Here is a 70,811-nt window from a genome sequence, read left to right as displayed (position 1 = left end):
GTGGAGCATGGGCTCTAGGCATGTGGCTTCAGTAGTTGTGGCACGCGGGCTCAGTAGTTGTGGCTCGCGGGCTGTAGAACACAGGCTCAGTAGTTGTGGCACATGGGCATGGTTGCTCTGCGGCATGTGGGATCTTCCTGGACCAGGGCTCGAACCCATGTCCCCTGCATTGGCAGGCGGATTCTTAACCACTGTACCACCAGGGAAGCTGACGCTGGCCTCTTAAAATGAGTTTGGAAGTGTTCTCTCCTCATTTTTTGGGAATAGTTTGAGAAGTATTGGTATTAATTCTTCAATTGTTTGATAGAATTCACCGGTGAAGCCGTCTGGTCCTGGACTTTTGTTTGTTGGGAGGATTTTGATTATTGAGTCAACCTCCTAATAACTGGTATGTTCAGATTTTTTATTTCTTCATTATTCAATATTGATAGGTTTGATGTTTCTAGGAATTTATCCACTTCTGGGATGTCCAATTTGTTGGCATATAACTGTACATAGTAATCTCTCACGATCCTTTTTACGTCTGTGATATCAGACGTAATGTCTCCTCTTTTTTTTTTTTCTGATTTTGTTCGTTTGAGTCCTCTCTTTTTTCCTAGGTGAGTCTAGCTAAAGATTTGTCTATTTTCTTTGTCTTTTGAAAAAAAAACAGCTCATAGTTTTTTTTTCGTTTGTTTGTTTTTTGCGGTATGTGGGCCTCTCACTGTTGTGGCCTCTCCCGTTGCGGAGCACAGGCCCCGGACGCGCAGGCTCAGCGGCCATGGCTCACGGGCCCAGCCGCTCCGCGGCACGTGGGATCCTCCCGGACCGGGGCACGAACCCATGTCCCCTGCATCGGCAGGCGGACTCTCAACCACTGCACCACCAGGGAAGCCCAACAGCTCATAGTTTTACCGATCTTTTCTATGATCTTTTTAGACTCTATTTCATTTATTTCTGCTCTGATTTCTATACTTCCTTCTACTAACTTTGGGCTTCATTTGTTTTTTCTAGTTCCTTGAGGTGTAAAGTTGGTTGTTTATTTGGGATCTTTGTTTTTTCTTAATGTGGGTTTTTATCACTCTGAACTTCTCTCTTAGAACTGCTTTTAATGCATCCCATGAGGTTTGGTCTATTGTATTTCCATTTTCACTTGTCTCCGGGTTCTTTTTTTTAATTGAAGTATAGTTGATTTACAATACTATATTAGTTTCAGGTATACAACATAGTGATTCAATATTTTTATACATTATACTCCATTTAAATTTATTACAAAATAATGGCTATGTTTTCCTGTACCGCACAATATATCCTTGTTGCTTTTACACATAGTTGTTTGTGCCTCTTAATGTCTCAAGGTGTTTTTTGATTTCTTCTTAGACCCATTGGTTGTTCAGTAACATGCTATTTAACTTCCACATATTTGTGAACTTTCCGGTTTTCTTCTTGTAACTGATCTAGTTTTACACCATTGTGATGAGCAAAGATGCTTGATGTGATTTCAGTCTTCTTAAATTTATTAATACTGGTTTGTGGCCTAATGCGATATCCTGGAGAATGTTCCATGTGTGCCTTAGAAAAAATATGTATTCCGCTGCTGTTGGATGGACTGTTTTGTCAATGTCTGTTAAGTCCATCTGGTCAATTTCCTCATTGATTTTCTGTCCAGATGATCTGTCCATTGTTGAAAGCGGTATATTGAAGTGCCCTACTATTATTGTATTGCTATCTATTTCTCCCTTTAGGTCTGTTGATATTTGCTTTATATATTTAGGTGCTCCTATATTGGGTGCATAAATATTTACAGATATTATTTCCTCTTGTTGGGTCAACTCCTTTATCATTATATGATTCCCTCCTTTGTCTCTTAGTACAGTCTTTGGCTTAAAGTCTATTTTGTCTGATATAAGAACGAGCTACCCTGGGTTTCTTTTGGTTTCCATTTGCATGGACTGTCTTTCCATCCCCTCGCTTTCAGTCTGTGTGTGTCCTTAAAGGCGAAGTGACTCTCTTGTAGGCAGCATATAGATGGGGCTTGTTTTTTATTCCTTCAGCCACTCTGTGTATTTTGATTGAAGAATTTAGTCTATTTACATTTAAAGTAATTATTGTTAGGTAGGTACTTCCCTTTTTAAAATTGTCTTCTTAAAGTTTTTTAATTCTTTTGTTTCTTTTTTCACCTCTTTTCTTTGTGGTTTGCTGATTTTTTTGGAGTGGTATGCTTCAATATCTTTCTCTTTCTCTTTTGTGTCTCTGTTATAGGTTTCTACTTTGTGGTTACCATGAGGCTTACGTAAAACATCTTCTAATAGTCTGTTTTGAGCTGATAACAACTTTAAGTCTGTACGCATCACTTTTCCTTCTACTATAGAAGCAGCAGTGGTTGTTGAATTGTGCATCCGGCAGGAGAAAATAAGTTAAGCACCTCTGTCACTTTCGTGTTTGTAAAAATGCTGTCCCGTCATATTTCTTTTAGTAAAGGAAATTTTTATTACTTGTCTTCATATCAGCCTCAATTTGTATAACAGCCGTTTCCCAAGGTCCATATACTAAGTAAAGTTGACTTAAATTTGCTCCTGTCTTTTACCACATCCCAGCTTTTTGGTATTTTGGAGACCGCTGGTCACTCACTTTGCACCCACAGAGATTCTTTAGAAAGACTTTTCACGTGTAAGACCCGTTTCTCTGTCATTACGTTTTTAGGGTCACAGCTGTTGCTGGGAGGCTAGGTACCTGAAAGTAACTTGTTGAGTTTCTGCCAAAAGAGAAGGGACCATCCTGTCCCCTTACCACCACTCCCCCTTCACTGGGACCCCTGAGGCACCTGGGGTAGGGCCTCTGCAGCTGGACTAGTTGGGTCTTTCTAGGGGCTACTGAATGTCTAGGGATGGCCATAGCCTTTGATGTTCCAGTCGACATAGTGGTTAGATCTGTGATAATTGGTTAAATAGTTGACCAATAGGTATTGAGCGTTGCTTAAAAAAAAATATTGCTGTGTTGATTCTACCACAGTTAACATGCTGATGAGTCAGTGGGAGCAGCTGTAATGTACCAGGCACTTGCCAGGTGCTTGCCCCACCCCCCCCGCCCCGCGCCCCCCGTGTCTCCTGCAGGATATTATCTGTGGCTGGAATTCAGATCTTTTTACCCCCGTTTCATAGGCAGAGACACTGAGCCTCAGGGGAGCGAAGAGGGTTGCCCAGGGTCACAGAGTGGAGCCCACAAGCAGTGTTCTGTCCTGGCCACGAGCTGCTGCTTCCAAGCCCGTGTTGCTTCTGCTCCCAGGCTCTGACCTTCCGCGGCAGTGACACGGCAGCGACCTGTTATCTGAGTGCTTACCTTGAACCTGGGACCCCTTGACGCTCTGAGAGATGAAATAACTTGGCCAAAACCCTGTGCTCGTAGGGCAGAGGGGGCTGTGAACCCACATCTTCCTGACCCAAAGCCTTTCATTCTTACTTGACCGTGAATTTTATTTATTTATTTTCCCTAGCAGAATCTCGAGCAACCAATGAGGGTTTGGAAGCGAGTCCCTTTTGGAAACCTAAAGAAGGGAGGAGGGAGGAAGGCTTTGGGAGGGGTTGGGGTGTAGGAGACAGGACCTGAACCTTCCAAAGGCCTCGGTACCTCCTGAAGACCCCAGGGCCAGCTCAGCAGGCCTCAGACCTGCACCTGTGCTCTTCCCAGATGTTGCCGTGTATTTGTGACTCCCCGCTGACCAGCTGACCTCTGAGAGGGAAGTCATCTGTGGAGGCTGAAGGACCTCCTACACTTCCTGTGTGTGGGGTCATCCCTGGGGTCCCCTGCTCTTCCCAGGGCACCTGTGTCCAGATCGAAGCTGCATAAAGTCGAGATTTACCGTTTCTTTACGTAGCAGTGAAATCACCCTTTTCTGATGGTTGAGGTGACGGTCAAAGTTTAGCCAAGCATTGCTCTTTTCTGTCACAGCCGACATGCCCCAGCAGTGTGGCTTCCTCGAAGGCTGGACACAAATTAAAAACACAAAAAGGGAATCCTTTCCCACCCCCCACCCCCCAGTTCTTTTCCTTAAGACAGATTGTAGAACTGAATTAGTAACTTTGCAGTAATTTCTCCACTCTTCTCTGAATTGTACCTTACAGTTTACAAAGGCATTTTCATATACATTCTTTCGGAGATCAGGTGCTGTGGCTATATGTCTCCCCCACCCCCGTTTTATAAAAGATGGAAAAGAGCCAGGAGAGGTTGCTTTACTTGCCAAGACGGCCCGGCAGACGGTGACCCGTGACTCGCGGCTGCACCGGGGCTGCTGGGTGCTGACCGCACACGCGCTGTTTGCTCTCAGAGTCCCTGGACCAGGCGTGTAGACGATGCAGATGTGAGAGAGCGATTCTAAAAAACAGGCCACACCGGCCACACGGAGCTTTAAATAAAGCACTGCTGCTCTTGAGGTTCCAAAAGCAGGAGAGGTGAAGTGTTTTCTTGGCCTCCTTCCTCCAGAAAAGCAAAACACATTCGTGCTGTGTGTTTGTGTGTATTGCCGGGTAGGGGGGTGTAGGCTTTTGAAAAGCAAACTGGACCTTGAACGGGTACATCTTTTGGAGGTGAGAGGTGTGTTTATTACCTTGTTTGTGGTGATGGTACCAAGTGTGTTTGCATATGTCCAAACTCACCCAACTGTACACATTTAATACGTGCATCCTTGCATAGCTGAGTGTACCTCAATAAAGCTGAAAAGCACTAAACTGCCACGGCAGGACGAGAATCCCTCTACGGCCCCACCCGCAGTACGTGCTGATCTGAAGCAGGTGTGCGGAAAAGTGCAGTGAGCAGCCTGGTGGCCCCAGGGACCCCACCTTCCCCTGTCACTGGCGTGTCTCAGTGCAGAGAGCAGAAGCGCACCTTGGGCTTTAGATCTCTGCTGGTCAGGATCGACTTTCCTGTTGGCCTTTATTATAACACCACAAGTGCGTTCTTTGGAAACTGTACGGCTGCAAGATGGTGATAAAACAGTATGAATAACTCAGACCATGAAAGATCACAGTTTAAGGAGAGCGACTTTTGGTGCTGTGTTAATGAACAGGATAGTAACAGAAACGGGTTCTGAATGGAGGCCAGTACCCGTCAGCGCTTGTTGAGTGGGGTAACCGTGTCCGCTGCTGGTCCCTGACTGGGGGCCAACCCCACATCTCCCTGTGAGATGACATTTGCTTTCTGAGCCTCTCGGAGTCGACCCTGACCCACAGTCGCATTGACACGTGAATTGGTGGGATTGGTGGAGGCTCCCTGGCCTGCCCCTGGCTCTGCCACCTTTCTGTGTGCAGGCCTCCCTGGGCACACAGGGGCAAGCCGCGGTCAAGGACAGCCCAGGGCAGCCCCCAGCCCACTGGGGAAGCAGAATGCTTCATCCACAGATGGGGTGTTTCCGCACAACGCTGCTTTCTGCTTGGGGATGAGTGGGAAATGGAGGGGATACGAGACCCCCTCCCCCAGTCAGACTGGCTTTGGTTGGAGGCGTTGGGCATTTGTAGCCTATGCTCTGAACCTGAGTTCTTGAGGTAGATTTTGTGGCACTTACAGAGGCTAAGAGGGGCATTCCGTGCCCAGATGGCAAGAGCCAGGAAAGCCGTCGACCCCAGGAGCGGCAGGAACATCTTCCCTGTCGGCAGCCTGGGCCTGTGGAGCCTGTTCTGTGGGAGGAGCTGAACGCTCACAGGCCGTCTTCACATGACCGCATCTTACCACCCGGAAGCTCAGAGTGAAGACGGTTTTGCAGAACGTGGGCCACGTTTTCCCGGTGGGCAGATCCCTACTTGCGCTCGGAACAGCGTCAGGTGCGCTGTGGAGGGGCTGAGCGTCCCATCGTGTGTGTCGCCCTCTGGGCCTTAGTTTCCGGGACAGTGACGCGGAGGGACTGGGTGAGTGCTGGGTCTGTGATCCGGGCATCTAGGGAAAGGACCGAAGCCAACCCCACAGATTCCGGGCAAAGGTCAGGCTGTACCACAGCTTAGACCCCTCCCTAGGCGCAGCAACCTCGTGGCTCCCGTCCGCCACCTGAGTCCCACCTCCAGGACAGGGCTCCGGGGCCTCCCTGAGCTTCAGCGGCCGAGGCTGCTGGTCCTCGTTCTCCCATTGGCCACGTGGGGCGGGCGCAGGGGGACACGGACGCTGGATTAGGGGCTGGGGGCGGCGTGGAGAGGGACACACCACGGCCCACCTCCCTCCTCTTTCCAGAAGAGGCACACAGGCCTCGGGTGCCTCGTGCCTGCCGGCTGCACTCCGGGCTGGGCAGGCAGGTCCGGGTCTTAGGGGCTGAAAGCTCCCCAGGATGCCAAGGAGCTGGCGGAGGAGAGAACCGAGGTGTCAGTGCTTCATCAGAGACATCCCCACACCTGCTTCCTTCTGAGGGTCGTGGAGGCACCTCTGAAAACACGCACCCCGGGCCCCAGCTCCAGGGACTCGAATTCGGGGAAGCCTGGACGTTTGTGCTTTTTCTGTGGAGCTTCCCAAGCCCTTCTGCTCACCAGTTTGGAAACTGCTGACCTGGACCCCGGGTTTTGCATCCCCTGCCATTGGGGGCGCCGCAGGGCTCGTTTGGGGCTGAGGCCTAGTGAGGTCAGAGGGAGGCGGGGTGTCGGCCTCCCGGACCTGCCGGCTCCCCTTGTGCACGTTCGCCCCCGCTGTGCCCTGGGCCACCTTGAAATGTGCACCGTCCTTGAGGGGCTGCCTGGGATGCTCGGACCCCACTCCAGACCAACGTGGAGCGGGCCGAAGGGGCCTGAGCATCTGTATGTCCACACCCATCTTCCCTAAAGGGACCTTCTGAGGTCCTGCACTTGAGGATGTTCATATATTCACACTTTAGATAATTCATGAGCCTTTAAAAAATTCCATTCCATGCCTATTTACAGTACGTGTTGGCAGTTGTGGTTTTTGATCCTTGCAGGGAGCTAACCCTCGAGGGAGACTGCTCTTAGGCCCAGAAATCGAACAAACACGACGGAGAAACAGGCAGCAGCGCCGGGCACCGTGGTGCTCGGATCACAGCAGGCCCGGGAGCCGATACCTGTCCTCCATGGCTTATGTTCTGTGCTTGGAGATTCCAGCCGGGGGGCGGAGGTTCTTGGTGGAGAAATCACATGGCAGAGTCCATATTATTTGTGTGAAAGGGAGATGATCATTCCTCTTCTTTTAGGGATTTCTTGCCCAGTGGGGCCAGTGTCTGGGTCACCTGCAGAGGAGGGATGGGAACTGGTTCCACTTTCATAGAAGGCAGTGCACGTGGTCAGTCCCACTCTGTCACTTGTGTCATACCCTGCAAACCCTGAAGGCCTTCGCGATGCCTTCCCTTCCAGAACTGGACCCTCCCGCCCTCAGGGTCCGAGTCCCTCCCGTCTACGCGTCCTGACCATCCGGATCGGAGGTCCTGGCCCTGGAGGATCCCAGCGGATCTTCTGATATAGGCAGAACGTGATTACACTGTGTCCTTCCTGACTCAAGGGCTGGGCCTCCGGTGTTCCCTGTCCCTGGGAGGCTGACCCCGGGAGACCCAGTTCTGTCCCCACAGGTGTTTTGCTTGCAGTGTGGATGACATTTGTGGGGGGCTGGGGAGGCTGTCACTTTGACTGTCTCGGGGATGGAAAACTTTAGGGGGCCGGTGTTCAGAGCACCTGGTCACTCAGGGCTTGTCCTGCAAAAATATAACTAACATGCCGGACAATTCTTATTCCCAGAAGAGAGCCAGGTTCCAGATGGGTTCCCGGGTAAAGGGCCCTGAGCTCCTTTGACGGGCGCCGGCCCCGGGGCGGGGGCCGTTCCTGACTGGTCCCCCACGGCACCCCTCCCTGTCAGCCTGAAATACCAGACAAGTGGGTGTCCTTTACTCTCCTGGCATGCTTTGTAGACGTTTTAGATGTGTGTGTATGTGTGGACGATAAAAGGATGGGAAAAGATAGACCATGGAAACGTTCATCACAATGGAAAGAAAGCAGGAATGTATGTGTTAACATCAGATAAAGTGTCTTTCAGAGTGAGGACGACCCGCGGGTGTGGACGGTCCCACCAGGACCCGCATCACGCACGGCACGGGTAGTTGCCGCGTGTCCTCGGGCTGTGGATTCCTCAGGCTCGCCCTGTTTTTATGAGCTGACCGTGGCAGTTTTGAGGAGGACGTGTTGGGTGCCCCTCGGGTGGCATTTGTCTGCTCTTTTTCTCCTCGTTGGACTGGGATAGCGTGTCTTTGGCGGGAGGACCGCGGAGGTACAATGCCATCTTCACCGCAGGGCATCTGACCTGTCGGTGAGTTGGCGTGGCTGCCAGCTGTCCCCTGTCCGCTCCTAACTTGTCCTCTCTGGGAGGGTGTCTGCGGGCACAGCCCACCCTGAGGGTGGGCGTGACGCCCCACCTCCTCCGGGGGAGGCTCTGTGTCACTTCCTGGAATTCTCCTGGGGAAGCCGGTCTTCTCCCCCATTGGTTGACTTATTCGGCCACCCGTTGCCTTTTTGCTCCTTTCTCCTTTATTCTCATTTACGGCCCCTCTTTAACCGACGTAAGCAGGGCTGCTCTGCATGCAGCTTGCAGGCCCCCTGACCCAGCGCAGAGTTTCTCTGCGTGGAGATGCTTCCCGTGTGCTGTGTCAGCGCCCAGCTTTACCAGATGACCCCACGTTGTCTTCCCGGGCAGGGCTGCCGTGTTCCTGTCTTGGCAGAATACGAGGACTCCCACTGCCCCGCCCCTCCCCAGCGTCCCTGACACTCACGCCATCACCTGGTCCATTTCTGTCCATCTAGCATAAAAAGGCATCTCACTGTCAGATCAGATCATGGACGAGGTACAGCTTTTTCTGTGTCGATTCATCATCTGTGCTGTCCTTCTGGGCAGTGACTTGGTGTTTGCTTGCTTTCAATCGAGTTGTGGGTCTGTTTCTTCACGAATTGCAGGACTCTTTATATATTCTAGGTGCCAGTCCTTTGTTATTATATGTACTGGATTCGTTACAAGTATATTTCATCATATTTTGATCTGTGAAGATCGATAATTCTCGCTTCAGAAGCCACACTTTCTTTGAACAGAGTCTTTTACTGTGCCAGCAGTGGCACGAACGGCATACCACTATTTATAAACGTTAGTGCTTTCTTAGAAAAGGAGTCTTGTATTCTTATAACTCTGCTGGAAGGGTTTTATATGTATTTTGTGTTGTTTCAGTGTTCACCAACCTATTTTTAAATTTGGGGGCTGATAAAGATAAATGCAAGGCTTTGAAATGCCGGAATTTTATTGGCAGTACTTAACTGATTTTTGCCAGGTATATCATAGAGTCTGAGACGGTGCCTTCTCAGTAGCTTAATGAGCTTTGCTAAACTTTCATCTTTCCTTTTCTGCTGCCGCTCTCACCAGCTGTCAGAAAAAGTTGGAAGATTCACCCTTCCTTATTGATCTGTATTTCATGAATATTTATGTATATTCCATGTACTTCCCCCGTTTTTTTTTTCTTTTTTTTTCTTCCCCCGTTTTATTCAAAGTAGCTGCACGACATAAAAGTTAAGTTTTCAACTGGAATTCTTCCATGGCTTCCCTCATGAGTGAAGAGCCCGTATCACGTAGAGTAGCAAATGACGGTATCCAAAGGTGAGACTGTTCCAAATGAAGTTCCTTAAATTTGAATCCAACCGCAAACCAGGGCTTCAGCATCGGAGGCAGCATCTCAGTGTCTTGTGTCCGCCGGGGGGTCTGGTGGTGGAGCTAGCACAGCTGCAGAGGGTCCACGCACGCCTTCAAGCGCTTGCTGGGTGCACGGGCTCAGGCACTTCTAAGCTCTTGGTTTGCGCGGAGACAGAATCCTTGTCTGCAAGGAGTCCCACTCAGCGAGAAAACAGCCAAAAATATGTGTGAGGTCCCCCGTCAGTGCCAGGAAGAGAGAAAGCAGAGCAGGGAAATTGTCAGGCGGGGGCGGCAGGGGAGATGCAGCAGCTCTTCTAGTTGAGCTGGGGCCGTGGGGCTGGGCGGAGGCTTGGGTGTCATCAGGGGTGGGATGTGGACGTGAGAGGGAGGGAGCAGGGCGTGCGGGCCTGGGGGAAGAGCTGGCGTTGGCAGTGGCTTCGGGTTGTGTTCTGGTGTGACGGGAAGGGATGGCGGGGCTTCAACGGAGGAGGCCCAGCCCACTGTCTGTCTGCAGGTACCACAGGCTGCTGCTGGGGAGTCAGACCAGAGGGTGGGGACGGACCGGGGAGGAGAAGGCTGCCTTGTCCGGGCCCTGCTGCTGCTGGCTTGGAGCTGGGCGGTGGCAGGCCCAGCGCTGGTCGCATCTGAGACGGAGTTTGAAGGCGAGCCTCTGGGGTTTGCTGATGAAATGGATGGGGACACCACGTTCTGTGGGATGTGCTAGGATTCTTGCCCCGACGGGCACCTGGGTGAATGGTCGTCTCACGTTCGTATACTCAGAGGGGACCTGGGGAGACGGGGGGTGGGATTTTGTGGTTGCTGTTCATGTGATTGGTTTTCTTTTGGTTTTGGTTCGGTGTGGATGGTGACGAGCTCTGTCTGGATGAGTCTGGAGGGCAGTGGGGCATCCACGTGGAGGTGTCGCTGAGACGGGGTAGCAGGCGGCATCTGGAGGGGAGCCGGGCTGGAGGCCGCATTTGGGAGTAGCTTGGGTAGAGACAGGGGTGAGAGGATCGAGGCCAGGCTGCTGCATCTCTGGGTCAGAAACATGAGGACGGGCCAGTAAGAGACAAGGCAGGAGGCAAAGCAGGGCTGCGTGACCCCAGGCAGCCGAGTGAGGGGCGGCTCCCCGCGACGGGCTCATGGGCAGGAAAGATGACCCAGAAGAGAGAGGAGTACTCATGCCACGGTGGAGAGAAGGGGCAATGACCAGAGGAGCCGATCCTTCGGGAAGAGGGGGTTGGTGGGGTCCAACATGGAGGAGGGGGCCCCCGACGGTCACCCGGGGACCGGAGGGACAGAGGCGCCTGTAGCCCTGGGACCCCCGACGGCTTCTGCTTCCTCAGCGAAGGAAGAGGCAAGGTCATTCACCAGCTCCGCGGCGGGAGTGGGAGGCGGTGCTCAAGGGCGGAGAAGGAAGGTCCGGAACGGCCCTCACCGGGGATGGCGTTCACGGAGGACGCGGGCGTGGCTTGCCGGGCAGCACCAGGCTCCCTCGAGCCTGCGTCAGACACCGGACGACAGGACGTGGGCCGGGGGGCGGGTGCCTCTCTTGCACGATCGATCGGTTGCCCTGGGCCAGGTGGGGAGTGGGTGCCCCCAGAGTTTCCTGCACGTGCGCACGGACATCGCTGCAAACGCTCCTGACGTGTTACCGCGTCCCGGCTCCGCTAAGTCGAGGGTAAAGGATTATGCTTGGAGGAGCTGAAGTACACACAGCAAAGACCGCAGGTGGAACCAGGGCAGCCTGGCCGGTGCGGGGCAGGTTAGCGAGGGGCTGATGGCGCCGAACCTGGAGAAGCAGACGCTGTGAAGAGCAGGGTGGGGACCCAGCGGAAGGTGTCACTTAAAAGCATCGTGTGGTGGGAGGGAAGGCACGTGGAAAACAAGTCAGATCCCATCACTCACGAGAGCTGCTTTCCTTTCAACAACACCCAGGAGCTGGACTGGAGTCAGCGCAGGAGAGCTCTGTGTGTAACACACACAAGAAGTGGGATGTAGGTCCTGCTGGTTCCAGTAAAATCTGCCGTATTGGTCCCGAGACCGGGGCGGCAGGTACACAAGGTGAGCTGGAGTAGCTCGCGGCGCCAGAAAGTCAGGATGTGCTCAGAGCACACGCGCACGCACATGTGCACGCACAGACACAGACACACACACACACACACAGACACACATACAAAAACACACACAAACTCACACATGTACACATATATACAAAAACACGGACACACAAATTCACATACACATATAAAAACACAGACACACAAACTCACACAGACACACACATAAAAACACAGACACACAAACTCACACATACACACATACAAAAACACAGACACACAAACTCACATACACACACAGAAACACATATAAAAACACACACACACATACAAAAACACACACAATTACACATACAGACACACATAGACACACACAAACTCATACAAATTCACACACACATACACAGACATACAAACACACACACAAATTCACACAAACACACAGACTCACACAAATTCACGCACACAGACACACACTTGCAATGACAGGGTATGTCACAGGGACACAGGAGCCAACGAAAATAGCTCCCAATAGCCAAAGTTAGCACAATTTGAGCAACAAAATAAATAAGAAGTATTGGTTGTAGCTCAAAGTATAAAATAAATGTTTATACTAATATGAATAAATGATGGAATAAATCTAAAAATGGAGAGGAAGAGGCAGATCTCCCAGGCAGAATCCCAGATAATTTCTGCAGATCCTGTCCGTCAAGGAGGTGGAGCGTCACCCCCACAGCAACCGTGGGCTGTGCTCAGAGCCTCCTTCCCCAAAGCACGGGGTGGGGGGAAGAGGAGAAGAAGGACTTTGCAGGAGGAAACCGGACAGTCAGGACTCAGCCAGGTGACGGGGTCAGCCCAGGGGGCGGTCACAGTGACAGCAGGCACCCCGAGACCATGCAGGGACTGTGGGCTTTCACCCCTGTGGTCTCCTCCCCAAAGCCCGGAGCCCAACCCTTGTGGGGAGAAAGACATCAGACAGATTCCACCCGAGGGACATCGTGCAGAACACCTGCCTGGCCCTCCTCAAAAACGGAGGGTCATCAGAACAAGGGAAGTCTGCAAAACTGTCACGCAGAGAGGAGGCTTCGGGAGACGTGACGAGTCAAGGCAAGGTGGTGTCCCGGATGGGATCCTGGGACAGAAAAAGACATTAGGGAAACACCTTAGGAGGCCTGAGTAAACTGTGGACTCCAGTTAGTGTATCGATATTGGTTTATTAATTGTAACAAATGTATCGTAGTAATGGAAGGTGTTAAAAATAGGGGAAACTAAAGAGTTCTAAAAAATAAAATTTATTTTAAAAAATCGCGTACAGATGCTAGAAATCTTTATTTCCTCATTGTTTTCTTGAACGATAGGGAAGATTTCCTTAAAAGAAGCGTACATTTGGGATAAATGTTAGCGTTTATCTCTCTAGAATTTGTAGAGGTGTCTGTTTAGTAATTAAACCAGAGTAGCTCAGGTCCCTTCTCAGGAACTGGGTCCCTGCCCTGCTGAGCATGATGGGTACGGGTCCTTGTCCCCAGAGTGAGGAACAGAGGGGCTTTCTGTAATTACCTTTCCCATGAAATAGGAAAATCTAAACCAGAATGTGTAGGAATGTGGGCATAAACCCCATACATCTGAAGAACGAATGATTGTGACAGCTTAGTCATATTTGAATGCTAGGAGACCCAGATCACAGGGAGTGTGTTTTGTAAATCACTCTGCTTCTTTTACCCTTGTAAGTTTCGTAATTAGGCAGGGGATCCCGAATAATAAGGTAGCCAGGAAAAAGGTCAGGTATCCAATAGTGTAGCTGAATTGGTTAGCGTGATTCAAGGAAGCTCATGACATTTATACTGTGATATGTTTATGAACCAGGTGTTTACAGAAGTTACAACTACTTTCATGGTTGTGGAAAAAAATAGCAAGCCTTAATAAACCCCTAAATACAGTGACAGAGGGCTGTTTGTTTACTTCGGGAGCAGTGGTATTGTCTGAAAATACTTCATGCTCTCTTGACGTTTTAGAGGAAGGTCAGGTTTCACCAAAGATATCAATGTCCATTTTCAAAAATGGGTATTTTTCCTTTTTTTTCTTTTTAAAATTTCAGCCTTATCAAGGTATAAGTGACAAAATTATAAGATATTTAAAGTGTACATGGTGGTGATTTGATATAGGTATACATTGGGAAAGTATTCTCCCCATCTAGTTAATTAGCACATCTGTCACCTCACATGTTTATCTTTTTTTGGTGAGAACATTTAAGTTCTACTCTCTCAGCAAATTTCTATTATACAATACAGCGTTATCAACTGTAGTCACCATGTTTTACGTTAGATCCTCAGAGCTTATTCATTTATAGCTGAAAGCTTCTACTGTACCCTTTTACCAACCTCTCCCTGTTTCCCCCTCCCCGCAGCCCCTGGCAGCCACTCTTCTGCTCTGTCTCTGTGACTGTGACTTTTGGGGACATCTTCCCACTGCTGGTATTTTCCCCATCACTCCATTAACTGTGATGTCTTCCAGGTTGGTGTAAGGCAGTGTTGATTCCAAGTGCAGTGCAGTTTTATGGACTTTCATTTGTTTTACAATTAATACCATATAATAAAATTGGCTTATTAAATTGACTGTGATTCTCCAAAATGATGGTGCTTGGCTGTTACCTAATGTTCGTGACCTTCCTCCCAGTGTGATGAAAGTCTAAGACACCCAGGAGGAAATTGAGAGAGGTTAGCAAAACTTAGCAGAATAGGAACTCCATGGCTTGAGCAGTAAATTATGTGGAAAAATAGTATTTCCCAGATTCTAGCTGAAACAACAGAGTCCCCAGTCCTATTTCTTCTGTAAAATTTCCTAGGTGCTAGTGAGTTGTATTGACTTACAGGCTAGTCTCTGGAGTACTGGTTTTGTCCTGTTTTTACTGGACAAAAAAAATACTGGTTTTTACTGTTTTCACATAGTAAAATGAGTTGCTGGGTGATTATCTCTTGAACACTGACTCATGTTTTAAGGTATTTTTCTAATGTGATTTAATTTGGGGCGGGAGGGAAGCGCTGATCCTGGCAGTAAGGATGAATTAATGGTAGAAATTCACTTTATAAAAGATGGGGAGAGAGTGCGGCAGAAACCCTAGATTTGTAATAAAAGTATAAAATTCGGTCTTTATTGAGAATTGCCATCCACTAACGAATCCTGTTCAAGAAAGTTCATTTAGGAAATTTTGTGTACCTCATCACACCCAGTAGAATGTCTGCTACCAAAAAGCAGAACGACAAGTGTTGGTGAGGGTGTGGAGAAACTGGAACCCTTGTGCACTGCTGGTGGGAGTGCAAACTGGTGCAGGTGATATGGTGCTTCCTCAAAAAATCAGAAATAGAATTATGGTCCAGTGAGACCTGCCACTGGGCGTCACACAGACACAGGTAGAGCGGGGATGTCTAACATTTATCCAGCACTGACCAGGTATCGGGTACTTCCTGTGATTGTCTCATTTCATCCTGATGTCTGCAGACGAAAACGGAGGTCGGAGGTTAAGAAGCTGCCCCCCAGGGTCGCTCACTGGGAGGTGCTGAGCCTGGATCTCCCATTCCTGGCCTCCTCCGACCAGAGAGGAACATTCCCAGGAATGGCTCCCATCGGTGCCCACAGAGGAGACCTTTCCAGACTCAAAGACCGAGACTGTACAGGCCACAGCCTTTGACTGTGATCCAACAAAGTTAGAAAAATCATAAAAAGACCTTCTCCAGAATAACGCACGGAGCAAAGGTCGCTGGGGTCTTAGAGACTCGGAAGCCTCTGCCCTGTACCGTTCAGCCACGCGCAGCAGGAGCGGCTGCAGGAAGGAGGCCTCTGCTCAGGGTGGCAGCAAGACAGGCGACAGCAGGACAGATGGGCTTCCCCGCCCCCCGCACACCCCCAGAGGGAAGGGCGTGAGGAATGGAGCTCTTTGACCCTGTGGGGGGGTTTTGTTTTTGTTTTTGTTTTTGTTTAGGTACGCGGGCCTCTCACTGTTGCGGCCTCTCCCGTTGCGGAGCACAGGCTCCGGACGCGCAGGCTCAGCGGCCATGGCTCACGGGCCCAGCCGCTCCGCGGCATGTGGGATCCTCCCGGACCGGGGCACGAACCCGCGTCCCCTGCATCCGCAGGCGGACTCTCAACCACTGCGCCACCAGGGGAGCCCTGACCCTGTGTTTTGAAATCGGGAAAGTTTACCCTCCAACTTCGGCTGGGCTTCCTTGGCCTCTCCTCAAGTAAAATGTTAAAACACCAGTGAGGCTCTTCCCAGATCAGACCTGGAAGATCAGGAACTACTGCTCTTTCCCGCAGGTGTTTTCACTGATGAAATTTATCAAAATGAAATTGAAACTCAGTTTTTGTTTATTGGCACCCGCCTTACCCTTGGGATTTCTTCTTTTGGGCCATGCTGCAAAATTCTGCTACCCAGGACTCTACCAGCTGCAAGAGGAAGGAAGCTCAGGCTTTGGGATGAGACAGTTCTCATGGGTTTGCATCCCAGCACAGGCACTTTCTAGCCTGTGGATTTGGACGAGTTATTTGATATCTCGAAGCCCCAGTTTCATCATTCATTCAGTATGTGTATAGATCCTCTCTGTTTCAGAGGGTGTCTGTAGACCTCGGATGAGCTCACACTTAGGAAACAGCCCAGCGGGCACGAGGGGAGTTGGCGGCTCCTCCTGTGATGGAGTGCCAAGCCTGCTCTGTTGTTTATTTTCTCTTTTATACTTGGTGTATTTTTGTGCCTTAGGGAAGTGGTAAGACCTTGACCCCTGTCACACGTTAATTAACTTGCTGAGAGTTGAAACAGCCATGAGATTCCACATTGTGTCCTACTTAAAGTTGAAGCTTATCAGCTGTAATCAGTGATACTGCTTGTACAAAGCCACCAACTGACCTTTCTGTCCCCCCCAGGACACCACAGGTTCCTGCCAACTCCTGTCAAATTCGTTGGCCTCTGTAAAGTCTTTTATCTACAACACGACCTGAAACTTCCATCAAGAATTTATAAGGTCTTTTAAAGCTGCTTCTGAGACTGTTTCTTTGAGTGGGTCTCCTTAATGCAAGTGTACTATTTTGAATTGTTTGCAAATAAGAACCAAGGGAGGAAAACACGGTGAGAAATGAGGGAAAACATAGAAAGTGTTCCTTGTTTGGAGTGACCTTAGCACAGTTGCTCACTGCGTTGGTTTTCTGCGGCTGCTGTATTCTCTCCCAGTTCTGGAGGTCACAAGTCCCACCCAGGTCTCACAGGGCTAAGTCAAAGTTGCACAGGGCCTCGTACTTTCTGGAGGCTCCAGGGGAGGGCCTGTTCCTTGCTTCTTCCAGCTGCTAGGGGCTGCCCTCATCCTGGCAGCTCCCTCCTTGACTCTTCTGTCTCCTTTCCCACTCATGGGGGCTCTGTGGTCACTCCGGGCCCCCCGGGATACTCCCTCAAGATGAGCTGACCTTAATTCCCCTATGCCATGTAGCCTGACATATTCACAGGTTCCAGGTAGGAGGATGTGGACCTCTTTGGGGGGCTGGGCTATTATTCTTCCAACTGCATCTACAGAAAACCTCTGTTTGAGTGAGTTTCCATAATAATTGGTTGACTGCCTCGAAGGCATGAGACAGTACAAAGAAGAATCCTCGACTCATCTTGAAGTAGATTGTATTATTGGAGTAATTCAGACTGTATGTTGAAAATCACGGCAAGTTTGACTTTTTTTTTTTTTTTCCATGTAGTCATTCTCTTTTCTTACCTGGTTCTTCTCTAAACCAGTTATTTGCTCATAGCTCTGTATTTTGATATGTCTGTATCCATGTGTACACACAGGTATTTTTCTGAAATTCCGAGTTAACATCCTAGAGGTAAAATGTTACACCTGTTCTGTCTCTGTTTTGAATTGAATTCAATAAATCGTATTCCATCCATGTAAGGTTTCTGTTACACAGTGGGATTGGCAGTTTTTTTAAAGCCGTATGAGCCTGGTCTTCCCTGAGGCCAGCTAGATTGGTCCGTCCGTAGAAGGATGAATGAGGCAGATGTATTGAATACGTTCACTTTGAGTCATCAGTCTCCCTTCACCTCCCCATTAAACCGGGCGGCTGAAGCCTCAGCAACCACTGTCAGCACTTAACAGGGTGTCCCACACAGTGAGCAGGTGACCTCAGGTGATGCAAGTGCTCTGGGGGAAGGACAGCCGTAGGTCGTCCACTGATGACCTCTGGGGAGGAGACCCTGGGCAGTGGCACTTAGATGGGGAGGGAAGGGGAGGGGTCTCTGGAGAGGTGCTTCTGTGCCTGGGGCTTGAATCACAAGAGAGTAGACCCTGGGTCTGTACACTCTCCAGGGAACCCTGGTGCCCTGGAAGCATATCTGCTGCTCAGGAGAGCCTGATGGAAGGAAGGAAGAGAAGGGAGGGAGGGAGGGGCCACTAGGACTGGACCAACCCCCCCGCCCCGCCCCCTACACTGACCACGTGTGCTGCAGTGCACACAGCACTTCCTTTCTGACTGTGGTTTCCGTTCTGAGTCTCTCTGTGTGGGCAGGGGGCTCGGAGCTGTCTTCACAAGCTCCCAGGTGAGATGCTGTTCTTACCTCATGTGACAGAAGGGCAGCTGGGCTAAGGTGCACAGAGGACTCTAACCCCGGCCCATATGACACAAAACCCCGATCCCTTAAACACGACATTATCAGGCTGCTTCCGAGCACCCAAAGTATCTTCTGAGGCGAGGCAAATATTGCTGTTCCCATTTTACAGAATAAGCTGAAGGCCAAGGAGGACGCACAAATGGCTCAGCTAAGCGTCGAACCCCCGATTCTTGACTAATGTTTTCTGTTTGCAGTTATGACCGAGTGGTTCGACTTGGTCCCCATGACCCCTTTGGAAGTACCTGTGAGCATTCTGGGGTGTTGGCTATTAGGAGGATTATGTAACCCAGTCATAAACCGGCAAGACGCAGTTAAAGGGATCCTTTTTAGAAAGAGAGTCCCAGAATAGGATTGATATTATTTTAGGAGTTAAGTGACAGCTACTGGGCCGAGAAAGTTTTTATAGCTATTCTAGTCTGTTTGGGTTTTTTAAAAAATCTTCTTCCATCTAAGACTTGGAAAAGCAGCTTATCATGTTAGGTTTTCTGAGAATTTCTTTTATTCAGTATAACATGGGGTTCCTGCTAAGCTCTATTGCAAACTGGTCACGTGACATGAGACATGATCTGGCTATAAAGTATTAAATTCGTGGCTCTTCCTTCTGTTGTCTTTAGGTGGGTGATAACTAGCTTAGTTAATGAAGGCAAAAAATAGATTTTCTTGAACTGCCCAAACTGGAGGGATAAACGTGCATTATGCTTTGCATCTGACCTCTGCGATTCTTAGACTAAATCAGAATCCCATTTCTGACTTAAAGCTTCAGTGGTCAGAATGTACTTTTTCAGACTTTCCTCTGTTACAGCTTTTCCATATTAGGAATTTAAGTCAGTTGTACTCTCCTTTCTGTTGTGGAATAATCTTGTTTCGGCTCCAGCCTCTTCCTATTGCAGTCCGTCCTACGCTCATAGCAAAGTGCTCGCGACTGAAAGGAACCGCTCCGGCTGGGCTCGTGGAGCAGTTTCCCGGGGCCTCGGGTGGAGCCCCCAACTCTCGCCTCCCGCACGGCTCCCTCCAGGATGGGCGTCCGAGGGGAGGCCGTGGGGTCTGGGGCCCGGGTGCTGGGGGGCGGGGCGGGGGTCTTGCTGCACCTGCTCCTGTGCGCTGACTGGCCACAAGCAGGAGAGAAAGCGTGCGCGGTTTTATTCTAAGGCACTTCCGGAGTCACTTTCTCCTCCTCCTTAGCCCTGGGTTCCTGCCCCGTCCTGAGCACGGCCCTCACATCCCGTCCCTCCCTCAACCACCGGGTCGTGCAGCCCCCAGCCCGTGTCCCCGTCCACGCGGCTCTCCTCTCCTGGTCCACAGCGGGGCCCTAAGGGACGCTGACCGCATCCGCCTTCACGCAGGGCGCTGGCTGCCCGCTCGGCCCCCACCCAGCCCGGCTCAGGAAGTTTTCGAACCGCCAGCTCGGTGTCTGCTGAGTATCTGAGGCGGAAGTTCTCAAGGATTTGGTTGCCCCTTAACTGCGGGTGCGGCTTGGGACATCGGGACAGCTGTTGATTGGCTGACATGACATGCGAAGCGCTGAAGTGAGCAGGTTGTTGATTGGTGGACTGTACTCGAGTGACGCGTCCTCATTGGCTGTCCTTCAGAGGTGCTGGGATAGAGCTTGGTGGTTGGCAGCCTTCGCTGGGGTGACGTGGTCGTTGATGGGAGACTGTGGTCCCTGGGTGGGGTGGTTGTTGACGGGAGACTGTGATCCCTGGGTTGGGGTGGTTATTGACGGGGAGCTGTGATCCCTGGGGGAGGTGGTTGTTGACGGGGGCTGTGATCCCTGGGGGAGGTGGTTGTTGACGGGAGACTGTGATCCCTGGGTGTGGTGGTTGTTGACGGGAGACTGTGATCCCTGGGGGAGGTGGTTGTTGACCGGGGACTGTGATCCCTGGGGGAGGTGGTTGTTGACGGGAGACTGTGATCCCTGGGGGAGGTGGTTGTTGATGGGAGACTGTGATCCCTGGGTTGGGGTGGTTGTTGACGGGGGGCTGTGGTCCCTGGGGGAGGTGGTTGTTGACGGGGGGCTGTGGTCCCTGGGGGAGGTGGTTGTTGACGGGAGACTGTGATCCCTGGGTGGGGTGGTTGTTGACGGGGGCCTGTGATTCCTGGGTGGGGTGGTTGTTGACAGGGGGCTGTGATCCCTGGGTGGGGTGGTTGTTGATGGGAGGCTGTGATCCCTGGGTGTGGTGGTTGTTGATGGGAGACTGTGATCCCTGAGGGAGGTGGTTGTTGACCGGGGACTGTGATCCCTGGGGGAGGTGGTTGTTGACGGGGGGCTGTGATCCCTGGGGGAGGTGGTTGTTGACGGGGGGCTGTGATCCCTGGGTGGGGTGGTTGTTGATGGGAGACTGTGATCCCTGGGTTGGGGTGGTTATTGACGGGGAGCTGTGATCCCTGGGGGAGGTGGTTGTTGACGGGGGGCTGTGATCCCTGGGTGGGGTGGTTGTTGACGGGGGGCTGTGGTCCCTGGGGGAGGTGGTTGTTGACCGGGGACTGTGATCCCTGGGTGGGGTGGTTGTTGACGGGGGCTGTGATCCCTGGGTGGGGTGGTTGTTGACGGGGAGCTGTGATCCCTGGGGGAAGTGGTTGTTGACCGGGGACTGTGATCCCTGGGTGGGGTGGTTGTTGATGGGAGACTGTGATCCCTGGGGGAGGTGGTTGTTGATGGGAGACTGTGATCCCTGGGGGAGGTGGTTGTTGATGGGAGACTGTGATCCCTGGGTGGGGTGGCTGTTGATGGAGGGCTGTGATCCCTGGTGTGGGGTGGTTGTTGATTTGATGGACTCCTGAAGCTTTTATACTGATGGGAAGCTTTCATAAGTCAATTACAACAGGTTTAAAGCCCTTTGTTATGTCCAAGGAACAGCTGCTCATTTTTTAGGTGCTTGGAATTTATTTTTCTTCTGTCCCAGAGTCATAGATTTCCTGGGTGGATTAAGCCTGTCAAAGACCCCACACGAGTTCTCACCCCCTCCCCAGCCCCCCCAGAAGTGAGCACAGGTGCACAGCCCTGCGCTCGAACCGTGGCTCTGTTGCTCAGCAAGGCACTGAATCTCTGATCCTCTGTCTCCTGAAAGGCGGGTGTTTGCAGAGTGAATGAGTGCCCCCATGTACTCCAGCGCCCTCCCCCAGACGGAGCAGGGTGCTGAGTTCCCGCCCCGGACCCAGGAAGAGCACCTGTGAGGAGGGCTGTCAGCGTGACCTGGGGCCTGTGACACACGGTGGGTGCTCAGGCCCAGCTCCTCGAGGGTCCCAGGGGGGTGAAGCCGGGCACAACATTTTCTAGGTTCCCTCCCGTGTGCTGTTCGATGTGCACTGAGACTGTACCAGGCCCAGCCAGTGCCTTACTTACCTGCTTTTCATGTAGTTAAGTCGTGCAGAAAATTTATAAATTGTTTTGACTGGTCTTAAGTGATGGGCTGTTCTTGTTCAAATCTCTTTTTGAAACTGTAATTAAGACACAAACCCGGTATTCAAATAAAATATTCTCTGAAGCCCATTCCTGTTACTGCTCTGGTCCCTCGCATTATTATTGTAAAAAGAGAAACGACCTTCATGACCTTCAGAAATCTAACCTGACAGTGAGTTCAGTATATAGGGAGATACCGCGTGGACTTGAGATTTTCTGAAAGTAGATAACAACATTGTCTACAATTTGGAAATGAGATTTGCGTAAACACTATCTTCTCAGATATTGTGTACGTTATGCCTAAGGTTTATGAAACATCTCCTCCTTCCCCAAAGGTTTGTTATCTCTAAATTTGGAAGTTAATTCATGAAAGAGGAGAACATGTATTATTTATAAGTGTCTTTAGCCTCTAGCAGCGAATGTCGTGTTATTTTAAAATGGGATCCATGCTTTTGTGGAGTCAGTGCGCTAGGTCCCCTCTGTCTTCCTGAAGCCATCCCTATAAATAATGAGAACTCCTCTCTGTCAGAAAAGAAGGGGATCTGAGTCAATAGCCTTTCCATTATTCATCTCTTCCTAGTTTTGAATAAACTTCTAGTCATTTAAAGGACTGAATGTTGAATTTTTCTGCTGCAAAAATGCCCATCTTCCACCCGAGAAGTTACGAACTAGCTCATAACCGTATTCCTTGCAGTCGTTCAGGTATGCCTTTGCTATTTATTACTTCCAGGATTGACTTAACTAGGTATGCAGTGTACTGTATTTTTTTAATAAACTTTTCATTTTGGAGTAATTCTGTATTGCGGTTCACTCTTGGTATTGAATGTTTTATGGGTCTTGACAAATGTGTCATGACATGTGTCCGCTACTATAGTATCGTGTAGAATTGTCTCACTGCCCTAAAAATCCCTGTGCTGTACCTAATCACCCCTCTTTCCCCTGTGCCCTTGGCCACTACTGATCTTTGTAATGTCTCTGTAGTTTTCCCATTTCCAGAATGTTATATTCTTGGAATTATTAAAGAAAAGCTGACACTTGTTAAAGAACAGTTAAGCAGACTTTACTCAGGGGAGGACTCCGAGGGATTTTTGCCATAGGGGAGAGAGATTGGGCTCAACCCCACATACAAGAATGAAGAGTGGGGATTTAGAGCCCAGGAGCTGGGTGGGGAGTAGATGGATGGAAAACCACTAAGAGGGAACATCAGAGGTAAGGGGGGATTCTGGCTGCACTGACCTAACAGGGTCCTTCCTGAAAGCAGGCCAGGATGGTCAGACATCACCTGGGTGAGGGTGGAGGATTCTGGCTGAACCAAATCAGCAGGGTTCTTGCTAAAATTGGGCGATGGACGTGGAAGTACAGACACAGAAATACGGTAGTCAAGGCCTAGTCTGGGAAGAGGATTCAGAGGAGCCTGACGAAAGTTTGGTCAAGGAGAGAGTCTTTGTGAGAATCATACAGTCTCACCCTTTTCAGACAGGCTTCTTCCACTTAGTCGTGTGCATTTGAAGTTCCTTCATGTCTTCACAGCTCATGTGTTGTTTTTTTTTAAATTTTTTAAATTTTAGGCTGCATTGGGTCTTTGTTGCTGTGCACGGGCTTTCTCTAGTTGCGGCGAGCGGGGGCTACTCTCCTGCGGTGCGCGGGCTTCTCACTGCGGTGGCTTCTCTTGTTGCGGAGCACAGGCTCTAGGCGCGCAGGCTTCAGTAGCTGTGGCACGCGGGCTCAGTAGTTGTGGCTCGTGGGCTCTAGAGCACAGGCTCAGTAGTTGTGGCACATGGGCTCAGTAGTTGTGGCTCGCAGGCTCTAGAGCGCAGGCTCAGTAGTTGTGGCGCACGGGCTTAGTTGCTCCGCGGCATGTGGGACGTTCCCAGACCAGGGCTCAAACTCGTGTCCCCTGCATTGGCAGGTGGATTCTTATCCACTGCACCACCAGGGAAGCCCAGCTCATTTGTTTCTATCACTGAGCAATATTCCATTATCTGGATGGACCACAGTTTATTTGTCTATCACCAACTGAAGGACATCTTGATGGCTTCCAAATTTTGGCAGTTATGAATGAAGCTGCTATAAACATCTGTGTTTCAAGTTCCAGGAATAATTTTATATTTATGAAGAAGCTGCAAAGATAGTACAAAGCATTCCTGACAGCCCGCACTCAATTTCCCTTAGTGCTAACGTCTTACCTAACCAGGGACATTTGTCAAAAGTGAGAGATTAACGTTGGTTAGTGGTAGACTATTGACTAGCTTCACTTGGATTTCACTAATTTTCATGTTTTAGGATCCAGTCCCGGATAGCAACATTGCGGTTTGGGTGTGTCACGGTCATTAAATATGGTCATAAAAGTCAGCTTATCCTGAGAAAATGGTTGTAAAGATATCAGCTATAAGGATCTGGTGTTACTTAATCTAGTGAACACGTTTAATTGTGATACGGTTATTTAGAATTTTTTGGAAAGTTTTCTGTTGTTGTTGTTTGTTTTTAGCAGAGAAGCAGAATTCCCCATGTGCAACATTAAGATTCGCTTTATAAGGTCACCGTTTCTAAACAGCGTACTAAAGCTTGTTGGAAGGAGGTCATCTTAAGGTTGAGTATCTGAGACCCTGGAGACAGCTGGTTGCCGAGCCGTAATAAAAGCCGTCCGGGTGTAGTTTTCCGCGTGGATGCAGCAGCCGTGGCGCTCGGCCGGGTGTCTAATGAGCCTCTCCAAATGTTTTGCTGGCAGAAGGACTCCATGAAAGATGACAGAGGAGGTCATCGTCATAGCCAAGTGGGACTACACAGCGCAGCAGGACCAGGAGCTGGACATCAAGAAGAACGAGCGCCTGTGGCTGCTGGACGACTCCAAGACCTGGTGGCGGGTGCGTAACGCGGCCAACAGGACGGGCTACGTGCCGTCCAACTACGTGGAGAGGAAGAACAGCCTGAAGAAGGGCTCCCTCGTGAAGAACCTCAAGGACACGCTCGGTGAGTGGCAGGCGCGGCAGGACCCCGGCCCGGCCTGGAAGGCGGGGGCCTGGTGCTTTCTCAGCGGGACTCGGGGTGGAGGTCATCTCTTTCATTTGCATTTGAGGAAAAAAAAAAAAGGGGGTATGTTTTAAATATTGACATCTTTCTACTTGTCTTTTTAAAAAATCTCTGGACATTGAGAGATCCAGTGCAGAAATATCCGGCTGGTCATTTCCTAGAGGTTCTCGAGTTTGGAGGTTTATGTGAGCTGGCCTTTCTGTGTGTTTCGGACCCCCCTGCGTGTCTCTGTCTCCTGGCATCAACTTTCTGGAGGGTCCTGAAATGGAATGACCACCTCCGGGCATGTCCCCAGGTCCGCCCAGGTCATCCCATCAAATCTTTTTCTCTCTCACGAAATCCTGTGTGTGTGTGTGGTGTTTGCACATAGAGGAGGAGATGGCAAAAAAGTACTTTGCACCCGGGGAATTTTTTCCTTCTGTTAAACTGGTGGCGTTTCATGGTGCAGTCCTGGACAGTGGCAGCTAAGGTGGGGACTCGAGCGGCGGTGTGATGCGAGGCCGCCAGGGTGACCCGCAGGGGGCCTGCTGGGCGCCCAGCTTTCTTCCCACGCGCCTGTTCCCTTCCCTGGTGTCCGGACGTGGGAAAGAGCCCGAGTCCCCTGAAGGTGATGGTGTCCGATCTCGCCTTTGCGTGGACGTCCTGCAGAGGATGCGAGAGGGTGACTTCCTGAAGGTCAGCGGTGCCTCCTTCTGTGAGCACCATGTAGGTGGCCCCCGGGACCGCTGGTTATCACGGAAGAGTTTGCTCTTGAAACAGGTCAATGTTATCACCCACGTTACATTTCCTTGAGGCTTTCCTTTTTATTTCTAACAAGAGAATTAGTTTCACTTGAGGGAGGGGAACAGGCAGGAAACCTGAAAAGAAAATGAAACTCTGAATGTCATGAGTGTTGCAAAATATTCATCTTTCATTTTCTGAAGCCTTGAAGGGGCCACTGACTCTTCAAAACCAAGTAAAGGGCTTCCCTGGTGGCGCAGTGGTGGAGAGTCCGCCTGCCGATGCAGGGGACGCGGGTTCGTGCCCCGGCCCGGGAAGATCCCACATGCCGCGGAGCGGCTGGGCCCGTGAGCCATGGCCGCTGAGCCTGCGCGTCCGGAGCCTGTGCTCCGCAACGGGAGAGGCCACAACGGTGAGAGGCCCGCGTACCGCAAAAAACAAACAAACAAACAAACAAAAAAAACCAAGTAAAGCCTTCATGCACTGGGTAGTAATTTTGTGTTGTGGGTTAGGTTATTTTCACGACTTGGAGAGAGAAATGAGACACTGGCCTGCGTGAGAATCACACCAGCTACCGTAGATTCTGTCTGATGGAGAAATTCCGTTTTTCATGAGCAATCTGTTTCTTTTTCACAAAAGTGACCCTCTTTATCGTTTTTTCCAAGCATGTCACTTGAAAGAAACGTTGTTGTCCTGTGCTTATAACTCTCTATGAACTGTGACTAAGACATGCGGGAAGCGTGAGTAGGTAAATACTTTAGGAGTGCCCTGCGCTTAATTTTATTTATTTTTTACAATTTCAGCTTCTCACCCACTAAAGTACCTTTCTTTGGAGATGCTCAACATTGTTGACTTGTTTTGTCTTCTTATCCTTTTTCAAAACTACATTCTCAAGATTCTAGTAAAGAATGAAACACCCAGAAATGGAACAGAATGCTGGGGAGTGAAATAAGGCGAAGCAGGCCCTCTGACTTACCTACAAATTCCCTGGAACAGCTCGTCATCCCTCCCTTCAGTTTTTAGAACGAGAAGACAGCTGAGCTCTGCAGCACATCTGGCGCTAGGGTTCGGTTTTTCACGAGTGGCAGTCAGTCCCCAGGGCTCCTCTCAGAACTCGGGGGGCCTGGCTCAGCCAGCCTGTCCTCGTGTGGGTGCCAGGCTGGCTCCCCCGCCCCGACAGATGGCCCCCCAGCTCTGCGGGCACACGTCTCCTTCCACAGAGCCAGCCAAGTTCCATTTTGGGAGAACACAGATTGTTAGAAAGCTCTTCCTTAAATAGAATCAAAGTTGGCTTCTCTTTAACCCTCTCCCCTCGGCTCTCCTTGGCCCGTGAGAGCCGTGCTGGGGAGACCTGCTGCCCTTCTGTGGACCGACCACCCTTTTCCAGGCCTCCTCCCCCGTCAGGCACATTACTGCCTTGGAAACGTTTGTACCTAGCATTATTTAATGTAAAAACACCAACAAAGCTATGTTCTGAACGTCCATATCCGTGGCACTTAATATTTGTAGTCTAGAGACTGTTGGAGGTCAGTATGCCCATTGCCGGGGAGAAATGCCCCCATTCATTGTCTGTCTTTTTTGCTTCCATGTGTTTGTCGTGGGCACCCAGAGCCTTGCTTTTGTTGGACAAAGAGAGACCTTGTTGTCTCGGCATGAGTTTTCCATTGCCCCCCTTGAACGGGGTCACAGAGAAGGGCGGTACCCAGACAAGAACCACCGTTGCGGTGTGACTTACTATTTCTCCATCGTCAGACCTGACAAGGCACCAGTGTCGAGAAGGAAGGTGGGAAAACTTCCCGCAGCCTCTCCTGCCGCCCACTGGTCTCCGTTACAGAGAAGACTGGAGCTAAAGCATCCGTGGCTTCCTGTGTAAATTACCGTGACGGGTGTGCTGTTGGAATTATAGTGTGATCATAGATTACGCACCCAGCGGAAGTTCTCTCTACTGTGTATTAGAAGGAGTGAAAACAACGTCAAAGGCACCACCACACATGTTGACCTTCTAATAGCGACTCATGACATCATCCACATTTGTAATTCTGCCATGGAAATCCACCCAGTTTCTAAAGCCGTGGTTAAGATTTCCCCGGCAGGCACCTGGTTTGAAACACAGTAGCACTGGACTGCCCGTCAGAGTCCCTGTGCTCTCCTTGTGTGTTGGCATCTCTAACTGCCGGGGACCGTGACTTGGCAGAGCTCTCTCCTGCTTTTTTGTATCCCTGTGCTGTGCTGAGGTCGGTCGCCAATTTAATTTAATCGCATGTAATAGTTTGCTACAGTAACCTCCAGAAAGCGGTACCTTTCCCAAACAGTTCTCTCCGTTAGGAAAGGACTATCGCTCTTCCTTTTCCCTTAATGATTTATAATTAAATAAAACAGTATGACCTCGTGTTTGTAGACGGGTAGCACGTTGATACGCTAGGTCTCCTCTCACGTTCAGCTTATGATCACGATTAGTCAAAGAGAGCTTTTCCACAGATAACAAGGAGCCGTCCTCAAGAGCCGTTCCTGCTGGCAGAGCCCAGGCGATGTTTTGAAAGGCTCGCTGCCTTCCTGGGCTCCGGCCTGGCCTTGGTGTTTTCCACGACCCGACTCATAAAACCATGCAGGTTAGGTGTTGGAAAGTGTTGTGCTAAATCTTGCGAGATGGGGAAGCTGCTCCCAGGGAGGGATTTTACTGAAGAACGGTTTTTGTCACCACTTGACGACGGCAGCTGGAACCCGCCGAAGCCCTGAAGGTTAACTGTCTTCGCGATGGTTGCCTTAGGCCCAGGTGCTGACTTGGGCTACCCAGGAAGCTACGGTTCCATTTATAATCTGTTAGCATCCGCCCGTGGAGGGTTTGTCCCAAGGCACACACATCCTTCGCTGACCACCCTCCTGCGGCATGTGGAACCAGAAGTGAGCTGCCCCCGGGGCTGCCGCTTTAGCCCTGGCCCCAGCGTGACCCTGCCTGAGCCAGTTAATCACCTACCAGTGATGAGCTCCGCACCGGTGCCCACCTCTGCGACTCCAAGCCAGACCTGGGAGCAGAGAGCGGCCACGGTGGGGGGACCAGTGCTCACTTACTGCAAGAGCCCTTGCGCGGTTTGGGTTGATGCTTTTGGTCGGGGAGGGGTGGTTCCTGGGGGTGAAGTTCCCAGGGTTCCTCGAGGCATATCCATGTACGGTTGACTGAGCGTCTTCCCCAAGAGAAGGCCTGTGACAGAGACGGGTCACATGCCTTTAGCATGAACTTGGGTTTTTTTCACCAAGTTGACTATCAGGGCTTACTGGGCGGGCGTTTGTTAGGGCTGCGTCACAGAGGTAAGCAGCTAGGTTGTTAGAGGGAATCCTAGTGATACTGGGTTCCCTGTTTTAGAGATGAAAACCAGGGTCTTACTAGCAAAACCGGAGTGGGGTCTGAGTATGACAGTAATTGTGTATCGGTGTTAACGTCCCGGTTTTGTGTCGAGGATGCCCCTTGTGTGTGGAGATGACACCAAGTGTTGAGGTGACGGGACAGGGCGCTGGCAGCCTACTCTCAGATAGTTCAGGGAAAATAACGTCCTTTGTGCTGTTCTTATAACTTATCTGTAAGTTGAACAAACGGGCAGACGTAGAGCGGTTTGGGGACTACCCCAGGCCATGACGCTGGATCATAGCAGGGGAGAGGTTGTACCTCGGGCTTCCTGTTCTATCCGGGCATCTGCGGTGCCTCAGGGCCTTACAGTCGTCATCGGTCTTTCAGAGACCAGAGGATCGCCTAGGACCCGCTGAGATTGGACCTAACACACGAGGTTGCCGCCGATTCTTCCTCAGAACGGTTCCCCAGGACTTGGTTCAGAACTTTCCGTAATCATCCAGCAGCTTCCCGCCGTATCACTGGCAGGCAGGTGAGGGAACACCGCTTCCTGCCGGAGCGGCCCAGGCTGCTCTGTACCAGTTCAATGTAGGCATTTTTGTTACGACAGAGATGGGGCGAGAGGTGGGCTCCAGCCTCCGTGACGGTGAGGCCGTGGGGGGATTTTCCTTCCGGCACTGCAGGACTGTGGGTCTTTGCTGTGATCAGAAGCGTTCTCGGTAGGGCTGAAGCAGGGCAGGCGATCTGTCCAGATGAGCCACGGGTGATGGATGCTGTAGTCGCTGGTTGTCACAGGCTGAGTTGGAGTCGTCCCTCCCTCGCTCTGTCCCTTGGAAATGCTTCTAAGCCACCTGGTTCCCCGCTGAGTGACTTTCGGGAACAATAACCGAAGGCTTTGAAACAGGGATGCAGACGTGGTGTCGGAATCGGCTCCGTGTCACAGGGTGTGTGTGTGCATCAGACGGGGGAGGCCGGCTGGACGTTCTTTCATCTGGTGGGTAGCGTTCAGCCCCCGACTCTCTGGCGCCTGTGATGTAACTGGAAGAGTAACCGTGGCCCGGATGCGCGGGGGTCATTAGGACAGTGGCGCTGCCCCTCCTGGCCCACCAGAAACGGCTGGATGAGGCCGCTCGGGCCTCTCTTATCCTTGTGGAAGCAGCATACACAGGAGGGTGAGGCTGAGGTCTTTTCAGATCCAGGCTCAGCACACGCCCACACGCCGGTTGAGCGATTTGGGGCGAGCCGTGGAAGCCGCAAAGCCTCAGCTGCGGTATCTCTAGGGCGGGATAAGGGACCACTTGTCTTATCAGATGGTTGAGACTGAACTCCTTCACGCGAAGGATGCTCGGGGCTGGTCTTCGGTGGAGGGAGAGGCAGAGGCTGGGAGCGGGGGGGGCGTGTGGGAGGACAGTAAGTGAGCCGGTGGCACTGAGGGCCCTGGGTGACCCACACTGGGGAGGCCCCCATCATTAGGCCTGATGCTTCTGCAAAGGGGAGCCCCAGCGGTTGTCCTGTGGTGGACGGGGTGGTGGCCGTCGGGGTGTATGGCAGGCATCTTGATTCTGGTCCTCGGGGTGGGAGTGGCGGTGCCAGTGTGTCAGCAGGAGGCTGGGGACGAGACCTCAGGGTGGCCCGGGGGGATGTCACCAGCCCTGGGCTTCACGGGAAGGCCCAGAACTCTGTGCCAACCGGGTGTGAAGCAGCAGGTGAGTCACAGGTGACTCAAGGGTTTGCAGCCTGAATGAACAACCGGCAGAAAGACCAGAGGGTTAGGGAAGTAGGAGGAGAACCTGGGCCGTGATGACGAGACGCGCTGGAGTTGATGGCGGGCCCTTCGGTGGGAATATTTCACGCTTCAGGCATGAGTCTCAACTTCAGGAGACAAAATTCAGATTTTTGCTGTCACATACGGGCTGCGCTGACGGGAAACTTAGTTTTTGACCAGTATAAACAGTTCTGTCTCAGCCTGCAGGGGAGCCCTGGCGTTTGAGGCATTTCGCGAGGTTCCTCCACCAAGCTTCCGCTCCGCTGTGGTCTCGGGGGCCTCCGTCTACTTTCTACAGCTGCCCCCAAGCCCTCCCCTGGGAGGGTGGCCCTGTGACAGCCGGTGCCTGGGACCCGTGGGCTCCATAACCACCATCCCCGCACTCCCGACACCCATGTCACGCCCGAAGCCAAAAGGAAAGCTTAATGCAGCAGCAAAATTCAACCCGAGACCCGGAACTGATGTCGTGTGCGTTTTCCAGTGTGTAGGCAGTGATAACGATTTCTGTGTGCCTCTCTGGTGCTACCTACCTGTACACCTTTTTGGTTAATCTTCCCAGTAACCCTCAGAGGAATATACTAACATCCTTATATCTCACGTGAAAAAAATGAGACTCGGAGGTTAAGGACTGTGTGTGCCCAAGAACACACGGTAAGTGATGGGTTGAAATTCAGAGCAGGTCTGCCCGACTCCTCAAGCTCTGCTATTGTTGGTCAGCCTCGGGGGTTGGGGATTCAGATTGCGGGGAGCCCTGGGGGGCGAGGGGAATGCCACCTGCTTGGCATCGGTATTGGTGCGTCCAGTCGCTCCCTGGTCCCGCCTGCACGGCTGGGTTGGTTTTCTCCCACCCTTGCTGCAGCCCCTGGGACTCGAGGGGACCAGCTAGACTTCATAAGCATCGTTTCCTCCCGGCCCTCGGGGTTCACTTATCAATAACCGCCTGGTTCCGTCACACTGAGGGGAGCGGGAGCCTTTAATTAAAATGATTCGGAAGCCGAGTGTCCCAGGAACTCACCTGCTTTTCCCCCAGATCGATTCTTATCTCGGCAGCAGGCGTGTTCCGGGGGTCTGCGCGCGTGAGATTTCAGCCGTCTTTGCCACTCACAGGCTCTTTGTGTGACACGGGTTTCTGCACTCAGGTAGTCCTCAGAATTGTCCTCCCTGAAATGCCTGTCTTTTATAAAACTATTCATTGAAGACTGGCATACTTATTAAAAAAAAAAAAAGAAAATTGGAAAATAGAAAAAAACAAAAATCACCTGTGACCTTATCACCCAGAAATAATCACTGTTGGCGTTTGCCTCTGTTTGCTAAGTATCTCTACACACGTAGAATCAAAATCGGGTTGCAAAGGTGACTTCTTCGCATCAATCCCACTGTCGCCAGGCCGTCAGTCCTGAAACGTCTACCCGTTCGCGGAAGCCTGGTCGCGACACGTGCTGGAAAGGACCTTTGCCGAGTGAGTTTGGTCCATGCCTCCCGGTTCCTTAGTGGTCAGGGTGCTCTGTATAAAACCGAAGAGGGGAAGCTGATTCTTTATAGTGCATTTGTCTTAGAAGTAGTTTGGCTTCCTAGGTTGAATGTCCATAAAGAATAAGAATATTGCCGTTAGTCTTTTTACATGTCACTTAGACATACTTCCTAAACTCAGTCCCCTTCTAAGGAATCAGTACAAAAAGTACAAAGTACATTTTTCTCACTTAAAGTGCAGAGCCAGACCACGCCCCATGAAAAGTTTGTGTGTAACATGCGAAGAAGATTGACAGATCTCAGTTTGATTTTAAAGGTCCAGCTTCTCCAAACTATCATCTCTTCCCCGTATTAAAGCAGGGACTCTGGGTTTTCAGAGCTGCATTTAACACTTGAGGTTGACCTTTTCGGTCTCTGTTGTAGAATCTACCGTTGTACGAAGCCGAATTAGGTGTTATGTGGCATAACTTAGAACTCCTTAGAATTCTGTCTTGCGAGATCGTTCATGGTACAAATGACCCGCCAGATGTAATGCCCACAGACTGTGGAAACGTCTACAGCGATTGTGGTGCCAGCGCCCAAAATAAACTTGGATTTGTTTGCATATATCGTAAGTGTCCAAGTATTTAGAACAAGAAACGTAAAACAACTCACAACGGATTAGTGGGAGGGTAATTAGAGAGAAAATAGAGACAGATTGTTCAAAAGAATGCTAATGGGAGAAGAGCCAGGAGAGGGGATGGGGAAGGAGGAGGGGTCTACGCTTGGGAGACAGAGGAGAAGCAGGTGTGCGGTGACACGGGGTCTGGAAGCCAGATGCGTCGGCCCCCGGGCCCCTCGAGCCCTGAGGAAGGACAAGGACACCATGTAAAGCATTTCCCAGTTTCTTTCCCAGCAACTGGCACCTGGGTTGCTTCTTATTAAAATGACCGTTTTTCTAAAGAACATCGATACCAGCCTTTCTTGACTCAAAGTTACTCAAGTGGGAGCCTTCGGTTTTAGAATAGAGAAAACGTGGGCTACAGACGCTGAGAATTAAGTAAAATCTTCTCTCCGTGTTTCCAACTGCGCTTCCCCATATGGCCCGCACCCAGTTTCAGATCTCGTCCATATGTCTCGAACGTTCCTCTTGCCTGTTGCACGCTCGTGTCTGTCGCCGGGGCCGGTGTGGGGTGCAGGGGGGTTTGTTCAGGACGGGTGCCGTGGTGCTGACTGCAGAGCCTCTGGGGCTGCTGGAAGGCCAAGCAGACGCCTCCTGCCCCGAGCCCCGCGCCCTGCAGCCACCGCTGCTCTCTGCACTGGCGAGCACCTGCTCACATCACGTTGTCCACAGGCCGCTCCCCTGATCAGCCCCTGCAGCCTGCCGTCCCTCTCCCTCAACTCTTAACTTCCTTTCTCTGCTTCCAAACTCACAGATTCTGTGAGCATCCAGATTGTGCCCCGTGGTTCTCCCGGCTGGGAAGCCACCTGGAGGGCAGCTCTTGGTGAGTTTCCGGGCTGGGGGTCTCCCGGAAGCCAGCCATCCTGGGGTGGCTGTTTGCAGGGAACCTCCATTGATTTTATAGTTTTGGCTTTTTTCAGGGAGCAAAGCAGTTGAATGTCTAACTTGGAAAAGTTACAAGTGGGTGTTCATTGTGGAGCGTGAATTGATAGTGAAAGGTTTGGGGGCCTTAGGCACTGACCTAAAGTGACCGGTCCTGCAGTATTTAGCCCAACATGCTCAGCCAGACACCGGTGACAGGAGCTGGCTGTAAGATCCAAAAGGGCCACTTACGGTTCTCCTGTGGTTGTTTCCGTGTAGCCTAGTATGTACGGTTAAGTTTAAAAAGTGAAGTTCATTCGACACTTTGGGCTCTCTGTGTAGAATTCTTGAATCCTGGAAAGGGCTCTGGAGATAACCTGGTCCGCAGCTTTCCTATGAAAATGAGGCACGTTGAGTTACTTGTCCAAGGTGACAAGGTGCTTCACAGCAGAGCCAGGAGCAGGCCTTGGGCCCAGGCAGGGCACTGCCACAAAAGCCAGCCGGGAACGAGGGCCTGGGGCCGAGCCCAGCCACGTCAGGACCCCTCCCTGGAGCCGGCGGGGGCCTGGCCTCTTAGTAACCAGAGTTCGCCTTGTCCAGAGCAGCGTGTGGTCCCGGAAGCCCTTCTGTCCAGCCTTGGAAGATGGCGTGTCCCTTGCACTTCCTAACTGAAGGCCAGCTTTGCACCGAGGAACGTCCTCTCCTGAGATGCTTCAGAGGGGCCCTCGTGTCTTAGCTGCTCCTGAACCAGAGAGCAGGACTGAGGCCAGGCCGTCCCGCAGGAGCATTTGAGGGAGAAAACAGACAGGTGCACACCTCCGTGGAGAAAGCATCACCTGTTCTTTTCTCCACCGGACCTTGGCCCTCAACCAGAGAGGAGCGATAATAGCAGTAAAAGCACCAGGCCCACAGTCGCGCGGCTCTTGCCGTGTACGGGACGCTGCGTTCGGTCCCTTCCTCAGGCTTTGGAGCCTCACAGCCGCCCCGCCAGTGCCACTGGCGTCCCCGTGTCACGGCTGCAGGAACAGGAGAAGAGAGTGCAGACCTGCCAAGGCCACAAGCCAGTGGGGCAGGAGCCGGGCCTGGAGCGGGGTCAGAACTGGGGTCCCCCACCAGTGTGTCGTCCCTTTACTCGCTCGCTCTCTTTTTCTGTTACCATATTTCATCTTGCTGAGCAGGCGTGGGCTCAAAAAGTTGCGCTTGTGAGCTTCTGCCAGGGGCTGACACTGCGCGGTGCTTCAGAAGGTCACGTTGAGTCCTCGCGCGTGCGCGGCCCACTCCCACCCCCGTCCTGCACATTCAGAGGCGCTCGTGCTGTTGCAGCAGGTATGTGTGTTGAGGGGTACTGAATATGTATTTTTAATTACAATCTCTAATTAACAATTTTTTTAAAAATTCTTTTGACTCGCATCCGTGCTACCGTTTGGCTTTCGCATTTGGTTGACCATATCCTGTGCTTCTAAACCACTTTTTTTCAGGCTTTACACGTTCAGTCGTGTTATTCGCCTTCCTGCTCACGAGGGAACGGGCTCTCTCAGGGGCAGGGATGGAAATTCCGGTTCTGGGCCCTGGACCCGTGGACCTGTGCGATGGTAGCCTTTGCCCCCAACGCATCTCCGTCTTGTGCTGGCTGCTGGCACATCCGCCCGCTGGAAAGGGGACCATCTGGGCACGTGGATGGTGAATGGCTCCTTTGTCCCTCGGCCAGCTGGCGGCCCGACGCGGGCCGTGTGGATCTGCCACAGGGGTAGCAGCTCCCATCCATCTCATGAAGGCTCCTTCCTCCCCCTGCCCCGTCCTGGACCAGCCCTCCCTGAGCTTGGGGGTTCCATACGGCCCGTAAGGGCACGTTTCATCGTAGGGTGAGGGGTACGCACCTAAGGTGCGCGTGCCTAGGAATAAAGAAGTAACCCCCTGGGTTCGTGGCAGTATCACGGGGGGAGCATGGAGCCCCCGGTGTTTCCCACGGGCCATGCAGCAGACTGACTCCGCTTTCGGAAAGGACAGTGGTTTTCACCTTCGAAAGCTCGATTTAAGCTGCTAGTGGGAGAAAGGCTCCTGGCCCGACTTTGTCCTCAGCCCTTCACCTCCCTGGGGTCTGCCACATCCCACCCGTCAGGAGAAAGTGTTCCCCGCTCTTGCTGTCAGGACCTTACAGGGCAAGCGTCTGCTTTGCTGCTGCTGACGTGGCAGCGGCAGCCGCAGGGCTGCGGTTTCCTGCGGGTGAAATGGGTCCCTGGGACCAGCTGGACAGTACCAGACGTCTCAGACCTGGGCATGAGAGCCATCACCCGGCTGCTCCAGGTGGCGCCTGCCCTCCTGTCACTCACTCAGAGGTGTGACCGCGGTGCGACCCGCTGGACGTGCAAGCCCAGGGAGGACGAAGCTGGACGCCCAGGGCTGCATTTAGTCCTCCGTCTTGGACGCGGCTGGGAAGTGGGGTGTCCTCCTCTTCGAGTGGACCCGGTCCCTGTCAGTGAGGCAGGCGCGGTGCCAGGTGTGGTATCTTCCACCAGTGACGCGGGGACGAGGGTGAGATGGACCAGCTCTGTGCCCTGCCCGCCACAGTCGTTGTGCCTCCGCCGGGCGCGTCTCTGCCCCTCCCCCCCCCCCGTCCCCTCCCCGGACCCCTGCCCAGTCGCCCCCCACCCCCGTTCTCCACACACTCTGCATCCTCCCCAGGCTCGCACGTCCAGCAGGTAGCAGCGGTTGCACCTCTGAGTGACAGGAGGGGCAGGTGCCACCTGGGGCAGCCACGCCCCAGTCCGCTTGGCCTGAGCCCCGGCTGGGTCTGAGATGCCCTGCACTGACCAGCCCGTCGCTCTCCGGGCTGCCCTGGGGGGTTCCTCCGAGACCCACCTCGGGTGGGGCCGGTGGCCCTGGGTCCCCATGCAGAGCAGAGCAGAGCAGAAGTCGAGGTCGGGGGGCTTCGGTCGGTTAGGCCTAACGTCCATGCCTCCCAGAATCACAGACCTCGAGTGCGGGCTCTTGGGGTAAATATTCAACCCCAGGCTGCTCTGGGATTAGGAAGCACAGCCTGTGTCTGCTCACCCCCGCGCACAAGCCTGGGGGCTCCCCAACTTTTGCTCTGTTTTCTGCGGGGTACTCACCCAAGCATACCTGTTTTCTCAGGGGGGCTCACCAGTTTGGCCTATTTCAGGAGGTCAGGTGGAAGCAGGGGAACGAGAGTGGGGAAGGGTCATTTTATTTTTTCCAGAGCCCTTAATCGAAGTGACAGAAATCATCTCAAAAGTAGCTAAAGAAAAACAACAGGAAGAAGAGGAGAATTTAAAGAGAGATTAGCTCACATCATTGGGAAGTGTGGTTGGATTCCCGGGCTCAACTCATGTCATCCAGGTTCTGTCTCTGTGTCTCTGGGCCTCTTCTTCACACAGGCGCCTACAGGTGTGACTGACTCTTGAGAGCCGGTTCCCTCCACCCCAGACTGCAGGGGGAGTTCTGATCCGAGCCCTGGGGATGGGCCCTGCTGAGACCGCGAGAAGAGAGGAGCTCTGTTGAATAGAGATGGCGTAGAAGGTGTGGAACAGATTAAAGCAAGAGAGAACTACTGCATTAATGCTAAATGGTGGCCCTTCCGAAAATCCTTAAGTTTAGTAAATGTGAGGTTTTTCCTTTATTCAGATACTCGACTGTGAATCCTGGCACTAGACATTCTCTGAGTAGTGGAAGCTAGTCTGAAAAACTAGATACAAACTAAATGAACATATAGGACCATGAATAGCTATTAGGAGCCAAACATTTAAATATGTCCTCTTATGTGAAAAGTTATTTCAGCTACTTTGTACCTGAACCAATCTTGTCAGACCTCCTTAGCATTTAGTGACAAAAAGCTTCTGTATTAATAATTTCAGTTGACGTTCCTAACCCCTGATGGGGAAAAAGCCCCACAAATTAGTAACCTCTATGCTTAACTTAGTATAAATGACATTTTAAGTGCAAGGAAATTTTCTACTTGCATCTGGTTTATGTCACAAATCTGATTAGTAGCAAAAATAAAATGGCTTTGCCATAGAGCTCCTGAAACTCAGGTGTGCTGTGCCTACATGTATGGGCTGGAATACTTGTATGAACTGTCAAATTTGTTTGGCATTTTATCTTAAATCTCCAGAATTCCAGCTGGAAGATGACAGAACATATTTTAAAGTCGTCTGCTATAACATCCCTTTATCTTTTTTTTTTTTTTTTTGCGGTACGCGGGCCTCTCACTGCTGTGGCCTCTCCCGTTGCGGAGCTCAGGCTCCGGACGCGCAGGCTCAGCGGCCATGGCTCACGGGCCCAGCCACTCCGCGGCATGGGGGATCCTCCCGGACCGGGGCACGAACCCGCGTCCCCTGCATCGGCAGGCGGACTCCCAACCGCTGCGCCACCAGGGAAGCCCTTGCTTTTTTTTTAAGTAGTGATTTCCATTCCTTCTTCATTCTTTCCTCGTGGAAGTTACGGCAGTTTATACATTACTGAACGAGCTCAGAGAAAGTCATAACTTTGCGGGAAGTAAGTTACTCAGCATCGCCGAATGCAGCGTGCTGGCCGTAGGAAAGGTTTCCTAGTGGCCACGCTCTACATATTCTCATCATGATGTGATGGGCCCAGTACGGGCCGCATCAACACCTGCAACAAAACGTCCAAACACCACATTCTGTGCGGTGGAGGATTTTACGGTGAACTTGACAACTAAAAGAGACGCACGCCATTTGAATTCGTCCTAGACCTTGTGAAAACATGTTAGTGCTCTCCGGGCCTCGGTCCGTCCATCGTGGCCTGGCCGGAGCTGCCTGGGTGTCCCGCACCACGTGGTCGGTACCCAAGGCCAGGGTGTGGTGAGGAATGTGGCCAGCTGCTCTGGGAGGTGCTTCTGTCTGCGGCCCAGGCTGCCCCGGAATCCGTGCTCTGGCCCTGGGGAGCAGGCCTTGGAAAGGGCCAGGAAGAGCGTTCTCCCAAATGTGGCCCAGAGAGGGGGCGAGCGGAAGCCCTGGTTAGCGAGGGCACCTGGTGGGCCAGGTCCTGGTTAGTTACTGTTCAGTAGGTGAAGATGGGCTGGGACTTGGCAGAAGGGGTGTGAGGCTCTTGCCTCTCCTGGCGGGAAAAATGTGAAATCATAGAAGGAAATTAATCACATTAACCACAACACACATTGGAGTCAGGTTGTGTTTTTGATACAACTGGAAGAAGGAGGTGGTCTAACTTGAATGAAGAGAAAGAAAGCAGAAGATGTGGGGAAATACGCAGGCAGAGAAAGTGGGGAGCAGGGGAGTTCCCACACTGCCTCCTTCCCTAAAAGATAACGGATTTGCCTTTGAATTAGAGCCTGGACGCCAAGGCCGTCCAGAGCTTGGAGCTTACACACGGGTCTCTGTCCCCTCTGACCTGGCATCTCGTAGCTGGCACGCGGCGGCAGTCACGTGGCCTCGGGTGAGGTCCAGGCAGGGGGAGATGACGGGGTCCTGAAGCTCCAGAGCCTGCTCGTCCGACGTCCTTGTGATCCCGGCCGCCTGACTCTCCGGAGCCGTTCACCTGGTTGTCCTCATTCAGAAAGGCCGCCCTGGCTGCTGGTGGGTGGGTCCCCTTCCCTCTGACGCCTTTCTCCTCCCTCCTGCTGTTCCCCGGGGCCCCCAGCCCTTCGGCCCCATCCACCCGGGCTCTGGCCTCAGGCAGAATCAGGGTCAGGGAAGAACTGGGGAAGAAGAAGAAATGGAGAGCCTTTGTCAACAACCCAGGACTTGGTTCTGTTTACACATTTCCACCCGACGCCCCCTCCAGCCTGCCCCAGCTGTCCCCAGACTTGTCCCGGGGCCCCGGCCTGTCGCTCCTGATGCATTTCTCATCCCAAACCTTCTTTCCCTAACCTCAGCCCCACTTCCACCCGGACACACAGGGCCCAGTTCATTCCCTAGAATCAGAGGAAGTGTTCATCACAGTTTGGGAGGGTGCGTGAGGGGATCTTGAAACCCCGTTTCAGAGCCCTGAATGCATCTGCCCATGGAAATCATGACACGGGTAACGAGCATCTCCCGTCACGCTTCACGCTAGCCTCTGGCGGAACTGTGCTTCTGATGACTCTGGATTAAATAGGCTTTCGTTGGATCACGGTCTGTCTGTGCCACTCCACTGGCTGCGTGTGTTGGGCCAGTTCCCTGGTCTCGTTCAGCCCCGGTTTCCCCACCTGCAGAAATGGGGGGAGCCGGGTCTGTCACAGGACCGTCGTGAGGTTCAGATCACGTAGATGTCAGTGCGGCCGGGCTCCTCCCTTCCCGCCCCTGACACACACCTGCCTCCTGCATTTCACTGCGCCAGCCGCCACGTATCTCTGCTCCCATAAGATAATGTTTCCCAGGTGCCAAACGCCTGACGGGCAAAGTTTCTGTTTGGGTGGCCGTCTGGCACGTAGGGTCACGGCCAAGAGTGTTCAGAGAGGACTTAGACCCTCTCCTGGTAAAACATCTGAGAAAGAAGAAATTCAACACCCAGCTCAACACCAGTTAGGAAGAGTAATAATTGTCATTCATAAAGCACGTTCTGTGCTTTATATGTGTGATCTGAACTCAGGTACCTGTTTTAGGGTGATTTGTCCACCCTCAAAATTCATATGTTGATGTCCCATTCCCCAGAATCTCAAAGTGTGGCTGTATTTGTATAGGGCCTTTAAACAGGTAATTAAGTTTAAATGAGGTTTCTTAGGGTGGCCCTAATTCAGCATGACTGGTGTCCTGTAAGGAGAGGAAATTAGGACACAGAATGCAGACTCAGTGAGAAGGCAGCCGTCTGTAAGCCAGGGAGAGAGGCCTCCGAAGGAACCAGCCCTGTTGACCCTTCATCTGTGACTTCCAGCCCCCAGAACCATGAGAAAACATGTTTCTGTTGTCGAAGCCCCCCAGTCTGTTACGGCCCCCCTCGCAGACTGATCCAGTGCCATCATCCACATTTTAGGGTAAGAAAACTAAGACCCAGAGAGACTAAGCAACTTGCCCAAGAGCACACAGCTAATTAGTGGCTGACTCGGGATTCCTGCTGGGGCTGTGCGCTCAGTCATTCTGCTGTGCTACCCCCAAGACCCCAGCCCAGAGTTGCCTCAAAGACTGTTTAGGTCATGTTAGAGCAAAACAGGTTCATTTTCCAGGGCTGTTTGTATGTAGAAAGTTCCAGTCTTGATAGAGACATATAAGCTTCTCTTATGGGCAGGGAGTGTGCCTGTCTTACCTCACTCTCCCCAGAGTCTAGGAAGGCTCCTGGAAGGAGCTCAAGGCTGAAGTAATTAAATCATTTTGTGTTTGAAAAAAAGCAGACAAAGCAGTGTGTTCATTCAGCGGTATGACTGACTTACGTAAGTGTCTCTTCCACGGCGTATTCCGAGGCGTAAGGTCTGCCGTTGTCTTTTCTGTTGATCTTGACACCTTTCCGCCTTTTTTTATATATATTTTAATTTTATTGGATTATAGTTGACTTGCGATGTTGTGTTAGTTTCAGGTGTACAGCAAAGTGATTCGGTTATACATATACATATGTTTCGTTCTTAGATTCTTTTCTCATATAGGTTATTCCAGAGTATTGGGTAGAGTTCCCTGTGCTCTACAGTAGGTCCCTGTTGGTTATCTATCTTACATGTGGTAGTGTGCAGTGACACCTTTACGTCTTGGTGAATATTCTAAAAGCTGCTCTTCCCTGGCTCTTCAAGTAGGCTTCCTCGCTCACAAATTTGGAAAGGTCTCCTAGAGAGTTATTTTTAAATGTTATTTCTTGAAATCTTTGTTACCCATAAAGATGGCACTCTGCCTGGCCATTCCCGCTCCGCGTGCCGACTGCCCCGGGAGGTTTGAAGGCCTTCGTGCCCGAGACTTCCGGATGGAAGTTTACTTCCATGAACTGTCCCGTGTGCCTCTGGATTAGGACGCCATTGAATCATCACGATGCCGTGTCATTGCAGAGTTGAGCTCACCTAGCTTTGAAATCAAAGGTTGAGAGGTTCATGTTTTCAGGTGTAAAGCAAATGAACTCTTACATGGAAATCTAAATGTTTAACTTGGTCCGGTGTCCCGGCTTACTCTTTATTTCCCGTGCACTTGAGTAAGACACTGAAGAACAAAAAGAAACAGCAGAAGCCATTAGCTTAAAGAATTGGTGTCTCGGAGCCTCCCTGGTGGTGCAGTGGTTAAGAATCCGCCTGCCAATGCAGGGGAGGCGGGTTCGAGCCTTGGTCTGGGAAGATCCCACATGCCGCGGAGCAACTAAACCCGTGCGCCACAATTACTGAGCCTGCGCCCTAGAGCCCGCGAGCCACAACTACTGAGCCCACATGCTACAACTGCTGAAGCCCAGGAACTCTAGGGCCCGTGTTCCGCAACAAGAGAAGCCACCGCAATGAGAAGCCCGCGCACCGCAACGAAGAGTAGCCCCCGCTCGCCACAACTAGAGAAAGCCCGCGCGCAGCAACGAAGACCCAACGCAGCCAAAAATAAATAAATAAAATAAATATATTAAAAAAAAAAAAGAATTGGTGCCTCCACTTGAAGATCCAAGTGAGTGAGCACTTATCACGGGTGTGCTGTCACGTCACACTCCTTGCCCTGCTTGTGGCACTGAGCGGAGCACGTGTCCCGGGGCAGAGAACGCAGCCGAGGCGGGTCTGCTCTGGAAGCCAGCGCCCAACTCTCCGTGGTCGGAGACGATTGTGATGCCTCCTTTCATTCCTCTGACCACCCCAGCTGGCAGGGGAGTAGGAGCAAAGGTAATTCTCAGGACCAAGCTGTCTCTACCGCAGGGAATTAAGGGAGAAGGAGGTACAAGCTACCCATAAAAGCGCTTTGGTGTCCTTTCAGGAGAAAAACGTTTGCCAGTGGCCACAGTTTCCATGCCACGAAAACCTCCTCCCTGACTTAGCTGGGAGACGTGGCGGGTGAGCGGCATGGCGGGCCCCCCCAGTCCAGGTCCACGTCCGCATCTCTGGGGCCGACGTGCCCTCCTCCCCTCGGCTCACTTTCTACAAGGTTCCGGAATTCCGTGCATTTTAACCAGGTTAAAGCATTTTTACCTTAGGGCTTTTCCAGCTGTGTTCCTCAAGCACAGGAAGGGATAATTTTCACATTATAGCTCAGCACTGACTCACATATGTGACTGAAGCAGCAATTCTATGTTTGATGCACTCTGAGATTTTCTATCTTGTTCCCTCTTAAAAAGAAGACAGCACATACATACAGGCTGGTCACAACCCCGTTAAACCAATTTTCTGATCCATTAGTGGTTTTTCAATCAGAATGTGAAAAATTCTGCCGCAGATTTAATGTATCGGCTATTTTTTTTCTTCTAATTCACTCATCACAACTGGTGGGAAGTCTCTGCAGTGTTGAAAGAAAAGAACAGGAGGAAGGAGGGGTATGGGTTTCCGCCCAGTGGGGCCACTCCACTGCCAGGTGGCCCCGGGAGGGCACTGAGTGTCCTCGGATGGAGGAGAGGGTGCTGGCCTGAACACACAGGCTAGCCCTGACGGGTGCTGAGAGCTGGGGCGGCTCTGCAAGCTCATTTTGTCCAGCTTCCCGTCCAAAACGCCTAAGACGTTTTCTGTCCTGTCTTTTTTTTTTTTTTTTTTTTTTTTGGTCTTTTGTAGTAGTGGCACAGGGATGCTCTAATCATTTTCAGACTTTACAGTTTTATCCTCTTGGTTTGCTGGTGCTCTAGCAGGTTTTTGAGGAAAGCAGAGAGATCGGTTTTGGTAATAACCAGCTTTTAGGCATTTAGCCACTGTCACCTTCTCTGCTGGTGAGTGGCTGGTCACCAGCCACGGGACCCAGTCCGTCCTATATCAGGTGCAGGTGCTGCCTCTTGGACCAGGCCCCGCCCTGAGCCCTTGTCGGGTCGCCCGACGCTGAGCCCCGTGCCTGCGTGGAGCCCATGCCGGGTCCCCACGCGCTGAGCCCTGTCCCCGCACTGAGCTTTGCCGTGTCTCCGCAGGCCTCGGCAGGACCCGCAGGAAGACAAGCGCCCGCGATGCATCGCCCACACCCAGCATGGACGCGGAGTTCCCCGCCAACGGAGGCGGTGCCGACCGCATCTACGACCTCAGCATCCCGGCCGTGGTCAAGTTCGCGTACGCGGCCGAGCGCGAGGACGAGCTGTCGCTGGTGAAGGGCTCGCGCGTCACCGTCATGGAGAAGTGCAGCGACGGCTGGTGGCGGGGCAGCTACAACGGGCAGGTGGGCTGGTTCCCATCCAACTACGTGCTGGAAGAGCTGGACGAGGCGGCCGCCGACGCGCCCGGGGGCCCGAGCCTGCGGCCCGGCGCCGCGCTCAGCAACGGCCAGGGCGCGCGGGTGCTGCACGTGGTGCAGACGCTGTACCCCTTCAGCTCGGTCACCGAGGAGGAGCTCAACTTCGACAAGGGCGAGACCATGGAGGTGATCGAGAAGCCCGAGAACGACCCCGAGTGGTGGCGCTGCCGCAACGCGCGCGGCCAGGTCGGCCTGGTGCCCAAGAACTACGTGGTCGTGCTGAGCGAGGGCCCGGCCCTGCACGCCGGCTCTGGCCCCGCGGGGCCTGCGCGCGCCGGCCGGTTCGCGGGCCGCGAGTGGTACTACGGCAACGTGACGCGCCACCAGGCCGAGTGTGCGCTCAACGCGCGGGGCGTGCAGGGCGACTTCCTCGTCCGCGACAGCGAGTCCTCGGTGAGTGCGGGGTCGGGGGGGCAGAGGGGTGTGCCCGTGTGTGTGCACGCGTGTGCGGGTCTGTGTGTGTTATGTGCGCACGTGTGCGTGTGTGCGCGGGGCGGCTTGCTCATCAGGGACAGAGAGTCCTCGGTGAGTGGAACGCGCGAAGGAAGCGGAGAGTACGTATGTGTGTGCGTTCGTGTGCCATTCCCTTCTCAGGTGTGTGAATGGCCTCAAACAGCAAGGGTATTTGGGGCTCATGTTAAGAGGGATGAACACAGTTGGTCTGTGTTCTGAGACCCCCCGCTCTGCCTTGGGCTGAAATCCGCCTGGACTGCCCGGCCTTAGCCGCACCTCTTCTCCGGGAGGTGCGTTCTTGCAGACGGCACGGTAAGTACGGTGTGTTGTTAGCTTCTGAAGGTTTGCTGCCTCTTGACTGAGATCACCCCTGTTCTGTCGTGCAGACTCAAATGTCATTCTCTCCCCTGGTTTCCCCGTTAATGACCCCGTCTGAGCCCTGGCGGTTGACCTTGTTTCCTCTCTGGGTCTGAGACACATCAGATGTTCTCAGCAAGGCGGGCACCTGGTTTCTGACACAGCCTTTTGTTGGTTGGTTGGTTTTGCTTTTTAAGCCGGGTAATCCTCAGTACATCTCTGCCTCAGGCACCACTGAGTTGATTTCTGAAAAGCTTTTAAAGCACTTAGGAAGAGAACAGAAAGGGAAAAGACAGTTGTTGAGAGAGAGGAGTTTGTGTGTGTGAGCAGAGTCGGCGGCGTGAGGCCTCTCGACTTGGAGCAGATTGGTTTCCAGCACAAATTCGGAGGTCTGTTTCAGGTGTATGGCCGAGCCCATCTGGGGGAACTGGGCTGTGTCACACGAATTAGCCTTTTTGTGTTTTCACTGTGGAGGTACTACTAAACCGATTTTGTCGATCCCTGCAAATACACCTTCCAGAGTGAGTCCCCCCGAAAGGAGAGTTTTGAAGATAAAGTCCAGTGTCATTTACTTTGTACTGGTTCCTGCAGACTTCAGCTTAATTTTTAATTTTTTTTTCTTTTTTGGCTACATTGGGTCTTCGTTGCTGCACGTGGGCTTTCTGTAGCTGCGGCGAGCGGGGGCTACTCTTCGTTGCAGTGCGTGGGCTTCTCATTGCAGTAGCTTCTCGTTGCAGAGCACGGGCTCTAGGCATGCAGGTTTCAGTAGTTGTGGCACGCGGGCTCAGCAGTTGTGGCACACGGCTTAGTTGCTCCACGGCATGTGGGACCTTCCTGGATCAGGGAACGAACTTGTGTCCCCTGCATTGGCAGGCGGATTCTTAACCACTGTGCCACCAGGTAAGTCCCAGTTTAATTTTTTAAACGCAACCTATAAGAATGGTAAGCTCGTGCTATGTACTATAATTGTTGTCTTCTGAAAAGGTTGACACCACAATAAGTAAGTGCGTAGTCAAGGTTCCTGTTGACTGATCTGGGAGGAGTTCGAGGCCCCAGAAGTGATTTTCCCCTTCAGAGAGGGGGGCCGATGTGACGGTGGTGGAAACTGGCCCCCCGATGGTGGCGGCGGGTCGTGGAGTCGGCGGCGCCTGCCCTGTGCTTGGGCAAACGCACAGGGCCTGAACTTTAACTGCATCTGAAGTCTGAATACTGGGCTTCCCTGGTGGCGCAGTGATTGAGAGTCTGCCTGCTAATGCAGGGGACATGGGTTCGTGCCCCGGTCCGGGAAGATCCCACGTGCCGCGGAGCGGCTGGGCCCGTGAGCCGTGGCCGCTGAGCCTGTGCGTCTGGAGAGACCACAGCAGTAAGAGGTCCGCGTACTGCAAAAAAAAAAAAAAAAAATGAAGTCTGAATACTGAGCTTTTCTTTGCTTTTTTTTTTTTAATTTTAATTGAAGTATAGTTGATTTACAATGTTGTGTTAACTTCAGGTCTACAGCAAAGTGAATCAGCTATACATATCCATATATCCCCTCTGTTTTATATTCTCTTCCCCTATACAGGCCATTACAGAGTATTGAGTAGAGTTCCCTGTGCTATACAGTAGGTCCTTATTCATTATCTATTTTATATATAGTAGTGTGTGTATGTCAATCTCATTCTCTCCATTTAGCCCTCCCCGCTTTATCCCCTGGTAACCATAAGTTTGTTTTCTATATCCGTGACTCTACTCCTCTTTGGTAAATAAGTTCATTTGTACCTTTTTTTTTTAGATTCCACATATAAGCAATACCATAAAGACAAATATCATATGATATCGCTGAGGTTTTCTTATCCAGAGTTGGTGGTTTCTGGCAGGACATCACGTTAAGTTGTTCTAACGTGAGCTCAGCTCCGTGCACAGATCAGGGCGGAGGCTTCAGAGAATCGGGTCCGGAGCACTTCCAACCCTCCTGAGAGAAACTCAGAGGAAGCACCGGTTACCCGATCACAGTAGGAGGTGATCAAGGGACAGGTACGATCCGAGTCGAGGAGTATTGTCTTGATTTAGGAATGTTGGGTTTGAAGAGATGTCTTAGAAGGGAGAGGGGTGAAAGCAGCCTCCCAGTGTGGAGACAGTGCCCCACGTCCTTCTGTCCGGGTCTGGGCTAGGGGACAGTCCTTGGCAGAAGGTAGAGGGACATCGCTGGCTTAGGGAGGACCTGTCGCTTTTCCATGGGACACACATGCAGGCAGTGGTCACTGTCTGATCTCGGGACCGAGTCCTTTTGGAGGTGGAGGGGTACTTTATCTGGCCTCCATCCTTGAAGAAGCTCCAGTGTCACATTTGATTTGCATTATTAGAGAAAAAGCTAACTTTTTCTAAATCATTGAAACATTAATTGTTTATATTTTATTTTAACCATTTTTTAGGGGAGCCTTTCCAAATTTTTTTCCTTCCGTTTTAACTTAGAAAACCAAGCTCACGACAGCTCCTCGTGTGCTGGGACCATTGATTCCCGGGGCAGAGGAAGAAGGGGTTTGTTTGCTGGGACCTGGTCAGCTCTGCACCCGTGGTGGCATTGGCTTGGGCTGAAGGCCGCCAGGAGGCCCGAGGGTGCGCAGGGCCGCTTGTGTCCTGACGGAACTCGCCGTGACATGGCGCTTCCTGCTCTTCGCGTGCCTGCCTTGTGCCAAAGGCATGCTCAGGGGACTCTCAGGCGTGTCGCTGCTCTCATCCTGAAGAGCCACGACAGAGAGAGGCCGGCTGCGCTGTCTTCCTGCTCGTAGCCGGTCCGTGCTCAGCTCGTCTGCAGCAGCGAGGAGCCGTCCGGATGTACAGATGGACAAGTCCATTGCCTATTCCTTTTCCGCCGTCCACCGCCTCTGCTTCCTGCCACTGTCTCCCCGTCTCCTTTCCTCCCCTCCTTTGTCTTTTCTTCTGTTCATTTTGGCATCTCTAAGGTGAGAGCCTGGCCTCCAAAGCCACCGCCAGGCCGGTGTGAGCCCTTAGCTTCATAATCTTGCACGGTTCTGGGTCAGCGTTCCTGCCGGACTCAGAGGCATCCCCATTGAATTTCCTTTCCTTCACTGTGGTCTGTGGGCCAGGGCTCGCCTTGGGTTGAGGGAACTGCAGGACCTCCTCTGTAAGCACAACTTTTTTAGAGTGCATCTTCAAGATGTGTTTCATCTTTAAAATATCCTGAGGGATTCCAAGGTAAATAAGCTCAACTCTTGCTTGATATTTTGCATTTAAAAATATTTCATATTTTTCTGTTTTGAAAAGTAAAAATATACCCAGCTCTGAGTCCTGGGAAATCTGTGCTTGCAGGGGATGGATACGGGGGGGAGGGGGAAGGAGGGATGTGCGTATTTCAGAAAAGCAAGCAAAACTTTGGCATATCCTGCAACATCCCGGGTCAGTGATATGCTGGGTGTTTCAGAGGTATCTGTTAGACGTGTTTTATCAGTCAGTGAATGAACCGGACCACCCTGCTTTGGCTGTCCTTCCTGTCCTGAATCTTAATATCGACCGTTCTTTCTTCATCTTCTCTCTCCCCGTCCCTTGCTCTCCTCCCTCACCTGCAATTGTCGTTTACCCTCAGCAGCTAAAGATGAAATGATTTGGCTTCTTCTTCTTCATATTTACCCATGATACCTCCACCTGCTAATCCAAACCTCATTAAATCTATAGCAAATTCAAAATCCCTACCTGCCTTCTGATACTCATCGTAAATCCTTCTATATTTGTTCAGTCTTATCCTGTGGATATGGTTAGGAAGCTGTGCTTACGATGGAGCGTAACCAGTAACTAGATTTCTGTGTGCTCTGTAGTGTGCTCTGTAAGTGGTCGGTGTTTTATTTCTTCCATTACTATAGGAAGTGACAGGTTACAACTAGGATGAGGTCTGCAGAGCATCAGCCTGTGCTATAGGAAGGCATCCCGCCTTCAGTTCTTGAAGGTCTATACCCAGCAGAGTTTTTGGAGCAAACGGTGATTCGTTGGTGAATTTTTTGAGGAACCGCAGTCTGTTTGCCACTGCGGCTGCACCACTCTACCTTTCACCATAGGGGTTCCAGTTTGTACACATCCTTGCCAACAGTTGTCGTTTTGGTGTTTTTGTTTTCTCATAATAACCAGCCTCATAGGTGCGAAGGGGTGCCTCACTGTGGTTGCGATTTGCATCAGCACAGAGCCTTTCAGTCTCAGCTGCATTCTTGGCCTGTTTGTGGGTGTTTCTCATGGCGCTGTTACCAAGCAGTTCCTAAACGTGGCCTCAGTAGCACTGCAAGAGCAGCACAGAGAAATAAAAGAGTCGCCCCACGGAGCTCATAACACAGAAAGCTGTTTTATCATTCTGTCAGATCACCCTCCCTAGTCGTGCAATAGAGCCTTCTTTTAGTTTTATTTTATTTTCTTATTTTTTGGCCATGCCACACAGCACGTGGGATCTTAGTTCCCTGACCAGGGATCGAACTTGCACCCCCTGCAGTGGAAGCGTGGAGTCTTAACCACTGGACCACCAGGGAAGTCCCAATATAGCCTTCTTTTAATCAAAATTGATTCCCTGTCTGTACCTACACCACAGGCTCTAAATTGATATGTATATATATATATATATATATATATATGTATATATAATATCATTTATTATTGATAAGTCACTCCAGGCATGGCATGGCCAAAAGACAGAGAATGACAAGGGCAGTATTCTAAAAGTCTGTCCTCCGAGGTGTTCCCATTAGCTTTAGGAAATGCATCCGGGGACGCAGGGAGGGATCATCACACGTGCACATACTAACTTACAAATGGACCGTAAACACTTCTGTCGAAAGATTAGGTAGATGGACTTGGAGGGCCGTACTGTGTTTGCGGGTCGATTTCTCTTCACTCGTGTAAACAGGTTTATTTCGGAAGCTAATGAGAGCAATCAGATTTGATCATGTCACCTGTGGGATTGGCTTTAGGCCTATAGAGTAAATATTTCAGAGACACGTTTATAGGAGAATAGAAAATGCCAGTCAGAAGGCAAACTGACGTAAACACAAAGAGGAGAGCTCCTGTATAGAGAAGGAGTCAATTTTGATGAAAAAAGCCTCTGCTGGACGGCTGGGGCTGGCGGTGATCTAATGGGTGATGAACCTGGAAGGCCACTTTTCTGAGATTAGAACCGGGAGAGTATTGATGGGCAGAGTACAATCGGCCTTCAGCCCCCTGGCTCTCAGGTTTCTTTGGCAAAGGAGCTACTTCTCTGGACAAAAGAGTACCTTCCTTAAAGAAGCAAAAAAGAGAGAAAAATTTCCATGTACCAGACAAGGGGGAAAGAATGATACAGCTTTTGATAAGAAATCGACAAGGTGACCCCTCTTTGGGGGCAGAGAGAGCCTTAAATATTTGTATCAATTGTTGGTGCTTGAAGACCAGTATGACCAGAAATCCACCCAGCGCCCACCTGGGAGGCTCAGTAGACCACACAAGGGGCACTTCTATTCTCATCTTGCCCTGAAATCTGAACTGAAAGATATGTGGACATTTTAAGGTTATTAAAGACTCAGGAGGGCCTGGGAGCAAAGTCCCTGCTTCCTCTATTATTTCTTCACAGCCATGTGCTTAGAAAAAAATCATATGAATACCTAGGCTACTGGGGATGGAGGATGAATCAAAGGATATTATGGACTGTTCTCAGTGCTCCTTTTTTTTTTTTTTTTAAATAACTGGTGATGAGAAAATCGTGATTAAATCTTGAGTAAAGGAGAGAAATATTTGACCAGGGAGTCTACTTTATAAAAATATAGAGGTGCTTTTCAGCAAGTGTTTGAAACAATGGATCAAGTTGGTGAAGCTGTAGAAATAGTATCAAAGATGGTGTAATTTGGTTTTCCTTTCTAAAAGTTGTTGTGAGCAGAAATTGCAAAGAGGTAAGATGTAAGAATTACCTGAAGGAATGAATAGAGGAAGAGATGCTCAAAATTGGAGATTCACCTGTCAGTGCACTTATTGAGCACCTACTGTGATCCCGGTGTGGAGATGTGGAATTCAATCAGGTTCTAGTACTCAGTGGGATTATATTCAAATAGGCACCTAAAACCTAAAAAAAAAAAAAATAGTGATAATAAAAGCCCTGAGAGAGGGTGGTTTTTTGTCAGTCTATCAGCTGTCCTCACACTCCCCTTGGAAAATGACTTCCTAAAATGTCAGGTGAGTGAATGACTTAAACTAACAGATAATCCTTCAGAACCCCAGGTTCAAAAACTGTGAGAATAGAAAAGTCAATTCTTCGAAGAACAGTCCGAGGGAAGGAGAGAACAAGAAGTGATGTGATGTTTGAATTAAATTTGAAAAGTTAGCGCCGTATTCTGCAAAGAGAAATTACACCAAATAAGGAGAAAGGGAACCATGGGGAAGTTTGGACAGTGGGAAGAAGCAAGAAGATGGGATTGAAGGGAGGACGGAAGCTAGGTGTTCCAAAATTGGAAACAGGTACAGGACCCAGCCTAGGTTTTAGTCCAGCCCAAGACAACTTTAACAAAACTCCCGTGGTGGCTTAAAAAGATGTCCACAAATCATCTGATACCCGTCCTTTCAAAGGGTGGAGGTGGCGGCCTCCCCGTCAGCAGTGGGTGGGCGACTCCCGGGACTGGATCGTACGTGCGTGTGGCTTTGCAGCATCTGGGACCGCTTGATTTGTGGGGAGCCGGCCGCCATGTTGTGGAGGTGCTGAGGCAGGACCGTGGGGAGGCTGCGAGACCAGGGACGGAGGCCGCCGAGCGGCTCATGCGAGCGGACCACCTTGTATGTGGACCTGCTTCCCCAGCTGGGCCTTCAGATGACCGCAGCCTCAGCCCGTGTCTTCACTGCAGCCTGATGGAGCTTGGTGGCTCCAGGTCAGTCAAGGTTTAAGGTACTCCCAGATTCCCAATTAGAAATTGTTATTTAAGCCACTGGGTTTGGGGGAGATTTGTTACACAGCGGTAGACAAATAGTACGCGTAGCCCAGGTAGAAAACAGGACCATAACAAGATAGGAGACAACAGGAACTGAAAATTAAAGTTCAGGAGATCGTGCTTTGCCCTTTGTGTTCAAAGAGAGAACAGACAGGTGGCTTTCATGTCAGCGATGTTCCTTTCCTTCTGCTGAAACCCAGGAGGAGACTTCAGAGGTACCAGGTGGCAGGCGTAGGGGTCTGTACAGCCTCAGTCACACCATCTGTTGAGTGCTTATTATGTATCAGGCCCAGTTTTTTCTCCCAAATATATAAAAATAAGAAGGAAGGAGCGTCTCCCTCAGAAAGCTTAGAGCCTCGTAGGAGAGCCACGTGAACAAGCACTGATGCCAGTGACCAGGGTGCAGTGCGGTGTACTGCTTCTGTGATAGGACGTAGGCCTCTTGTAGGTGATGTGGGAAGTATGTTCTCTGGAGACTTTAATTGAAAGACGTTTTAAAAAATCGACGAGATGCTGATGGCTGTCTTTATAAAGCTTCATAGAAGGAGCTTAAAGAAGGGCCACTAGGTGACAGTTTTGTTTAATACCTCCCCAAAGATGTTGTGCTTCTGACATTACTGTAGTTTATTCAACTGCCCCAGTCTCTTCCTAGTTTCAGGAGTTATCTCTGTTCCATAGTTGCAAAAACTGAAGAACTGTTGGGAAACTTGCCCAAGGTCTCAAAGCCAGTAAGTAAAGGAGCCAAAATAGGAGAGCAGGCAGCCTGGAAATGGAGCCAGTGACTCAGCTCTCCTGCTTCTCAGCAGCACGACTGTGGTGGAGAACTGGGGCCTGGATGGGTCACCGCCTGCCCGTGTCACGTGACCATCTGCTCATGGTGGACTGGTTCCTTACAGACTGAAAACAGCTAGAAAAGCTGGGCAAAAGGTTGAGACAAACACAGAGCAGCAGAGAAGTAGACCTGCAGTAGTCTGTGGTGCTGGGGGGCAGAAATGGGAGGTCAGGGCCCCCAAAAGTCTATACACTGGGATCAGAGGCAAACTGGGAATAACACCAGACTGTAATCAGTTACATCCCTCATTGAACTAAGGAGCCCTGCCCACCCTGGGTGCAGAAGCAAAGCAAACCCTCTTGGAGGACACTAATACCATTGAGAACCTCAAAGTGTCTCTTTGATTTTATTTTTATACACAATATGTAGCATTCAAAGGAAAATTACCAGGAGACAAAACTAGACCAAAATCAAAGGGGAGGGGGAAGACATTAGGACAGACCCACAGATTACGAGTTTTTATTTTATTTATTTATAAATTATTTATTTATTTCTATTTTTGGCTGCATCGGGTCTTCGTTGCTGCGCACGGGCTTTCTCTAGTTGTGTTGAGCGGGGACTACTCTTCGTTGCGGTACGCGGGCTTCTCATTGCAGCGGCTTCTCTTGTGGCAGAGCACAGGCTCTAGATGCGCAGGCTTCAGTAGTTGCAGCATGGGGGCTCAGTAGTTGAGGCACGTGGGCTTAGTTGCTCTGTGGCATGTGGGATCTTCCCGGACTAGGGTTCGAACCCGTGTCCCCTGCATTGGCAGGCAGATTCTTAACCACTGCGCCACCAGGGAAGTCCAGATTTTGAGTTTTGAAATGCCGTCTTTAAGATATATGGATAAATAGGTTCAAGAAACTCAGCAAGATGAATGTGAGCAGAGAATTAGAAGTAATAAGGGAGAATCAAGTGAGAATCCTAGGACTAAAAAATACAGTAACTGAAATTAAGGACTTGGTGGGTTTACAGCAGATTAAATGCAGCTGAAGAAAGGATTAGTAAATAGGAAGATAGCTCAGGGGAAGAGAGATTTTAGGATACACATGCAAAAAAATAAAAGGACAGAAAATACAGAAAAGAGCATAGAGATTTTGCTACAGACCGAACGTTTGTGCGTTGTCCTTCCCCCCGCCAACTTCCCGCCTTGTTAAATTCATAGGCTGAAGCCTGATCCCCAATATGATGGGATTGGGAGGGAGCCCTCTTGAATGGGATTAGTGCCCTTATAAAAGAGACCCCAGAGAGCTCCCTGGCCCCTCTGCCACATGAGGACACAGTGAGAGGGTGGCTGGCTGTGAACCAGGAAGCAGGTCTTCACCAGACACTGAATCTCCTGGCTACTTCACCTTGGACTTCCAGCCTCCCGAACTGTGAGGAATACACTTCTGTCATTTTTAAACCACCCAGTTTACGGTATTCTGTTGTCGTAAACAGAACTAAGATTTACAGGACCAAGTGAGAGGTTTAACATACATGTAATTGGTGTCCCCAAAGAGGGGACGTCGGGGTGGGGGTGGACAGGAGGGTGGAGCCGTGTTTGAAGAGGGATGTGCCCCTGCCCCGTGACTCACTAGTGGCCGAGCCTAGTCTTCCAGTTTCAAGTTCAGCACCTTTAGAACATCTTTCATTGTGACATGTAATACACAAAAAATTTTCATTTAAAAAGTACTTGTTGAACCCAGGTCAGGAAGGTCAAAAAATAAGACCCAGGTCAAGGTCAAGAGATAGGACGTTGCCGGCCCTCTGGAAGCTACTCACATACCTGTATGTGCTTCCTGATTGCACCGCACCTCCTGCTAGAGATCACTGCTCCCTTTCACTGTGAGCTGGTCGTTTTCTTTACTGTTTTAGACGTATGTTTGTGTGTTTGGGTTCTGCCTGCTTCTGGTTTGTCAGTTGATATCGCACTGTGGCTGTTCTTACTTTCTTCTTTTGTCCACACTTTGTGAGATCGTTCAGTCCGTGTTGACGCATTCATTTTGTTGTGTGATGAAGTGTCCCCTCCTGTGTTTCCTGACTCCTGCGGTGGACGTGAGGCACGTCGGCACCTGGGGCCAGCAGGAGTAGTCCTGCTGCACCTGTACACGCTCCTCTGAACCCGAGCACGCCCTGGGGTGAAACAGCCGGGTCCTGGAGAAAGCGCGTCTTCAGCTTCTCGATGGTGCAGAGACCCTGTGTCCAGGCCCGCAGCGGTTCTGGCTCGTGCCTCCACCACCGGGAGGGGTTCCCGGTACAGCTCTCTCCCTGCCTCGGAAATGAGCATGGCTTGCTGGCTCTGGATGAGGGACTCACCCTGTACCCAGCATGGGAGGCGCACGGCACTCCCTCGTGTGGGCCTGCGTCTCCAGGTCATTCGCGCCCCAGCTGCTGGGCTGGTGGGTTTCGGTCCTCTTTCTCAATGCAGACAGGCCAGCAGACACCTGTCACGGTTCTGTGACAAGCTTAGGGTTAGAGCATCGCTGAGTCCTCCCGCCAGCACCCCCCGCCCGTGCAGGTGAGTGTGGCTCCCGCCTCCTTCACTCGACTCCCCAGAGGCTGTTTGGGAGCTGAGCCTGGAAGGATCACAGCCCTCGTGCACAAGGCCAATGGGGTCGACTTCTCAGGGATCGTGCGGGGCAAGTTCGTTCTGGGTCTGGAGCAGCCGCGTCTCCGTCAGATCCAGGGGACCGGCTCGGTGTGAAGGGAAGAGAGTGCCTGCTGTCCCTTCTGGGGGCTTCCCCACAGGGACTGTCTAGAGCAGGGCCTGACTTCTCAGGACAGAGTCAGAAGGGCATCCACCGCCTGGGGGTGAGCTTGGCCCTTCGGAGCCGCCTCCTTCGAGAGGCTACTTCGCCCGTAAAGCTCATTCCTGTCTTGTCCTCGTGGCTCTGAGCATTTGAAAACACTTCTTCTGGTGGTTGGCTCAGAGCCCACTTCTCCAACTGCATCAGCATCCCCCGGAGGGCTCATGAAACACAGATGGCTGGGCCCCGCCCCAGAGCTGCTGAATCAGGGGTTCCGTGGCGGGGCCTGAGAATTCGATCTTTCACCTGACAGATTCCCAGGAGGTGCTTATGCTGTGGTCTTGGGAGCTCAGTTTGAGAACCACTGATCCATTTCATCCTCAGGCTTCGTTTAGAATTTAGTGGTAACACGTAACAGTGCATTTTGGTACATAGATTGGAAAATGTACTCCTGCAGAATTGAGGTTTCCCCAAAGGTTCAGCATCCCTGCTTGACATAAATTTAGTTCATTCTATGTCCTTGACTTCAAGGTTTCTACCCAGGAGCCCACAAAATTAAAAGTTACTTTCTCTGCTGCATTGGTTTTACTGCTGTAATGCACGTACACACGTGACACGCCGTGATGTTAAATGAAGGAGCTTAAATTAAAAACAAATTCAGAGTCGTCTGTTGATCATGGGGCTTAATTAAAATTGAGCCTATCACGTGCCGACTCTGACTGACTCACCTACTCCCTCCGTACGATGCCACTTTGTCTGTGAATTGATTAAAGTATCTCTAAAAGTAGCTCAGTGCCTGGCTTGTGCTAAACTATAAAACTGAAGTCGCCTTCTGTCTTTATCTGAAGGCACAGACTTATGGCACAGAATGTATATGCTTATAAAAACTAACAGATGCTCGAAACTAAACGTCACTTCACAAAAACCTGAAGCCCCAGGAGAGAGCCGAGCGGTCCCTAGTGTGTATGTGCTGCTGGACCCAGGGGCGTGGTGACTGCCCATGGAGCTTCTCCTTCACCCACCAGGACTGATCGCCGTGTGACAGTGGCCGCAGGGCCAATGCTCTGGGCCATCCTGTGCAGAGCATCTGTCGGGCGGTACCTGTTTTAGTTTGTTCTATTTTCAAAACCGTATACAACATGCAACTTGGGCGGGAATACTGAAAACACTGAGGCCAGCTCGCATCCATCGTGTTCAGTTTCCGGAAGATAGCAGTGATTTGAGAATTGTGCAGGGTGATTACTTAGAATGTCCTTCTGTGCTGTTTAGCTGGTTGACAGGGTCATCGTGACATCAGCGTTCGTGATGATTCCTTTTTTTTGAGGGGCCATCCAAGGCCCCTGCGCCCCATCCGCACTCGCCCTCCTGGGCTGGCTCAGAAGATCTTCACCCCATGGTGATTCATTTCTAAGAGATCAAGTTGGGGAAATAATTTTCAAGTTCTGTGTCTCCTTCCCCACCTGCTCTGGGCCCCTAATCCTCTAATGGCCGTGATTCTGAAACTAATACATAGCCCAAGGCCTAATCAGAGATAAAACTTCCTGGGTTTCCTCCAAGTCATCAAGCCCTGGGTTTAGTATGGAGATAAGGTGAGGTTTTTCCCTTAAACATTTGTTTTTATTTGGTCGGTTTGGGGCAAAGGGACACACAAATACAAACTATATATCCATGTGTCTCTGAGATGCGTTTCTGCCGACAGCTGTGACAGGTGGCAGCCCCCCCCAGAGTTGGATTTTCTCAGACCCCCATTTCCCTGAGTTGTCATTCGTTTATATGGGGTGATCTCTTGTTTTGCAAGATTTGCACACCTTAAATCAACGGTTTGCAGAGTCGTCGTAAAAGCCAGTGGATGGGGGCGGGGTGCTTGCTGGTTTTGTCCTGATGGGAGGGATGCGAAGCAGGGGCCGGGCTGGTGGGTGCTCACCAGCAGTAAGTTGCTGGGTTTGGAGAAAGGAGGCAGCCTGGTCTAGGAATCCAGTTTAGACCTGGATTATCCGGCTCCCACCATCCGTAGGGCTCCCTGCGGAACGCAGCCGTGGATTAGACGCGGCCCCACCCGGCCTGCCGCGTCAGGACGCCTTCTGCTGGACAGTAGCCAAGGTGGGCAGAGCTAATCTGGTTTGGATGGGGAGGCTTCTCCAGGGTGGTCAGCTTGTGAGCTGAGACCTACAGGAATGGTCGACCAAGGAGGGGGACAAAAGCTGGCTCAAACCGCATGAACAGGAGCGAAAATGGGACTGGGGTTGGGAGGGGCATCCGTCTGTCTCATTGGTCGGATCTGGGAAAGCGGGGACAGGTGACACAGCCCTGGTGGGCCGTGGTGGGTGGCTGGGTTTTATTCTGAGGCCACTGAGGGAGGCCAGTGTCCACCCTCCTCTCCCTCAGCCACGCCGGCCACTTAGTGCCTCCGGAGAGGCAGGACCCTCTCCCTTTCTTCACCGACGTCCCCCCTCCCCTCTTCAGTGCTCACCCACCAGCGCGCGTCTCGGGCCCAGGTCCGGTTTCTGTGGAGGCCTTTCCTGACCTCCCGCCCCGAGTTTAAATGCCCTGTGCCACCTCAGTACTCTCTCCTTTCTCTCTGCAGAACTCGGCACAATTTGCGCCTATGTACCAGCTCCTTCTTTATCCGTTTCCCCCACTGGATGGTCACTTCCAAGAGAGCAGAAACCCATGTAGAGCATACATGCTGTGCTCTCATGCACACGCAGCCAGGGCATGGCCTGTTTGGTGTGAGTCCACGTTCAGTAAATAATTGTTTATCGAATTCAGCAGTACTTTTTTTCCCCGGAGAATATTCCTCATTCAATGTCTTACCCTACATATTTTTCAATAAATGAGACGAAAGACTAATTTTAATAAAAGTAGTAATATCTTTCTAAAATATAATATATTCACATATACGTAGGGCACTGACATAATCACAAATTTAAACATTTCTCAGTAAAATCTCTACATGAACCATAGTATAGCCGCCTCTGGGATACTATGAACCATGTTAAAATGCAGCCAGAATTTTCCACTGCTCTTAAAATATTTATTTTTAAATAGCTGAGAATTAGAAAAATTTAAAAATTTTAAATTGACATATCGTTGATGTACGATATTCTGTAAGTTACAGGTGTACAATGTAGTCATTCACATTTTTAAAGGTTATACTCCATTTACAGTTATTATAAAGTACTGGCTGTATTCCCCTTGCTGTACAATATATCCTTGTAGCTTATTTTATACCTAAAGTGTATACCTCTTAATCCCCTACTGCTATATTGCCCCTCCCCGCTTCCCTCTCCCCACTGGTAACCACTAGTTTGTTCCCTATATCTGGGAGTCAGCTTCTTTTTTACGTTCGCTAGTTTGTTGTATTTCTCAGATTCCACATGTAAGTGAGATCATACAGTGTTTGTCTTTCTCTGCCTGACTTCTTCACTTAGCATAATGCCCTCCGAGTCCATGCACGTTGCTGCAAATGACAAAATTTCATTCTTTTTTATGAATGAGTGGTATTCCCTTGTATATATGTACCACATCTTTTTTATACATTCATCTGTTGACGGACACTTGGGTTGCTTCTGCACCTTGGCAATTGTAAATAATGCTGCTGAGAAATGTTGGGCTGCATGTATCTTTTTGAATTAGCATTTTGGGGTTTTTTTTTTTTTGGATATATACCCAGCAGTGGAGTTGCTGGGTCATATGGCAGTTCTATTTTTAGTGTTTTGGGAAACCTCCCTACTGTTCTCCACAGTGGCTGCACCAATTTACATTCCCACCAACAGTGCAAGAGGGTTTCCTTTTCTCCACGCTCTCTCCCAACATTTGTTATTTGCGTTCTTTTTGATGACAGTCATTCTGACAGGTGTGAGGTCGTATCTCCTTGTGGTTCTGATTTGCATTTCCCTGATGATTAAACGATGTTGAGCATCTTCTCACGTGCCTGTTGGCCACCTTCATTTCCTCTCTGGAAAATGTCTATGCCGTTCGTCTGCCCATTTTTTTAATTGGGTCGTTTGTTTTTTGATATTGAGTTGTATGAGCTGTTTATATATGTTGGATATATATAAATAACCCCTTATTGGTCACATCATTTGCAAATGTTTTCTCACATTCAGTAGGTTGTCTTTTCATTTTGTCGATGGTTTCTTTTCCTTTGCTGTGCAAAAGCTTTTAAGTTTAATTAGGCCCCATTTGTTTATTTTTGCTTTTATTTCCTTTGCTTTAGGAGACAGATCCAAAAATATATTGCTACAATTTATGTCAGAGTGTTCTGCCTATGTTTTCCTCTCGGAGTTTTATGGATTCCAATCTTATATTTAGGTCTTTAATCCATTTCGAGTTTATTTTTGTATATGATGTTAGAGAACGTTCTAATTTCATCCTTTACAAGTGGCTGTCCAACTTCCCAGCACCGCTTACTGAAGAGACTGTCTTTTCTCTCTTGTATATTCTTACTTCCTTTGTCGTAGATTGATTGACCATAGGTGTGTGGGTTTATTTGGGGGCTCTCTTTTCTGTTCCATAGACCTATGTGTCTGTTTTTGTGCCAGCACCACGCTGTTGGGTGAACTTCTAATAGTGGTAGAAGTTAGAGAAAGTGAAACTTCTAGCTGCTGCCTGTATAGAAATCACTTTTTACAAATTCAAGAAAGAGCTTGGGGAAATGAAGATTTAACAGCGGTTAACACTGGTGCTGTCCATTCCATAACGAGTCTCCAGTTTTGAAATAACGAAATACATTTAGCACTGAAACCCTACTAAGCAAAGTGTCAGTTTTCTTCACTGCAGAACACGAGCATCTCAGCCGACCTCTGGGTCATTGTAAAGACCAGGAGCCGCCCCGGGCATGGACGCAGAGCCCGTTGCCCCGCCCCCGGCCCCGCTCGTGGCTCGTGGCTCGTGGCCCAGGGCCGGGTGGTAACTGGTGTCCTCTTTCCTCTGCAGCCCAGTGACTTCTCCGTGTCTCTCAAAGCATCAGGGAAGAACAAGCATTTCAAGGTGCAGCTGGTGGACAACGTCTACTGCATCGGGCAGCGGCGCTTCCACACCATGGACGAGCTGGTGGATCACTACAAGAAGGCCCCCATCTTCACCAGCGAGCACGGGGAGAAGCTCTACCTCGTCCGGGCGCTGCAGTGAGCCCAGTGGACGCGCCCCGGAAAGGCGCCCCGGCCCGGGCCCTCCCGCAGGCCCGCTCCCGGTGGCCGCCCCGTCCTTGCTCTCTCCAGCTGGTTTCCCTTTCTGTCCGGGTCGGTTCGTTTGCCATCCGCCCTCCTTTGCCGTCCCAGGCCCTCCTGGACGGTTTTGGTGATGGGGAGGTGAAAGGGGACGAGTCAGATCACCTTATTCCTTCTCCGTGGGAGCCAGCCTTAGTCTGTTCAAATCGCTCGTGCCAGCCAACCCCCCCTTTAAAGACATCGGGCGCGGTTTGGATGCACCAGAGCCGCCCTTACTTCCGTGAGCCACAGCGCACGTGACAGCGGGGCCGGGCCCTGGGTGGCACCTGCCCAGGGACCACCTGTCCCGGTCCCGGCATCCCTGGATCTGTGTCATTTGCGTTCACACAGCTCCCAGACTCTCCGGGGGTGACCCCGGGCACTCGTAGCAATACTGGAACCAGCGGGTGAGACGGGAGGGAAGAAGCTGTCCAGTGCCTTTGGGGCTGCACTTGCACTAAAGAAAAGAGGTCCTGGAAAGTCGGTCCGGAGACTCGGAAAGACAGAGGTTTCGGGAATGTTCCCCCAGGATGTGCCATCGGCCTCTTGCCCTTCGGCTCGTTTCAATCTCACAATGATGTATTTAACTCTCAAAGTAATATGTATCTATAGCCATTTGTTGACACTAATACAGATGATTAAGGAAAGCAGCTGATCTTTGGGAAAGGGGAGCGACCAACACTTCACACACACACACATACACTATATATATATATATATAAAATTTGCTTTACAGGGAAATTTTTCAGGGTTTACAAAAGGATATGTGATTGGTAGTAGGAGATACAGAATGTTTATGAAGAAATTGCATTTTCTTTTTTCTTTACATTTGAACTCCTTTATAGTTTAAATCTACACTCTTGAGATGGGCACATTCCTACAGCTGAGGAAGGGGGTCTTGAGACCTCCTAAACTTGCATACTCAGTTTTTTGGATATTGTAATAAAAAAGTATTACGACACGACTCTGTGTGTGTTCGTCTGTGGCAAAGCTCGGACTCAGCGATGGGACAGGAGCCCCTGCGGCCTTTCCGGAAATGCTCAGTGCCCGAAGCGGGGAGCGCTTCTAGAGAGGTGTTCGAACAAATTTATTACTTGTGTGCTTTCTTTTTCTACCGCCGCATTTTTGTATCTTGAAATAATTTTAATTAGAGCGACTCCAAGAGAAACCGGAATCTCAAGCTTGCCTTTACTCTTCCTTTACTCTTTGGAAATTATCTGTTAAAAATATTTCACCAAACTGTCGTCAGCTAGCCCTCCCTCCCTCAGCTTTCCTCTCCCACCTCCAGCTTTCCTCTCCCCTGTCCCGCCTGCCTTCCGTGCGCTCGGGAAAGCCTTTGTCGAGCCCCCAAGGGCACTGGGCACCGGGAATACAGAGCCACAGGGCACGGCCTTGGCGCCCCCATGGCTGATCACGGCTGATGTGTGCTCAGCGCTCCCTCTGGGCCGGCCATGGCATCCTCGTCCCAGCTGCTCGAGGCCGTCCTGGGATCGTCCCCATCACACAGACGGAGAAGGTGAGGGACAGGTGATCGCACGGGGCACGGCTGGTGCCTCGTGGGGCAGGTGACAAGCCCAGGACTCTGGCTTTGGGGCCATGCCCTCCCAACAGCGGCCGGGGAGGCTTCCAGGAGAAGTAAGGTATGTGGTGAGAGTTTCAACTGAATCTGCCATTCCTGTTCTCGGTGAGTTCATTGTATCTTTAGTTGTTGCCTTTGAAATTAGACATCTGGTGTCTGGGACCTGAGGTTGGGGGCACCTAGTTACATAAGAATAGAGCTCTCCAGGTGAGTGAGGCAGACCATCACCTTAGCCAAAACAGGCGGGTTCTGGACGTGGTCATGGAAATCCCACTTCCTCCCGACTCTCTGATCTGCCTGCTGTGTGTACCACGTCGACATCACGCGGGAATCCCTCTACACCGTGAGTGCCTGGACAGCAGAAACGCTGATTTACACAGCAGTTCAGGAGGAAACAGTTAAAGGACACACTACAGACACGTTTTGGCTTCAGGAACTTCTTTAAGGCTTATAGTTGCCATTGACAATTATTTTTCATCTCAAACGACCGTGTGGGAGTCTCCAGCTGCGTGGGGCCGATCAGGATTCGTATGTATGCGCTCCGGGACATATGCGCTCCGGGATGTCCTAGCACCAGGTGGGCCAGCGGAGAGTGAACTGCGAGTCCCAGTATGAGCCTGTCGATAGAGTGGGTGCGGGGGAGGGGATGCCAGGCAGGGTCCCCGTGTGGTTTGGAGTGTGGACCACCGACGCTCTGTCCAGGTGGCACTTGTGCCATCACCTCCCTGCCTGGCCAGAGATTTCCTGGTCAAATCTGGTTTTGCCGTTCCCTTGCCTCTTTGCACAGACAGCAGAGGACAATAAGGTCGCTTCTGCTCATCAGTCTGCGTTAAACGTGCCTTCATGTTCCACTAACGGCCTGTGAATTACAGTCTGGAGCTACCAGGCTCTTCACGAGTGGCTTTTGCGAAATGCCATTAAATGCTGTTTCCAGGAGCTAAAACTGTCCATCTTCTCTTCCAAAGTGCCTCACACATTAAAGTCTTAAATTGTAAATTAGAATCTTTGTATCTCCTGAAACTCTGACATTTCCAAACAAAGCATTTCTGGTGCCTTACAGTTTTGTCTTTGGTTTCTGTGTACTGGCTGGTTTATAATCTACTCTTTTCGCCATTTCTACCGCCCAGCGCCAGAATGCCAGAATAATTTTTCAAGACCAAAGTTCAGAACTGAGAGGATAAAAAAGCTTGAAAGTATTCTTTTAAAATGCTCCTTTTCAATAAACACAGGTCTAGTTTTGGCCAGTTGCTCACTAGAATCCAGCATTATTCATCTGTGAGTGTTTGATTCACGTAATTAACATCATTTCCGCTCTAACACCTGGCCCGGCTGCCCTCTGCTGTCCCCAGAAACAGCCTCCCCTGTCCAGACGTGGCCGCTCTGGTGGGAGTGCTGGGTCATCCTTCTTGGCCCCATGACTTCAAGCGAATTATCCAGCCTTTCTGAGCGTTTGCGCCCAAGTCAGTAGGGCTGCTTCCACCTCTGTACTGCGGGTCGTGCGGGGTCAGCTGGGGTGGCGCCCTGGACAGGATCGCATGCTGTGGCCACGACCACAGGGGACGCCAGCCAGGCCTCCATGTGTCACGTGACCCGCGTGACCCTGCCCTCGCTCCCCGTGGGCTTCCTCAGGGGCCCCACCCAGAGCTCTGGCCCCAGGAGGCCCTCAGGGAGCGTGGTCCTCAGCCTGCGGTCTTAGAGCCAACCCGCCCCCTCTCTTAGAGCTCAGCCTCATCCAGCGTTTGAAGACGTGCTGCTCCAGCCAACTCCTCCTCCTGGAGCCGCAGCCCCAAAGCCACGCTCGACCGCATCCTCCCTTGGGTAGCTGACAAGCCCGCATCCCTGGAGGTCACCTCTCTTGAGGGGGACACCCCTTGGTTTTCTCCATGTTACTGGGAGGAAGCCCTCACCTTTCTCGGCCCCAGCTGGCAGTGCCGTAGCCGTCGAGCGTCAGGCAAAAGCTGAACACGCCAACAACCAAAGGTCCTGAAGACCTTTGCCCTGTCTCAGCTGCCGTCGCTGTGACAAAATACCGTAACCGAGTGGCGTGGAAACAGCAGATTTACTCCTCACGGTTCTGGAGGCTGGAGGTCTGAGGTGGCGGCGTCAGCATGGCAGGGCCCTGGCGAGGGCCTCCCAGTTTGCAGACCTCCGACTTGGACCCTCCAATGGTGGAGAGAGAGCCAGCGGCCCTCTGGCTGCTCTGATGAGGGTGCTAACCCCTTCAGGGTGCTCCACCCTCACCACCTCATCGCCGCCCGAAGGCCCGACTCCTGACACCTCCCGGGCCAGCGGGTTGCCTCTTCCGAGCACTTCTCTGGACGTGCCGCGTACCTAGTTAATATGCACACGTTACTGTAGGTTCCGAGGGTCGACGAATGTGTTTACGGTTCTCTGGCTGCTCTCGCTGTGTGGTTGATGCTGACGACTTGAATGGATTGTAAAAGAAAGTTTTGTTTTTTTGAGTCTACCTCTTTCATGGTAGAAAATGCAGTTTTCTATTGCATTGCAAATATTACAAAAAACTGTTGCAATACAAATATTTTTTAACTTAGAGGCAATGGAAAAAGTTGGACGTACTAAAAATATACACTTGTTCCGAGGAAGGTGACCAGGAAAATTAAAAGTATAATTCTTCAATCAAGACACTGCCATATTAGGGGGATGATGATGGTCTCCTAAGTTCTTAAGTAGGATATCATCAGATGACAGGTTTGATGACAATCTTTTCCATGTACAGCAAACTACCCTAAAGGAAGAAACTGGAGAAGTGGGATCCCTCCACCACCAGATTCTGTTGGGGGGCCGGATGCAGACACGCAGCCTGGAGCACCCTCTTCTCAGCAGGTGGTACCCCACTGCCGGATACAGCGATTCAGACCTGGAGGGTAACAGCTACATCCGCGAGAAAACACTCCTCCACGAGCTTCTCAACTGCGCTGATACCCACTGGAGGGCAGGGGCTCCCAGTACCTTCTGTGGGTAGTGGGGCCGGCACGGCAGGTATTATTCTGTCTCCCGCTCTGTGTGCACACCTCCTGCAGCCTCACAGCCTGCCCTTTCTGTGCCTTGTCTGGAGAGAAACATCTGGTTGTCAATGGCTAGAATGGGCTTTTTTAAAACACAGAAAACCAAACCAATCCTTATTTGCCTGCACCTCCACTTGGATCTCTCCTAGCACAGCTCCCAGCCTCACAAGCTAACTGGAAAGACGGTGATGTTCCATCCTGGGGGGGAGGTCCTGTTACTTGACTGGAAGTCACTACTGAAGATGGATGAGCCTGACGGCTGGTATAAAAACCCACTGCATGGACATATATACACTACCAAGTGTGAAATAGAGAGCTAGTGGGAAGCAGCCGCATAGCACAGGGAGATCAGCTCGGTGCTCTGTGACCACCTAGAGGGGTGGGATAGGGAGGGTGGGAGGGAGGGAGACGCAAGAGGGAGGGGATACGGGAATACATGTATACGTATAGCTGATTCACTTGGTTATACAGCAGCAACTAACACACCGTTGTAAAGCAATTATACTCCAATAAAGATGTTTAAAACTACTCACGGTGACAGTGTCTTAAAATGCATGGCCTCCTCCCCAGGGGACGGGCATTTGACCAGCTCCTAAGCTCGGCTCGGGGACCAGGTTCTGCAGCCAAAGTCAGGAACCGAAGACCAGAGCCTTGTACTCGAGCTCCCGCTGATGGGTGAGCCTGTGGAAGAGTAGGTCGCGGCCTGGGGAAACCCCAAGGCCAAGGAGGCGGCGGTCCTCCCTTCCTGGCTGTTGAACTGCAGCTTTGGCGTCCACCTTAGATCCAAGCCTGAGCCTGACCTGGGTCACTCCAGCAGCATGACCTCCGCCAAGTCCTGAAACCCCTGTGCCTTCATGGCCTTGGAAGCACGGGTGCAGACCTACTCTCTGGTCAGCCATTTAAGGTGATACCGTAACTGTTAGACGCCATCATACGTGTAGATAAGGTGCCATAGCTGTTAGACGCCATCGTACGTGTAGATAAGGTGCCATAGCTGTTAGACGCCATCGTACGTGTAGATAAGGTGCCATAGCTGTTAGACGCCATCGTACGTGTAGATAAGGTGCCATAGCTGTTAGACGCCATCGTACGTGTAGATAAGGTGCCATAGCTGTTAGACGCCATCGTACGTGTAGATAAGGTGCCATAGCTGTTAGACGCCATCGTACGTGTAGATAAGGTGCCATAGCTGTTAGACGCCATCGTACGTGTAGATAAGGTGCCATAGCTGTTAGACGCCATCGTACGTGTAGATAAGGTGCCATAGCTGTTAGACGCCATCGTACGTGTAGATAAGGTGAGCTGCTTTGCATAAGAACGTAAAATGCTTAGAACCTTGTACAGCCTGTTAAATGATCTTAATGAAAAGGGGAAAATAGATTGATGTGCTGAATTATTATCTAAATGAAGCCATTGGTAATCCGGGTTTCCAGACCACATCTGCTGGTGGGACCCCGGAGCCCTGGTTCAAACGATTTCAACCTGGAACATGGGTCTAGTCACAGATGGAATTCAGACGCAGAATTCCTTTCTACAAAGACCAGGAGCTCCCTTCCAAGGCCATGAATAGTAGAGAATAATAATAAGGCATGACCTTGAAGTAATGAAACCAATGAACATATTTGCCCAACCAGAACGCAGATGTCCAAATAGATGTTAATTCATCACCGGTCACATTCGGTGTTGGAGGTTTAGAGGGCAACATCTTTGCTGAAGTGCTTTGGCTCGTTCCTTGGAGAAAGCCCATCTCTACTGTGGTGCAGCCTTTGACTCCCCGTGGTAGATCCTTAGGGCTGTTGTTTTGTATTTTGGGGTTTTTTTTTAGGTGGGAATGGTGACCTTGGTTATAAAACTATCTAGAAATTATTTTAAGGAATCGGTGACATTTTATTTTCTTCACACTTTCTAATATTTCCCAAATGTTCTACACTGGATATGAATGATTGGACCGAAAAGTACATTTTTTAAAATTCTTTATTTTTTAAAGAATGGCATGGACCGAAATTGGGTGAATAAAAATCAGTGTCCAATCGGTTGCACTGGTTGTAGAAAAATATTTAGGAGAGAGATTTCTGCTGCTGACTTTGCTTGGTTTCTGGTGGTATTAGAAAATACTTTTATCTTTAGTCAATGTTTTCATCAAAAACGCCTGTTAGAAACCTGTTTGTCAATTTTTAAAATGTAACGAAGTCAGTTAACAGCACAGTGGACGGTGCAGAATACTGAATTCGTAATCTAGGTCATCTGGAAAGATTCCTTGAGAGCCTTCTCAGTGAAGCCTCGCTGACCATCCTGATCACCCTTATTCTGCTCTTATTCCCCCCCCCATAGTACTTACCAATTTCTGACATCCTGGATAATTCCCTAATTTTCTCTGGTTACTATTTACTGTCTGTACACACACACCTCGCAGGGCTGGAATGAAGTTCCACAACGGTGGGGATCTTGTGTTGTCAACAGTGTTTAGCACGTAGTAGGTACTCAATATTTGTCTAATAGCTCTGCTTGAATCAACCTGAGAGGAAAGTGGACTCAGTCCTTTCATCCCTGACGTGCCTTGAGGATGCCCTTGAAAAAGATGCTTGCTTGGCTGGGAATGGTTAGCGCATCCATATTTTTGCTTTCAAAAGTCTAGGTGGAGTTCCATCATCTTTCCGGCTTTTGGTCAGCCCAGCTCTGTCTCCGTCTGTGTTCCCATCCCCCCCACCCACCTCATCACCTGCTCCTGCCTTTCTCGGGCAGCCCCGCACCACCTCTTCCTCCGTGAGGGGCTCACGGGCCCCCGGTTCACAGCGCCCTGCTGCGCTGAGTAGGAACGACCAGCCGCGCTGCCTTGCCTATTGCCTCCCCTCAACCATCCGTCCTTCCCGGACATGGGCTTGCACCTCCTCACTTCGCTGCTAGGAAGCCCCATCCGCTCCTTCCTGCCCACAGACACGATGACGTCCAAACTCCAGAAGCCGGCGCAATCCCGCTGCCCTTGGCCCCTCGGGTCCTCGGCGTCTCCTGATCAAAACTAGGTTCTCACAATCCCACAGACAGGCTCTGCCAGGCACTCCCGCCTCCCTTCTGCGGCCGTTTTTGTTATAAGAATGACTGCGCATCAGGCCCGCGTCCCAGCCTCCTCCCCACGTCCTCCTTAGTCACACTGCCCCTCCGGGAAGACCTCGGCGTGTATCTGTGCCCAGCTGCTGCTAGCCAGCCTCTCTGTGTGTCTGTGTCTCCTCTCTCCCGTCAGACTGTCAACAACTCTAGATCAGGTTGAACAATACAAAATTGCCTTTTTTTTTTTTTTCCAGGTCAGAATGGTTGAATGTTGGCAATTTCTTAAGGTTCAACCTAAAAACTTTTCTCAAGTTCTTAATACTGTGCTCCCCGATATTGTAGGAGCTTAGCAAATATTTGTTGGTTAACAAGAGAGAAAAAGGGAAGCTGTGAAATATGAAAATCACATCCTTCTCTCTGGCTTAATGAGCGTTAAACCAAACCCAACTTAAACACTCGGAAGGAGGCCTGGGCATACAATCGCACATTGGTCGCAAAGTATATTCCAGGTCCCAGTGGTACTTTGATTTATATGGAAACCTTGTGGGAGGCCCCTGGGTCTGCATCTCGGATTAAGATCACGTGCCATCTGGAAAGGAGCCCAGGGGCTCATTCAGTAGAGCTGTTATTTCTTATCTGTCTAATCTACCACAGCATTTCTGGAAAATCCTTTAAACTAGACACCACATGTGGCCTGTGACCTATTGTGAGTTTTTAAAAAATTGTGGTAAAATACACATGACAAACTTTACCAGCTTCATTTTTTTTTTGCGGTACGCGGGCCTCTCACTGTTGTGGCCTCTCCCGCTGCAGAGCACAGGCTCCGGACGCGCAGGCTCAGCGACCATGGCTCACGGGCCCAGCCGCTCCACGGCATGTGGGATCCTCCCGGACCGGGGCACGAACCCGTGTCCCCTGCATCGGCAGGCGGACTCCCAACCACTGTGCCACCAGGGAAGCCCCGGCTTCATCATTTTTACGTGCGCAGTTTGTAAGCACTAAGTACTTTCACGTTGCTGTGCAACCACCCCCCTCATCTGTCTCTAGAACTTCTTTATCTTCCCAACCTGCAACTCTGTCCCCGTTAAAAACACTAACTTCCCAGCTCCTCCCTCCAGTCCCGGGCACCCACCATTTACTTTCTGTCTCTGTGCGTTTGATTCCTCTGGGGACCTCATATGGGTGGAATCATACAGTATTCGTCCTTTTGTGAGCTTATCATAATGTCCTAAAAATTCATCCATCTTGTAGCATGTGTCAGAATAGAAAAGATTATCCGAAAGGAAGTTACATGAGTTAAAAAAATATATACAGTTGTGGCTTCCCTGGTGGCACAGTGGTTGAGAGTCCGCCTGCCGATGCAGGGGACACGGGTTCGTGCCCCGGTCCGGGAGGGTCCCACATGCCGCGGAGCGGCTGGGCCCGTGAGCCATGGCCACAGAGCCTGTGCTCCGCAACGGGAGAGGCCGCAACAGTGAGAAGCCTGCGTACAGCAAAAAAAAAAATATATATATATATATATATATACAGTTACCAAACCCTGGTTCTTCCTTAAAGTTTAAAATCCAGCTTACAAGTCTTCTTATTCTATTTACAAACCCAGCATTAGGCAAGTCCTTTTAATTACTTTGATTAATGTCTGTTTTCATTTAAAAATGGAATTAAACTCCTTTAAGTATTTTAAATTCATTTATATGTCTATTAATTAAATTTCCTTTTTAAGTGCTTAAGTTATGTAATTAACAAACCTTTCCAAGTACTTAAGTAATCCTTGGAAATCTAATCAATTAAACGTATAAATATGGTTAAGTCTTAACCTCTCTTAAATACTCCAATGCTGTTTATACTTTTGCTAAGATTCCAACCTAAATTCAAAAGTCTAAATTCAGTTATACATTTTGAATTAACAAGCCAAATTCTCTTAAATTTTATAAATACATGAACTACCAAATATACAGTTTCTTATCTCAAAAATAGTAATGCTATAATTTAATTCGTTTAAACATCTATATATTTAATTCAAAAATCTTCCTAGGATTGAGAAATATTTATCTACCAAAAACAAAAAAAATCATTGTCATCCCCAACAATGTGGCTTAACTTTCCTAAAAGGAATCTGGGTTTGCCTTCTCGGCTACAGGGAATTTTTATGATGGGGAGAGGTCCCCGGCCCAGACATCCATCACTGGGTTCCTCTCTTGGACTTCAGACTTTCAAGCTCCTTTGTCTGCAAACCGGCTTAAAATGCACGGTCAATCCACACCACTTTGATAAGCTTTCCTTGTCACTTTCCCACACCCAGAGGCCAGTGGTCCAAGCTCGTCGGACCGGCTCCTTTTCCTCCTGGGCCAGCCCTGCTCTCCGTGACCCTGGCTCCTTCCTGAGGACAGATTTACACAAAGACCTCTCACAGCCGATTCCCTCTGTCCCTAGAGGTCCCTGGGCTGAGTCCCTGGGTAGCAACGCAAGCCACAGCCAAAGGCAGTGACCCGATCGTGCTATTGTGTGAGCTGGAAGTCATCGGGAGGGCAGCGGGGCCCAGGGCTGACTCACCAGGCACACCTGCCCACCCCCTCCCTCAGGGCTGGGGCGGACGGAGCTCCCAGGCTGCCCTGGGCCTCACTCCACACCCCTGGCCCCTGGCCTGACCACTGGGGGCCCCTGTCCCGCCTCATCCTGGCTTTGCCTTCTCTCTGCCAGTACAGAGGTGCTGAGCTCAGACCCTGGACACAGCAGCCCCCCAGCCCACCCCAGTTCCTGAGCCAGTCATGACCAGAACTGCCCGTACACGTAGGAGGCGCACCCCACCCAGAGTCAGAGATTGGGCAGAAACTGG

General features: G+C 50.9%; 1 protein-coding gene across 1 annotated transcript; it reads left to right on the top strand.

Annotated features, from left to right (window-relative positions):
* The first annotated feature begins 24,459 nt into the window (after nucleotides 1-24,459).
* On the top strand, nucleotides 24,460-60,248 carry NCK2 (NCK adaptor protein 2). The gene is made up of 3 exons (XM_065891380.1): nucleotides 24,460-24,685; nucleotides 43,526-44,235; nucleotides 60,054-60,248. The coding sequence occupies exons 1-3, from the start codon at nucleotides 24,460-24,462 to the stop codon at nucleotides 60,246-60,248; spliced, it is 1,131 nt and encodes a 376-aa protein (XP_065747452.1).
* Nucleotides 60,249-70,811: the final 10,563 nt, after the last annotated feature.

Source organism: Phocoena phocoena, chromosome 14 (genome assembly GCF_963924675.1).
Source record: "Phocoena phocoena chromosome 14, mPhoPho1.1, whole genome shotgun sequence".
Lineage (NCBI taxonomy): Eukaryota > Metazoa > Chordata > Mammalia > Artiodactyla > Phocoenidae > Phocoena > Phocoena phocoena.
Note: the sequence above shows the minus strand (reverse complement) of the source record. Positions and strands in the feature narration are given on the sequence as shown.

Coding starts and splice junctions, on each gene's coding strand:
- NCK2 (XM_065891380.1), top strand. CDS start 24,460: ATGACAGAGGAGGTCATCGTCATAGCCAAGTGGGACTACACAGCGCAG. Junction 24,686..43,525: donor GAACCTCAAGGACACGCTCG/GTGAGTGGCAGG, acceptor GTGTCTCCGCAG/GCCTCGGCAGGACCCGCAGG. Junction 44,236..60,053: donor TCCGCGACAGCGAGTCCTCG/GTGAGTGCGGGG, acceptor TTTCCTCTGCAG/CCCAGTGACTTCTCCGTGTC.